A 66,609-nucleotide genomic window follows, 5' to 3' on the forward strand; every position below is an offset into this window, starting at 1 on the left:
ACACACTGAACTCTGTCTGCAAAATAATTGGTGAACCAGGCAAGGCAGTCATCCGAAAAACCGAGGCTACTGAGTTTGCCGATAAGAATATGGTGATTGACAGAGTCGAAAGCCTTGACAAGGTCGATGAAGACGGCTGCACAGTACTGTCTTTTATCGATGGTGGTTATGATATCGTTTAGTACCTTGAGCGTGGCTGAGGTGCACCCGTGACTGGCTCGGAAACCAGATTGCACAGCGGAGAAGGTACGGTGGGATTCGAGATGGTCAGTGACCTGTTTGTTGACTTGGCTTTCGAAGACCTTAGATAGGCAGGGCAGGATGGATATAGGTCTGTAACAGTTTGGGTCCAGGGTGTCTCCCCCTTTGAAGAGGGGGATGACTGCGGCAGCTTTCCAATCCTTGGGGATCTCAGACGATATGAAAGAGAGGTTGAACAGGCTAGTAATAGGGGTTGCGACAATGGCGGAGGATAGTTTCAGAAATAGGGGGTCCAGATTGTCAAGCCCAGCTGATTTGTACGGGTCCAGGTTTTGCAGCTCTTTCAGAACATCTGCTATCTGGATTTGGGTAAAGGAGAACCAGGAGAGGCTTGGGCGAGTAGCTGCTGGGGGGGGCGGAGCTGTTGGCCGAAGTTGGAGTAGCCAGGCGGAAGGCATGGCCAGCCGTTGAGAAATGCTTGTTGAAGTTTTCGATAATCATGGATTTATCGGTGGTGACGGTGTTACCTAGCCTCAGTGCAGTGGGCAGCTGGGAGGAGGTGCTCTTGTTCTCCATGGACTTCACAGTGTCCCACAGAGTGTCCCACAGTGTCCCACAGAGTTGGAGCTACAGGATGCAAATTTCTGCCTGAAGAAGCTGGCCTTAGCTTTCCTGACTGACTGCGTGTATTGGTTCCTGACTTCCCTGAACAGTTGCATATCGCGGGGACTATTCGATGCTATTGCAGTCCGCCACAGGATGTTTTTGTGCTGGTCGAGGGCAGTCAGGTCTGGAGTGAACCAAGGGCTATATCTGTTCTTAGTTCTGCATTTTTTGAACGGAGCATGCTTATCTAAAATGGTGAGGAAGTTACTTTTAAAGAATGACCAGGCATCCTCAACTGACGGGATGAGGTCAATGTCCTTCCAGGATACCCGGGCCAGGTCGATTAGAAAGGCCTGCTCACAGAAGTGTTTTAGGGAGCGTTTGACAGTGATGAGGGGTGGTCGTTTGACTGCGGCTCCGTAGCGGATACAGGCAATGAGGCAGTGATCGCTGAGATCCTGGTTGAAGACAGCGGAGGTGTATTTGGAGGGCCAGTTGGTCAGGATGACCTCTATGAGGGTGCCCTTGTTTATAGATTTAGGGTTGTACCTGGTGGGTTCCTTGATGATTTATGTGAGATTGAGGGCATCTAGCTTAGATTGTAGGACTGCCGGGGTGTTAAGCATATCCCAGTTTAGGTCACCTAACAGAACAAACTCTGAAGCTAGATGGGGGGTGATCAATTCACAAATGGTGTCCAGGGCACAGCTGGGAGCTGAGGGGGGTCGGTAGCAAGCGGCAACAGTGAGAGACTTATTTCTGGAGAGAGTAATTTTCAAAATTAGTAGTTCGAACTGTTTGGGTATGGACCTGGAAAGTATGACATTACTTTGCAGGCTATCTCTGCAGTAGACTGCAACTCCTCCCCCTTTGGCAGTTCTATCTTGACGGAAAATGTTATAGTTGGGTATGGAAATCTCAGAATTTTTGGTGGCCTTCCTGAGCCAGGATTCAGACACGGCAAGGACATCAGGGTTAGCAGAGTGTGCTAAAGCAGTGAGTAAAACAAACTTAGGGAGGAGGCTTCTGATGTTGACATGCATGAAACCAAGGCTTTTCGATCACAGAAGTCAACAAATGAGGGTGCCTGGGGACATGCAGGGCCTGGGTTTACCTCCACATAACCCGCGGAACAGAGGAGGAGTAGAATGAGGGTGCGGCTAAAGGCTATCAAAACTGGTCGCCTAGAGCGTTGGGGACAGAGAATAAAAGGAGCAGATTTCTGGGCATGGTAGAATATATTCAGGGCATAATGCGCAGACAGGGGTATGGTGGGGTGCAGGTACAGCGGAGGTAAGCCCAGGCACTGGGTGATGATGAGAGAGGTTGTATCATTGGACATGCTGGTTGTAATGGCTGAGGTCACCGCATGTGTGGGAGGTGGGACAAAGGAGGTATCAGGGGTATGAAGAGTGGAACTAGGGGCTCCATTGAAAACTAAAACAATGATAACTAACCTGAACAACAGTATACAAGGCATATTGACATTTGAGAGAGACATACAGCAAGGCATACAGTAATCACAGGTGTTGAATTGAGAGAGCTAGCTAAAACAGTTGCTAAAACAGTAGGTGAGACAACAACAGCTAATCAGCTAGCACAACAACAGCAGGTAAAATGGCGTTGACTAGGCAGGGAGGGTCGGATTAACTACACACAGAGCCTGAGTGCGGCTGGGGCCGACAGATAAAACATAAACAAGCAGAATGGAGTACCGTGATTAATGGACAGTCCAGCATGCATCAGCTATGTAGCCAAGTGATCAGTGTCCAGGGGGCAGCGGTGGATGGGGCAGGGAAGCTAGACTGGCGAGTATTATCCAGGTAAAAAAAACTGGCTGGCTGTGCAGAAGGTAAAAGGTAAAAGCCGCTAGCAGTGGCTAACAATGACTAAATACACTTGTAGCTAGTTAGCTTCTGGAGATTCTTGTGTGTTCTAAAAATTAAAAATAATAGCGATTCCGTATCACATTGGGTGAGGCAGGTTACCGGAAGGTATAAACAAATTAAAAATCAAAAAGAGATTGAAAGTAAATATGGGTCCAGTGAGTGGTTGGGACGCGGCGATTCAGACGGTTAGCAGGCTTGTGCTAACAAGCTAACAGTTAGTAGGCCGGGGCTAAACAAGGTAGCAGTTAGCGGACTGGGGCTAAACAAGCTAGCAGTTAGCAGGCCGAATCAGCAAGCAAGGAGATAGCAAGGGCTAGAAAGTTAGCCTTTGGGGGACGTCGCAATGGGGTGAGTCTGTTTATGCCTCTTCATGCGGTGACATCGATAGACCGGTCGTGGGTCCAGATATTGTAGCCCAGGAGTATGCTTCGGTGGTAGCACAGGAGCTCTGGCCGGGCTAGCTTCAAGCTAAGTGGGTGGAAACGCTAGCCAGGAGTAATCATCCGGGGTTGCGGTTAGCTAGTTAGCTAGTTGTGAAGATCCAGCTGAAACTGTTCCGTTTACGGTGGGAATCCGGGGCTAAAAAAAATAATAATAGGTCCGATATGCTCTGGTTAGAGTCGCGTTGTTCCGTAGTGCCGTAGACCGCTGTGCCACTCGGGAGCCAGAAAATAGCTCAACATTTGTTTTTTTCACCCCGCTATCATCCAGAAGGTGAGGTCAGTACAGGTGCATCATCGCCTTCTGGATGATAGCGGGGTGAACAGGCAGTGGCTCGGGTGGTTGTTGTCCTTGATGATCTTTATGGCCTTCCTGTGACATCGGGTGGTGTAGGTGTCCTGGAGGGCAGGTAGTTTGCCCCCGGTGATGCGTTGTGCAGACCTCACTACCCTCTGGAGAGCCTTACGGTTGTGGGCGGAGCAGTTGCCGTACCAGGCAGCCCGACAGAATGCAATCAATTGCACATCTGTAAAAGTTTGTTAGGGTCTTAGGGGCCAAATCATTGATGGAAAATGATCTGGCGAGTTTTTAGGGGAAATTATCTTTTAAATTAAGTCATGTCAATTATTATTTTGCTTTTAATGTCTTTAAAAGTGACTACGATATTCGTTCTTAATTTCAGGACAAGAAGAAGATGGCTGACGTTTTACGCTCCTTGTGTTTTTATGTTCGTTTTTTAATGTTATTTGTAACTTATTTTTTTACTTATTTTGTACATAATTTTGCTGCTACGTCTCTTATGACTGAAAAGCGATTACTCACCACAAACTGGCAGAAGCCTTTTTTTCCTTTAACGAGTCCGACGAGCCCGTCAAATCAAATCAAATGTATTTATATAGCCCTTCGTACATAAGCTGATATCTCAAAGTGCTGTCCAGAAACCCAGCCTAAAACCCCAAACAGCAAGCAATGCAGGTGGCTAAGAAAAACTCCCTAGAAAGGCCAAAACCTAGGAAGAAACCTCTTCTGTCCTCTTCTGGCTGTGCCGGGTGGAGATTATAACAGAACATGGTCAAGATGTTCAAATGTTCATAAATGACTAGCAAATAATAATAATCACAGTAGTTGTCGAGTAGAACGGAAAGGCTCTGGAGCAACGAACCGCCCTTGCTGTCTCTGCCTGGCCGGTTCCCCTCTTCCCACTGGGATTCTCTGCCTCTAACCCTATTACAGGGGCCGAGTCACTGGCTTACTGGGGCTCTCTCATGCCGTCCCTGGAAGGGGTGCGTCACCTGAGTGGGTTGATTCACTGATGTGGTCATCCTGTCTGGGTTGGCGCCCCCCTTGGGTTGTGCCATGGCGGAGATCTTTGTGGGCTATACTCAGCCTTGTCTCAGGATGGTAAGTTGGTGGTTGAAGATATCCCTCTAGTGGTGTGGGGGCTGTGCTTTGGCAAAGTGGGTGGGGTTATATCCTTCCTGTTTGGCCCTGTCTGGGGTGTCCTCGGATGGTGCCACAGTGTCTCCTGACCCCTCCTGTCTCAGCCTCCAGTATTTATGCTGCAGTAGTTAATGTGTCGGGGGGCTAGGGTCAGTTTGTTATATCTGGAGTACCTCTCCTGTCCTATTCGGTGTCCTGTGTGAATCTAAGTGTGCGTTCTCTAATTCTCTCTTTCTCTCTCTCTCTCTCTCTCTCTCGGAGGACCTGAGCCCTAGGACCATGCCCCAGGACTACCTGAAATGATGACTCCTTGCTGTCCCCAGTCCACCTGGCCGTGCTGCTGCTCCAGTTTCAACTGTTCTGCCTTATTATTATTCGACCATACTGGTCATTTATGAACATTTGAACATCTTGGCCATGTTCTGTTATAATCTCCACCCGGCACAGCCAGAAGAGGACTGGCCACCCCACATATGCTCTCTCTAATTCTCTCTTTCTTTCTCTCTCTCGGAGGACCTGAGCCCTAGGACCATGCCCCAGGACTACCTGACATGATGACTCCTTGCTGTCCCCAGTCCATCTGACCGTGCTGCTGCTCCAGTTTCAACTGTTCTGCCTTATTATTATACGACCATGCTGGTCATTTATGAACATTTGAACATCTTGGCCATGTTCTGTTATAATCTCCACCCGGCACAGCCAGAAGAGGACTGGCCACCCCACATAGCCTGGTTCCTCTCTAGGTTTCTTCCTAGGTTTTTGCCTTTCTAGGGAGTTTTTCCTAGCCACCGTGCTTCTACACCTGCATTGCTTGATGTTTGGGGTTTTAGGCTGGGTTTCTGTACAGCACTTTGAGATATCAGCTGATGTACGAAGGGCTATATAAATAAATTTGATTTGATTTGATTTTGGAGAGGTGGATTTTTAAAAGTAGAAGTTCAAATTGTTTGGGTACAGACCTGGATAGTAGGACAGAACTCTGCAGATCTTTGCAGTAGATTGCAACACCGCCCCCTTTGGCAGTTCTATCTTGTCTGAAAATGTTGTAGTTTGGGATGAAAATTTCTGAATTTTTGGTGGTCTTCCTAAGCCAGGATTCAGACACAGCTAGGACATCCGGGTTGGCAGAGTGTGCTAAAGCAGTGAATAAAACAAACTTAGGGAGGAGGCTTCTAATGTTAACATGCATGAAACCAAGGCTATTACGGTTATAGAAGTCATCAAAAGAGAGCGCCTGGGGAATAGGAGTGGAGCTAGGCACTGCAGGGCCTGGATTCACCTCTACATCGCCAGAGGAACAGAGGAGGAGTAGGATAAGGGTACGGCTAAAAGCAATAAGAATTGGTCGTCTAGAACGTCTGGAACAGAGAGTAAAAGGAGGTTTCTGGGGATGATAAAATAGCTTCAAGGTATAATGTACAGACAAAGGTATGGTAGGACGTGAATACAGTGGAGGTAAACCTAGGTATTGAGTAATGATGAGAGAGATATTGTCTCTAGAAACATCATTGAAACCAGGAGATGTCATCGCATGTGTGGGTGGTGGAACTAATAGGTTGGATAAGGTATAGTGAGCAGGACTAGAGGCTCTACAGTGAAATAAGCCAATAAACACTAACCAGAACAGCAATGGACAAGGCATACTGACATGCTTATTCGAGTGATCAAAAGGGTCCAGTGAGTAGTGAGGTTGGTTGGGGTCACGGCGATTCAGACAGCTAGCCGGGCCATCGGTAGCAAGCTAGCATAGGATGGAGGTCTGTTTTTAGCCACCTCGTGTGTTTCCTTCGGTAGGATTAGTGGGGTTCCGTGTGGTAGAGGGGATCAATCCAATTCGCAAAAAAAAAACTATAGATATAGTTATAGAGGCCCAAGAAGAAAAATTAATAATTTAAATTTAAAAAATTGTCCGATAGGTCTATTCAGATAACAGCCGATAAGACAGCTAACAGTACAGTAACATAGATCTACACTTCATATCTAATAGTACAGTAACATAGATCTACACTTCATATCTAATAGTACAGTAACATAGATCTACACTTCATATCTAATATATATAGTACAGTAACATAGATCAACACTTCATATCTAATAGATATAAACAGTAACATAGATCTACACTTCATATCTAATATATATATATATATATATATATATATATATATATATATATATATATATTTACATATACATATACAGGATACGACAAGATGAGGACAAAAGACGTCTGACTGCTACGTTGCACCCTCCACCTCCAATTCGATCCCGCTCCAGAGTACAGACCTCGGTGTAACGCTTATTCCTTCGACGATAAACATGAATCTGACCATCACCCCTGGTGAGACAAAACCGTGACTTGTCAGTGAAGAGCACTTTTTGCCAGTCCTGTCTGGTCCAGCGACAGTGGGTTTGTGCCCATAGGTGGCATTGTTGCGAGTGATGTCTGGTGAGGACCTGTCTTACAACAGGCCTACAAGCCCTCAGTCTCTCTCAACCTATTGCAGACAGTCTGAGCACTGATGGAGGGATTGTGCTTTCCTGGTGTAACTCGGGCAGTTGTTGTTGCCATCCTGTACCTGTCCCGCAGGTGTGATGTTCGGATGTACCGATCCTGTGCAGGTGTTGTTACACGTGTTCTGCCACTGCGAAGACGATCAGCTGTCCGTCCTGTCTCCCTGTAGCGCTGTCTTAGGCGTCTCACAGTATGGACATTGCAATGTATTGCCCTGGCCACATCTGCAGTCCTCATGCCTCCTTGCAGCATGCCTAAGGCACGTTCACGCAGATGAGCAGGTACCCTGGGCATCTTTCTTTTGGTGTTTTTCAGAATCAGTAGAAGGCCTCTTTAGTGTCCTAAGTTTTCATAACTGTGACCTTAATTGCCTCCCATCTGTAAGCTGTTAGTGTCTCAACGACCGTTCCACAGGTGCATGTTCATTAATTGTTTATGGTTCATTGAACAAGCATGGAAAACAGTGTTTAAACCCTTTACAATGAAGATCTGTGAAGTTATTTGGATTTTTACAAATTATCTTTGAAAAACAGGGTCCTGAAAAAGGGACGTTTCTATTTTTGCTGAGTTTATATATATATATATATATATATATATATATATGTATATTTTTCTACTTATCTATTTTTTACTTAACACTTTGTTCTTAACTTAAAGCATTGTTGGTTAAGGGCTTGTAAGTCAGCATTTTACTGTAAGGTTGTTGTTTTCGGGGCATGTGACAAGTACAATTGTATTTAATTTGATTTGAAGACCATCAACCACTAGACTGAAGACTGAAGACCAAAGACACACACTCAAGCCTCAACACCCAGGCCAAACCCCCTCACCCCAGACCAAGCATTGCCACCCAGAACTAGCCCTACCACCCAGAACTAGCCTCACCACCCAGAACTAGCCTCACCACCCAGACCAAGCCTCACCACCCAGACCAAGCCTCACCACCCAGACCAAGCCTCACCACCCAGAACTAGCCTCACCACCCAGACCAAGTCTCACCACCCAGACCTGGCCTCACCACCCAGACCTGGCCACACCACCCAGACCTGGCCTCACCACCCAGACCTATCCTCACCACCCAGACCAAGTCTCACCACCCAGACCAAGCTTCACCACCCAGAACTAGCCTCACCACCCAGACCAAGCCTCACCAACCAGAACTAGCCTCACCACCCAGACCTAGCCTCACCACCCAGACCTGGCCTCACCACCCAGACCTAGCCTCACCACCCAGACCAAGCCTCACCACCCAGACCAAGCATTACCACCCAGACCAAGCCTCACCACCCAGAACTAGCCTCACCACCCAGACAAAGCCTCACCACCCAGACCAAGCATTACCACCCAGACCTGGCCTCACCACCCAGAACTAGCCTCACCACCCAGACCTGGCCTCACCACCCAGACCTGGCCTCACCACCCAGACCTGGCCTCACCACCCAGACCTGGCCTCACCACCCAGACCAAGCATTACCATCCAGACCAAGCCTCACCACCCAGACCAAGCCACCCAGACCTGGCCTCACCACCCAGAACTAGCCTCACCACCCAGACCTGGCCTCACCACCCAGACCTGGCCTCACCACCCAGACCTGGCCTCACCACCCAGACCAAGCATTACCACCCAGACCAAGCCTCACCACCCAGACCAAGCCTCACCACCCAGACCAAGCCTCACCACCCAGACCAAGCATTACCACCCAGAACAAGCCTCACCACCCAGACCAAGCCACAACACCCAGACCAGAGGCCAAGAAGAAAACCAAGATGGCCACCTCCTATGACTTCTCATCCTGGACCAGGAACTGAAGGGGAAGAGACCATTTTCCCTCATTACATCATTGTAATTTATTTAAAAGGAATTTGCAGATGACCAGCAGTATCCTCTTGGACCACCAGTGGCCCCAGACCACTAAGCAAACCAGACATCAACAATGTTTTTTTAAAGAACGGATAGCCAGGGGCTTGCTCCAACATAATTTACAAACTAAGCATTTGTGTTTAGATGACCAGGGATGTTCTCTGTTTAGTTAGTCCTCCAGATCAGAGGTAGTAGGGATGATCAAGGATGTTCTCTGTTTAGTGAGTCCTTCAGATCAGAGGCAGTAGGGATGATCAGGGATGTTCTCTGTTTAGTGAGTCCTCTAGATCAGAGGCAGTAGGGATGACCAGGGATGTTCTCTGTTTAGTGAGTCCTCCAGATCAGAGGCAGTAGGGATGACCAGGGATGTTCTCTGTTTAGTGAGTCCTCCAGATCAGAGGCAGTAGGGATGACCAAGGATGTTCTCTGTTTATTGAGTCCTCCAGATCAGAGGCAGTAGGGATGACCAGGGATGTTCTCTGTTTAGTGAGTCCTCCAGATCAGAGACAGTAGGGATGACCAGGGATGTTCTCTGTTTAGTGAGTCATCCAGATCAGAGGCAGTAGGGATTACCAGGGATGTTCTCTGTTTAGTGAGTCCTCCAGATCAGAGACAGTAGGGATGACCAGGGATGTTCTCTGTTTAGTGAGTCCTCCAGATCAGAGACAGTAGGTATGACCAGGGATGTTCTCTGTTTAGTGAGTCCTCCAGATCAGAGACAGTAGGTATGACCAGGGATGTTCTCTGTTTAGTGAGTCCTCCAGATCAGAGGCAGTAGAGATGACCAGGGGTGTTCTCTGTTTAGTGAGTCCTCCAGAGCAGAGGCAGCAGGGATGACCAGTGATGTTCTCTGTTTAGTGAGTCCTCCAGATCAGAGGCAGTAGGGATGACCAGGGATGTTCTCTGTTTAGTGAGTCCTCCAGATCAGAGGCTGTAGGGATGACCAGGGATGTTCTCTGTTTTGTGAGTGCTCCAGATCAGAGGCAGTAGGGATGACCAGGGATGTTCTCTGTTTAGTGAGTCCTCCAGATCAGAGGCAGTAGGGATGACCAGTGATGTTCTCTGTTTAGTGAGTCCTCCAGATCAGAGGCAGTAGGGATGACCAGTGATGTTCTCTGTTTAGTGAGTCCTCCAGATCAGAGGCAGTAGGGATGACCAGGGATATTCTCTGTTTAGTGAGTCCTCCAGATCAGAGACAGTAGGTATGACCAGGGATGTTCTCTGTTTAGTGAGTCCTCCAGATCAGAGACAGTAGGTATGACCAGGGATGTTCTCTGTTTAGTGAGTCCTCCAGATCAGAGATAGTAGGTATGACCAGGGATGTTCTCTGTTTAGTGAGTCCTCCAGATTAGAGGCTGTAGGGATGACCAGGGATGTTCTCTGTTTAGTGAGTCCTCCAGATCAGAGGCAGTAGGGATGACCAGGGATGTTCTCTGTTTAGTGAGTCCTCCAGATCAGAGACAGTAGGCATGACCAGGGATGTTGTCTTGATAAGTCCTTGAATTGGACCATTTTCTTGTCTAAACATTCAAAATGTAAAATGTAACGACTACTTTTGGGTGTCAGGGAAAATGTCTGGAGTAAAAAGTATATTATTTTCTTTAAGAATGTAGTGAAGTAAAAGTAAAAGTTGTCAAAATGGTGAAGTACACATACCCCCCCAAAAAGTGACTAAAGTTGTACTTTAAAGTATTTCCACTACTGCCTAATGTGACCTCTATGCAGTACAGAAGCTATTAGCTATTACAGTAGCTAACAGCTAGGTGCCTTGTTTGGGATGACGAAGCATGTGAATAATAGACGCTGGTGATGATGTCATCGTGTTGTTGTGAGTCTCTTACTTTGCGATCCTAGTTTACCGCTTATATACAACACCAGTAGTAATCAGATGCTCTAAAATGAACAGCAAAGATAAATCAAACTGATAGGCAATCAATATACCAGTATCTTTGTATGCCTAACAACACCGCTATCGTGACTCGGGCCTGAATTCAATCCGATAGTGGATTTGGACAATGATCCGTTTACAGGTCATTTCCTGTTGTGACGACATATGCAGTGTTTACTGTGAATTTGGTTTCCACAAACATGGGAGCATTGTCTTTCAAAAGTGCATTGAGGACAAAGCGCAATTGAATCCCGGCCTTGGTTTTTTCTGTGATCCAATGATATCCTCAACACACTAATTTACCCAATTTGACTTAAGGTCAGACAATCAAAGACCCATCACAACTTGAATTAATTTCAAAGCCACTCAGAGACCCATCACAATAGTTTCCATTATGCTCCAGCTGCGGCCAGAGAGTGGAGTGTACACTGAAGACCAACGGGGGAGGAGCCGACCTTTACTCTGGAGGTCAACTAAAGAGCAGGTGACATTTGAGTCACACTTGAACTTCCCTGAACCAGTCTGGAACGAGCCTCAATGTCAGGTCTTAGACTGTGTCTCAAACAGCACACTATTTAGTGTGTACAGTTTGACCAAGGCCCATAGAGGTGGCACCCTATCCCCTATTTAGTGGGTACAGTTTGACCAAGGCCCATAGAGGTGGCACCCTATCCCCTATTTAGTGGGTAGAGTTTGACCAAGGCCCATAGAGGTGGCACTCTATCCCCTATTTAGTGGGTAGAGTTTGACCAAGGCCCATAGAGGTGGCACTCTATCCCCTATTTAGTGGGTACAGTTTGACCAAGGCCCATAGAGGTGGCACTCTATCCCCTATTTAGTGGGTACAGTTTGACCAAGGCCCATAGAGGTGGCACTCTATCCCCTATTTAGTGGGTAGAGTTTGACCAAGGCCCATAGAGGTGGCACCCTATCCCCTATTTAGTGGGTACAGTTTGACCAAGGCCCATAGAGGTGGCATCCTGTCCCCTATTTAGTGGGTACAGTTTGACTAAGGCCCATAGAGGTGGCACCCTATCCCCTATTTAGTGGGTACAGTTTGACCAGGGCCCATAGAGGTGGCACTCTATCCCATATTTAGTGGGTACAGTTTGACCAAGGCCCATAGAGGTGGCACCCTATCCCCTATTTAGTGGGTACAGTTTGACCAAGGCCCATAGAGGTGGCACTCTATCCCCTATTTAGTGGGAACAGTTTGACCAAGGCCCATAGAGGTGGCACTCTATCCCCTATTTAGTGGGTACAGTTTGACTAAGGCCCATAGAGGTGGCACCCTATCCCCTATTTAGTGGGTACAGTTTGACCAGGGCCCATAGAGGTGGCACTCTATCCCCTATTTAGTGGGTACAGTTTGACCAAGGCCCATAGAGGTGGCACTCTATCCCCTATTTAGTGGGTACAGTTTGACCAAGGCCCATAGAGGTGGCACCCTATCCCCTATTTAGTGGGTACAGTTTGACAAAGGCCCATAGAGGTGGCACTCTATCCCCTATTTAGTGGGTACAGTTTGACAAAGGCCCATAGAGGTGGCACTCTATCCCCTATTTAGTGGGTACAGTTTGACCAAGGCCCATAGAGGTGGCATCCTGTCCCCTATTTAGTGGGTACAGTTTGACTAAGGCCCATAGAGGTGGCACCCTATCCCCTATTTAGTGGGTACAGTTTGACCAGGGCCCATAGAGGTGGCACTCTATCCCCTATTTAGTGGGTACAGTTTGACCAAGGCCCATAGAGGTGGCACTCTATCCCCTATTTTGTGGGTACAGTTTGACCAAGGCACATAGAGGTGGCATCCTGTCCCCTATTTAGTGGGTACAGTTTGACCAAGGCACATAGAGGTGGCATCCTGTCCCCTATTTAGTGGGTACAGTTTGACCAGGGCCCATAGAGGTGGCACTCTATCCCCTATTTAGTGGGTACAGTTTGACCAAGGCCCATAGAGGTGGCACTCTATCCCCTATTTTGTGGGTACAGTTTGACCAAGGCCCATAGAGGTGGCACCCTATCCCCTATTTAGTGGGTACAGTTTGACCAAGGCACATAGAGGTGGCATCCTGTCCCCTATTTAGTGGGTACAGTTTGACCAAGGCACATAGAGGTGGCATCCTGTCCCCTATTTAGTGGGTACAGTTTGACCAAGGCCCATAGAGGTGACACTCTATCCCCTATTTAGTGGGTACAGTTCGACCAAGGCCCATAGAGGTGGCACTCTATCCCCTAATTAGTGGGTACAGTTTGACCAAGGCCCATAGAGGTGGCACCCTATCCCCTATTTAGTGCATGAAGTCTGACCAAGTGCCATAGAGGTGGTACTCTATCCCCTATTCTTTCTTTGGCCGCCTCTCCTTCCAGTTCTCTGCTGCCAATGACTGGAACGAACTACAAAAATCTCTGAAACTGGAAACACTTATCTCCCTCACTAGCTTTAAGCACCAACTGTCAGAGCAGCTCACAGATTACTGCACCTGTACATAGCCCACCTATAATTTAGCCCAAACAACTACCTCTTTCCCAACTGTATTTAATTTTTATTTATTTATTTATTTTGCTCCTTTGCACCCCATTATTTTTATTTCTACTTTGCACATTCTTCCATTGCAAAACTACCATTCCATTGTTTTACTTGCTATATTGTATTTACTTTGCCACCATGGCCTTTTTTGCCTTTACCTCCCTTCTCACCTCATTTGCTCACATTGTATATAGACTTGTTTATACTGTATTATTGACTGTATGTTTGTTTTACTCCATGTGTAACTCTGTGTCGTTGTATCTGTCGAACTGCTTTGCTTTATCTTGGCCAGGTCGCAGTTGTAAATGAGAACTTGTTCTCAACTTGCCTACCTGGTTAAATAAAGGTAAAATAAAAAAATAAAAATAAATATTTAGTGGGTACAGTTTGACCAAGGCCCATAGAGGTGGCACTCTATCCCCTATTTAGTGGGTACAGTTTGACCAAGGCCCATAGAGGTGACACTCTATCCCCTATTTAGTGGGGACAGTTTGACCAAGGCCCATAGAGGTGACACTCTATCCCCTATTTAGTGGGTACAGTTTGACCAAGGCCCATAGAGGTGGCACCCTATCCCCTATTTAGTGGGAACAGTTTGACCAAGGCCCATAGAGGTGGCACTCTATCCCCTATTTAGTGGGTACAGTTTGACCAAGGCCCATAGAGGTGGCACTCTATCCCCTATTTAGTGGGTACAGTTTGACCAAGGCCCATAGAGGTGGCACTCTATCCCCTATTTAGTGGGTACAGTTTGACCAAGGCCCATAGAGGTGGCATCCTGTCCCCTATTTAGTGGGTACAGTTTGACTAAGGCCCATAGAGGTGGCACCCTATCCCCTATTTAGTGGGTACAGTTTGACCAGGGCCCATAGAGGTGGCACTCTATCCCATATTTAGTGGGTACAGTTTGACCAAGGCCCATAGAGGTGGCACCCTATCCCCTATTTAGTGGGTACAGTTTGACCAAGGCCCATAGAGGTGACACTCTATCCCCTATTTAGTGGGGACAGTTTGACCAAGGCCCATAGAGGTGACACTCTATCCCCTATTTAGTGGGTACAGTTTGACCAAGGCCCATAGAGGTGGCACCCTATCCCCTATTTAGTGGGAACAGTTTGACCAAGGCCCATAGAGGTGGCACTCTATCCCCTATTTAGTGGGTACAGTTTGACCAAGGCCCATAGAGGTGGCACTCTATCCCCTATTTAGTGGGTACAGTTTGACCAAGGCCCATAGAGGTGGCACTCTATCCCCTATTTAGTGGGTACAGTTTGACCAAGGCCCATAGAGGTGGCATCCTGTCCCCTATTTAGTGGGTACAGTTTGACTAAGGCCCATAGAGGTGGCACCCTATCCCCTATTTAGTGGGTACAGTTTGACCAGGGCCCATAGAGGTGGCACTCTATCCCATATTTAGTGGGTACAGTTTGACCAAGGCCCATAGAGGTGGCACCCTATCCCCTATTTAGTGGGTACAGTTTGACCAAGGCCCATAGAGGTGGCACTCTATCCCCTATTTAGTGGGAACAGTTTGACCAAGGCCCATAGAGGTGGCACTCTATCCCCTATTTAGTGGGTACAGTTTGACAAAGGCCCATAGAGGTGGCACTCTATCCCCTATTTAGTGGGTACAGTTTGACCAAGGCCCATAGAGGTGGCATCCTGTCCCCTATTTAGTGGGTACAGTTTGAACAAGGCCCATAGAGGTGGCACTCTATCCCCTATTTAGTGGGTACAGTTTGACTAAGGCCCATAGAGGTGGCACCCTATCCCCTATTTAGTGGGTACAGTTTGACCAGGGCCCATAGAGGTGGCACTCTATCCCCTATTTAGTGGGTACAGTTTGACCAAGGCCCATAGAGGTGGCACTCTATCCCCTATTTAGTGGGTACAGTTTGACCAAGGCCCATAGAGGTGGCACCCTATCCCCTATTTAGTGGGTACAGTTTGACCAAGGCCCATAGAGGTGGCACTCTATCCCCTATTTAGTGGGAACAGTTTGACCAAGGCCCATAGAGGTGGCACTCTATCCCCTATTTAGTGGGTACAGTTTGACAAAGGCCCATAGAGGTGGCACTCTATCCCCTATTTAGTGGGTACAGTTTGACCAAGGCCCATAGAGGTGGCATCCTGTCCCCTATTTAGTGGGTACAGTTTGACTAAGGCCCATAGAGGTGGCACCCTATCCCTATTTAGTGGGTACAGTTTGACCAGGGCCCATAGAGGTGGCACTCTATCCCCTATTTAGTGGGTACAGTTTGACCAAGGCCCATAGAGGTGGCACTCTATCCCCTATTTTGTGGGTACAGTTTGACCAAGGCCCATAGAGGTGGCACCCTATCCCCTATTTAGTGGGTACAGTTTGACCAAGGCACATAGAGGTGGCATCCTGTCCCCTATTTAGTGGGTACAGTTTGACCAAGGCACATAGAGGTGGCATCCTGTCCCCTATTTAGTGGGTACAGTTTGACCAGGGCCCATAGAGGTGGCACTCTATCCCCTATTTAGTGGGTACAGTTTGACCAAGGCCCATAGAGGTGGCACTCTATCCCCTATTTTGTGGGTACAGTTTGACCAAGGCCCATAGAGGTGGCACCCTATCCCCTATTTAGTGGGTACAGTTTGACCAGGGCCCATAGAGGTGGCACTCTATCCCCTATTTAGTGGGTACAGTTTGACCAAGGCCCATAGAGGTGGCACTCTATCCCCTATTTTGTGGGTACAGTTTGACCAAGGCCCATAGAGGTGGCACCCTATCCCCTATTTAGTGGGTACAGTTTGACCAAGGCACATAGAGGTGGCATCCTGTCCCCTATTTAGTGGGTACAGTTTGACCAAGGCCCATAGAGGTGACACTCTATCCCCTATTTAGTGGGTACAGTTCGACCAAGGCCCATAGAGGTGGCACTCTATCCCCTAATTAGTGGGTACAGTTTGACCAAGGCCCATAGAAGTGGCATCCTGTCCCCTATTTAGTGGGTACAGTTTGACCAAGGCCCATAGAGGTGGCACCCTATCCCCTATTTAGTGGGTACAGTTTGACCAAGGCACATAGAGGTGGCATCCTGTCCCCTATTTAGTGGGTACAGTTTGACCAAGGCCCATAGAGGTGGCACCCTATCCCCTATTTAGTGGGTACAGTTTGACCAAGGCCCATAGAGGTGACACTCTATCCCCTATTTAGTGGGTACAGTTTGACCAAGGCCCATAGAGGTGGCACTCTATCCCCTATTTAGTGGGAACAGTTTGACCAAGGCCCATAGAGGTGGCACTCTATCCCCTATTTAGTGGGTACAGTTTGACCAAGGCCCATAGAGGTGGCACTCTATCCCTTATTTAGTGGGTACAGTTTGACCAAGGCCCATAGAGGTGGCACCCTATCCCCTATTTAGTGGGTACAGTTTGACCAAGGCACATAGAGGTGGCATCCTGTCCCCTATTTAGTGGGTACAGTTTGACCAAGGCCCATAGAGGTGGCACCCTATCCCCTATTTAGTGGGTACAGTTTGACCAAGGCCCATAGAGGTGACACTCTATCCCCTATTTAGTGGGTACAGTTTGACCAAGGCCCATAGAGGTGGCACTCTATCCCTTATTTAGTGGGTACAGTTTGACCAAGGCCCATAGAGGTGGCACCCTATCCCCTATTTAGTGGGTACAGTTTGACCAAGGCACATAGAGGTGGCATCCTGTCCCCTATTTAGTGGGTACAGTTTGACCAAGGCCCATAGAGGTGGCACCCTATCCCCTATTTAGTGGGTACAGTTTGACCAAGGCCCATAGAGGTGACACTCTATTCCCTATTTAGTGGGTACAGTTTGACCAAGGCCCATAGAGGTGGCACTCTATCCCATATTTAGTGGGGACAGTTTGACCAAGGCCTATAGAGGTGGGACCCTATCCCCTATTTAGTGGGTACTGTCTGCCCAAGGCCCATAGAGGTGGCACCCTATCCCCTATTTAGTGGGTACAGTTTGACCAAGGCCCATAGAGGTGGCACTCTATCCCCTATTTAGTGGGTACAGTTTGACCAAGGCCCATAGAGGTGGCACCCTATCCCCTATTTAGTGCATGAAGTTTGACCAAGGCCCATAGAGGTGGCACTCTATCCCCTATTTAGTGGGTACAGTTTGACCAAGGCCCATAGACGTGGCACCGTATCCCCTATTTAGTGGGTACAGTTTGACCAAGGCCCATAGAGTTGGCACTCTATCCCCTATTTAGTGGGTACAGTTTGACCAAGGCCCATAGAGGTGGCACTCTATCCCCTATTTAGTGGGTACAGTTTGACCAAGGCCCATAGAGGTGTCACTCTATCCCCTATTTAGTGGGGACAGTTTGACCAAGTCCTATAGAGGTGCTACCCTATCCCCTATTTAGTGGGTACAGTTTGACCAAGGCCCATAGAGGTGGCACCCTATCCCCTATTTTTGTGGGTACAGTTTGACCAAGGCCCATAGAGGTGGCACTCTATCCCCTATTTAGTGCATGAAGTTTGACCAAGTACCATAGAGGTGGCACTCTATCCCCTATTTAGTGGGTACAGTTTGACCAAGGCCCATAGAGGTGGCACCCTATCCCCTATTTAGTGGGTACAGTTTGACCAAGGCCCATAGAGGTGGCACTCTATCCCCTATTTAGTGGGTACAGTTTGACCAAGGCCCATAGAGGTGGCACTCTATCCCCTATTTAGTGGGTAGAGTTTGACCAAGGCCCATAGAGGTGGCACCCTATCCCCTATTTAGTGGGTACAGTTTGACCAAGGCCCATAGAGGTGGCACTCTATCCCCTATTTAGTGGGTACAGTTTTACCAAGGCCCATAGAGGTGGCACCCTATCCCCTATTTAGTGGGTACAGTTTGACCAAGGCCCATAGAGGTGGCACTCTATCCCCTATTTAGTGGGAACAGTTTGACCAAGGCCCATAGAGGTGGCACTCTATCCCCTATTTAGTGGGTACAGTTTGACCAAGGCCCATAGAGGTGGCACCCTATCCCCTATTTAGTGGGTACAGTTTGACCAAGGCACATAGAGGTGGCATCCTGTCCCCTATTTAGTGGGTACAGTTTGACCAAGGCCCATAGAGGTGGCACCCTATCCCCTATTTAGTGGGTACAGTTTGACCAAGGCCCATAGAGGTGACACTCTATCCCCTATTTAGTGGGTACAGTTTGACCAAGGCCCATAGAGGTGGCACTCTATCCCCTATTTAGTGGGGACAGTTTGACCAAGGCCTATAGAGGTGGCACCCTATCCCCTATTTAGTGGGTACAGTTTGCCCAAGGCCCATAGAGGTGGCACCCTATCCCCTATTTAGTGGGTACAGTTTGACCAAGGCCCATAGAGGTGGCACTCTATCCCCTATTTAGTGGGTACAGTTTGACCAAGGCCCATAGAGGTGGCACCCTATCCCCTATTTAGTGCATGAAGTTTGACCAAGGCCCATAGAGGTGGCACTCTATCCCCTATTTAGTGGGTACAGTTTGACCAAGGCCCGTAGACGTGGCACCGTATCCCCTATTTAGTGGGTACAGTTTGACCAAGGCCCATAGAGGTGGCACTCTATCCCCTATTTAGTGGGTACAGTTTGACCAAGGCCCATAGAGGTGGCACTCTATCCCCTATTTAGTGGGTACAGTTTGACCAAGGCCCATAGAGGTGGCACTCTATCCCCTATTTAGTGGGTAGAGTTTGACCAAGGCCCATAGAGGTGGCACCCTATCCCCTATTTAGTGGGTACAGTTTGACCAAGGCCCATAGAGGTGGCACTCTATCCCCTATTTAGTGGGTACAGTTTGACCAAGGCCCATAGAGGTGGCACCCTATCCCCTATTTAGTGGGTACAGTTTGACCAAGGCCCATAGAGGTGGCACTCTATCCCCTATTTAGTGGGAACAGTTTGACCAAGGCCCATAGAGGTGGCACTCTATCCCCTATTTAGTGGGTACAGTTTGACCAAGGCCCATAGAGGTGGCACTCTATCCCCTATTTAGTGGGTACAGTTTGACAAAGGCCCATAGAGGTGGCACTCTATCCCCTATTTAGTGGGTACAGTTTGACCAAGGCCCATAGAGGTGGCATCCTGTCCCCTATTTAGTGGGTACAGTTTGACCAAGGCCCATAGAGGTGGCACCCTATCCCCTATTTAGTGGGTAGAGTTTGACCAAGGCCCATAGAGGTGGCACCCTATCCCCTATTTAGTGGGTACAGTTTGACCAAGGCCCATAGAGGTGGCACTCTATCCCCTATTTAGTGCATGAAGTTTGACCAAGGCCCATAGAGGTGGCACCCTATCCCCTATTTAGTGCATGAAGTTTGACCAAGGCCCATAGAGGTGGCACTCTATCCCCTATTTAGTGGGTACAGTTTGACCAAGGCCCGTAGACGTGGCACCGTATCCCCTATTTAGTGGGTACACTTTGACCAAGGCCCATAGAGGTGGCACTCTATCCCCTATTTAGTGGGTACAGTTTGACCAAGGCCCATAGAGGTGTCACTCTATCCCCTATTTAGTGGGGACAGTTTGACCAAGGCCTATAGAGGTGGCACCCTATCCCCTATTTAGTGGGTACAGTTTGACCAAGGCCCATAGAGGTGGCACCCTATCCCCTATTAAGTGCATGAAGTTTGACCAAGTACCATAGAGGTGGCACTCTATCCCCTATTTAGTGGGTACAGTTTGACCAAGGCCCATAGAGGTGGCACCCTATCCCCTATTTAGTGGGTACAGTTTGACCAAGGCCCATAGAGGTGGCACTCTATCCCCTATTTAGTGGGAACAGTTTGACCAAGGCCCATAGAGGTGGCACTCTATCCCCTATTTAGTGGGTACAGTTTGACCAAGGCCCATAGAGGTGGCACTCTATCCCCTATTTAGTGGGAACAGTTTGACCAAGGCCCATAGAGGTGGCACCCTATCCCCTATTTAGTGGGTACAGTTTGACCAAGGCCCATAGAGGTGGCACTCTATCCCCTATTTAGTGGGTACAGTTTGACCAAGGCCCATAGAGGTGGCATCCTGTCCCCTATTTAGTGGGTACAGTTTGACCAAGGCCCATAGAGGTGGCACTCTATCCCCTATTTAGTGATTACAGTTTGACCAAGGCCCATAGAGGTGGCACCCTATCCCCTATTTAGTGGGTACAGTTTGACCAAGGCCCATAGAGGTGGCACCCTATCCCCTATTTGGTGCATGAAGTTTGACCAAGGCCCATAGAGGTGGCAGGTAGCCTATCGGTATCTGTAAATATCAGAGCTGAAAATATAATCTGTCTCTGCCCTTGAGCAAAGCACTTAACACTAATTGGCTCCGGGCACTACTATGGCTGACCTTGTAAAACAACACAATTCACCACTACTATGGCTGACCCTGTAAAACAACACAATTCACCACTACTATGGCTGACCTTGTAAAACAACACAATTCACCACTACTATGGCTGACCCTGTAAAACAACACAATTCACAACTACTATGGCTGACCCTGTAAAACAACACAATTCACAACTACTATGGCTGACCCTGTAAAACAACAGAATTCACAACTACTATGGCTGACCATGTAAAACAACACAATTCACTACCTTTGATAAGTCTACTCACTATCTATGATGAGTCTACTCACTATCTCTCTGTGATGAGTCTAATCAATAGTATCTATGATGAGTCTAATCACTAGTATCTATTATGAGTCTACTCACTCACTATCTATGAGTCTACTCACTATCTATGATGAGTCTACTCACTACTATGATGTGTCTACTCACTAGTATATATGATGAGCCTACTCACTATCTATGATGAGTCTACTCACTATCTATGATGAGTTTACTCACTATCTATGATGAGTCTACTCACTATCTATGATGAGTCTACTCTAGAATCTATGATGAGTCTATTCACTAGTATCTCTGGTGAGTCTGCCCACTAGAATCTATGGTGAGTCTACTCACTACTATCTATGATTAGTCTACTCACTATCTATAATGAGTCTACTCACTACTATGATGAGTCTACTCACTCCTATGATGAGTCTACTCACTATCTATGATGAGTCTACTCACTATCTATGATGAGTCTACTCAGTATGTGTGATGAGTCTACTCACTAGTATCTATGGTGAGTCTACTCACTATCTATGATGAGTCTACTCTAGAATCTATGATGAGTCTATTCACTAGTATCTATGGTGAGTCTGCACTATGATGAGTCTACTCACTATCTATGATGAGTCTAGTATGTATGATGAGTCTACTCTAGTATCTATTTTTTTTAAACCTTTATTTAACTAGGCAAATCAGTTAAGAACAAATTCTTATTTTCAATGACGGCCTAGGAACAGTGGGTTAAATGCCTGTTCAGGGGCAGAACGACAGATTTGTACCTTGTCAGCTCGGGGGTTTGAACTTGCAACCTTCCGGTTACTAGTCCCACGCTCTAACCACTAGGCTACCCTGCCGCCCCAACTCACTATCTATGATGAGTCTACTCTAGAATCTATGATGAGTCTACTCACTAGTATCTATGATAGGTCTACTCACTACTATTTATGATGAGTCTTTCTAGTCCTTCTAGCATGGACATGTCTTACTGCATCCTTCTAGCATGGACATGTCTTACTGCATCCTTCTAGCATGGACATGTCTTACTGCATCCTTCTAGCATGGACATGTCTTACTGCATCCTTCTAGCATGGACATGTCTTACTGCATCCTTCTAGCATGGACATGTCTTACTGCATCCTTCTAGCATGGACATGTCTTACTGCATCCTTCTAGTATGGACATGTCTTACTGCATCCTTCTAGCATTGAACTTCTGTCTTAGAAAGTCCAGACACACACAAAATAATGAAATGCAAATTAATTACTTAAAAATCATACAATGTGATTTTCTGGATTTTTGTTTTTTTGTCTCTTACAGTTGAAGTGTATCTATGATTTAAAAAATTACAGACCTCTACATGCTTTGTAGGTAGGAAAACCTGCAAAATCGGCAGTGTATCAAATACTTGTTCTCCCCACTGTACATATCCGTCTGTCTGTGACCAAAGGTTTGCTTCCACTCTATACCCTTCTCTACTCTCCCCCTGTACTGCCATCACAAATATAACCTCGGCGTTCAGCCATGCTGCTGGAATGAGGTTGACCTTCTCTATTAACAGCTGCTCTCTCCCTCTCTCACACACACACACAGCCTGACCCTCTCACTCACTCATACACCTCTCACAGACACAGTCGTGCTTCTCTACCCAGGAGTATCAGCCTAACCCGGACCTAACGAGGTAGGACCCCAACACGGCTACAACATGTCGGATAATAGCTCTAAGATTGACACGGACGTGTGGACCCTAACTCGGTTTGTGATGGAGACGGGGCGCCAGGTCAAGGGGTCAACAGGAGAGCTGACCCAGCTGATTAACAGTCTGCTGACATCCATCAAAGCTATCTCCTGCGCCGTGCGTAAGGCCGGACTCGCACACCTGTAAGTAACTACACTGTTTCTCTGACTACAGCACACCTGTAAGTACTACACTGTCTCTCTGCACCTCCACCTGTAAGTACTACACTGTCTCCCTGACTACAGCACACCTGTAAATACTACACTGTCTCTCTGACTACAGCACACCTGTAAGTACTACACTGTCTCTCTGTACCTCCACCTGTAAGTACTACACTCTCTCCCTGACTACAGCACACCTGTAAGTACTACACTGTCTCTCTGACTACAGCACACCTGTAAGTACTACACTGTCTCCCTGACTACAGCACACCTGTAAGTACTACACTGTCTCTCTGTACCTCCACCTGTAAGTACTACACTGTCTCTCTGTACCTCCACCTGTAAGTACTACACTGTCTCTCTGTACCTCCACCTGTAAGTACTACACTCTCTCCCTGACTACAGCACACCTGTAAGTACTACACTGTCTCTCTGACTACAGCACACCTGTAAGTACTACACTGTCTCTCTGACTACAGCACACCTGTAAGTACTACACTGTTTCTCTGACTACAGCACACCTGTAAGTACTACACTGTCTCTCTGACTACAGCAGACCTGTAAGTACTACACTGTCTCTCTGACTACAGCACACCTGTAAGTACTACACTGTCTCTCTGACTACAGCACACCTGTAAGTACTACACTGTCTCCCTGACTACAGCACACCTGTAAGTACTACACTGTTTCTCTGACTACAGCACACCTGTAAGTACTACACTGTCTCTCTGACTACAGCAGACCTGTAAGTACTACACTGTCTCTCTGACTACAGCACACCTGTAAGTACTAGACTGTCTCTCTGCACCTCCACCTGTAAGTACTACACTGTCTCCCTGCACCTCCACCTGTAAGTACTACACTGTCTCTCTGCACCTCCACCTGTAAGTACTACACTGTCTCTCTGCACCTCCACCTGTAAGTACTACACTGTCTCTCTGCACCTCCACCTGTAAGTACTAGACTGTCTCTCTGCACCTCCACCTGTAAGTACTACACTGTCTCTCTGCACCTCCACCTGTAAGTACTACACTGTCTCTCTGCACCTCCACCTGTACCTTTGAAACATAATTCAAAAGTTATTGGAAAGTCCTGATTGAAAGTTATGAACCATTTTCAATTCATTCATGCAACATGGATGGCAGAAGAGATTGAGAGACAGACAGTGTTTGTGATAGAGACAGTATATAGTGTTAATTAAGGACGTTCCCCTCTGCAGTGTGACATGTTTCTACGGTACTCCCCTCTCAGTTGAATCAGAGCAACAGGATGTTAAAGTCAGTTAGCTAACTACTGTTTAAGAGTAACCTACAGGCAGCAGCATGTGAATGAAATGGGTGTGGTGAGTTGAATGCATGGGGACACATGCTTCTGCCATGACCTGTGATATTTAAGGCTGAATGTACTGTATGCTACAGCAGGAGATAGCTGTTCTCTGGGACAGTACAGGATGTTGTATTCAGCAGGAGATAGCTGTTCTCTGGGACAGTGCAGGATGTTGTATTCAGCAGGAGATAGCATTTTTAAAGCCCTTTTTTGCATCAGCCGATGTCACAAAGTGCTATTCAGAAACCCATCCTAAAACCCCAAACAGCAAGCAATGCAGATGTAGAAGCCTGGTGGCTAGGAAAAACTCCCTAGAAAGGCAGGAACTTAGGAAGAAATCTAGAGAGGAACCAGGGGCTGAGGGGTGGCCAGTGCTCTTCTGGCTGTGCCAGGTGGAGATTATAAAAGTACATGGCCAAGATGTTCATAGATGACCAGCAGGGTAAAATAATAATATTCACAGTGGTTGTAGAGGGGGCAACAGGTCAACACCTCATGAGTAAATGTCAGTTGGCTTTTCATAGCTGATCATTCAGAGTTAGAGACAGCAGACGCAGTAGAGAGAGAGTCGAAAACAGCAGGTCTGGGACAGGTAGCACGTCCGGTGAACAGGTCAGGGTTCCATAGCCGTAGGCAAAACAGTTGAAACTGGAGCAGCAGCACGACCAGGTAGACTGGGGACAGCAAGGAGTCATCATGCCAGGTAGTCCTGAGGCATGGTCCTAGGGCTCAGGTCCTCCGAGAGAATAGAGAAAAAAGAGAAAGAGAGAGAGAAAGAGTTAGAGGGAGCATACTTAAATTCACACAGGACACCGGATAGGACAGGAGAAACACTCCAGATATAAAAGACTGACCCCAGCTCCCCGACACAAACTGCTGCAGCATAAATACTGGAGGCTGAGACAGGAGGGGACTGGAGGCACTGTGGCCTCGTCCGATGATACCCACAGGACAGGGCCAACCAGGCAGAATATAACCCCACCCACTTTGCCAAAGCACATCCCCCACACCACTAGAGGGATATCTTCAAACCACCAACTTACTACCCTGAGATAAGGCTGAGTATAGCCCACGAAGATCTCCTCCACAGCAGGAACCCGAGGGAGGCGCCAACCCGGACAGGAAGATCACATCATTGACTCAAACCACTCAAGTGATGTACCCCTCCAAGTTACAGCATGGAAGAGCACCAGTAAGCCCGTGACTCAGCCTCTGTAATAGGGTTAGAGGCAGAGAATCCCGGTGGAGAGAGGGGAACTGGCCAGGCAGAGACAGCAAGGGAGGTTCGTCGCTCCAGAGCCTTTCCGTTCACCTTCACACCCCTGGGCCAGACTACACTCAATCATAGGACCTACTGAAGAGAGTTAGTCTTCAATAAAGACTTAAAGGTTGAGACCGAGTCTGCGTCTCTCACATGGATAGGCAGATCATTCCATAAAAATGTAGCTCTATAGGAGAAAGCCCTAGCTCAAGCTGTTTGCTTTGAAGGTTAGCAGTAAAACCTTTAAATCAGCCCTTGCCTTAACAGGAAGCCAGTGTAGAGAGGCTAGCACTGGAGTAATATGATCACATTTTTTGGTTCAAGTCAAGATTCTAGCAGCCGTGTTTAGAACTTGTTTAGATCTTATTGTTTATTGGGACGTAGAACTAGCATCTCTGTTTTGTTCGAGTTTAAAAGTAACACATGTTTCTTGTGTCTGAAACACAGGCTTCCAGGGAGGGCAATTTTAGGGCTTCACCATGTTTCATTGAAATGTACAGCTGTGTATCATCCGCATAGCAGTGAAAGTTAACATTGTTTCCAAATGACATCACCAAGAGGTAAAATATATAATGAAAACAATAGTGGTCCTAAAACGGAACCTTGAGGAACACCGACATTTAGAGTTGATTTGTCAGAGGACAAACCATCCACAGAGACAAACTGATATCAAAAGCAGCATTAAGGTCTAGGAGCACAATGACAGATGCAGAGCCTCAGTCTGACGCCATTAAAAGGTAATTTACCACCTTCACGACTGCAGTCTCAGTGCTATGATGGGGTCTAAAACCAGTCTGAAGCATTTCGTATACATTGTTTGTCTTCAGGAAGGCAATGAGTTGCTGCGCAACAGCTTTTTCAAGAATGTTTGAGAGGAATTGGAGATTCGATATAGGCCGATTAGTTTTTATATTTTCTCGTCAAGGTTTGGCTTTTTCAAGAGAGGCTTTATTACTGCCACTTTTAGTGAGTTTGGTACACATCCGGTGGATAGAGAGCCGTTTATTATGTTCAACATAGGAGGGCCAAGCACAGGAAGCAGCTCTTTCAGTAGTTTAGTTGGAATAGGGTCCAGTATGCAGCTTGAAGGTTTTGAGGCCATGATTATTTTCATCAATGTGTCAAGAGATATAGTACTAAAACACTTGAGTGTTTCCCTTGATCCTAGGTCCTGGCAGTGTTGTGCAGACTCAGGACAACTGAGCTTTGGAGGAATACGCAGATTTAAAGAGGAGTCCGCAATTTGCTTCCTAATGATCATGATCTTTGTGAAAGCCATCCTCTCTTGGGGAATGCTGTTTTTAGTTAGCTTTGCTACAGCAACAAACATTTATTTTGGATTGTTCTTATTCTCCTCAATTAAGTTGGAAAAATAGAATGATGGAGCAGCAGTAAGGGCTCTTCGATACCTCACGGTACTGTCTTTCCAAGCTAGTAGGAAGACTTCCAGTTTGGTGGAGCAGCAGTGAGGGCTCTTCGATACCTCACGGTACTGTCTTTCCAAGCTAATTGGAAGACTTCCAGTTTGGTGCAGCGCCATTTTCCTTTCCAATTTTCTGGAAGCTTGCTTCAGGGCTTGGGTTTTTCTGTATACCAGAGCTAGTTTTTATGACAAATGTTTTAGGGGTGCATCTGCATCTAGGCTATTACGCAAGGTTACATTTAATTCCTCAGTTAGGTGGTTAACCGGTTTTGGGGTAGGTGGAGGGAGTCTGAAAGGGCATCTAGGAATCTTTGGGTTGTCTGAGAATTTGTATCCGGTGGGTAGGGAGGCGTTCATTATATTCAACATAGGAGGGCCAAGCACAGGAAGCAGCCAGTTAGGTGGTTAACCGATTTTATAGCACCGCTTTTTCCCTGGTTGGGGTCTGAGCAGATTATTTGTTGCGATTGCAAACATAAAAAAAATGGTGGTCCAACAGTCCAGGATTATGAGGAAAAACATTAAGAGCCACAATATTTATTCCACTGGACAAAACTAGGTCTAGACTGTGGCAGTGAGTCGGTCTGGAGACATGTTGGACAAAACTAGATCCACTTTTCCATGTGAATATTAAAGTCACCAAAAATGTTTATATTATCTGCCATGACTACAAGGTTCGATAGGAATTCAGGGAACTCAGTGAGGAATGCTGTATACAGCCCAGGAGACCTGTAAACAGTAGCTGTAACAAGTGTTTGATTAGGCTGCATAGATTTCATGACTAGAAGCTCAAACTGAAAACGCAGCTTCATTAACTAGTACCCTCAAACACCAGTCGCAATATCAACAGTGAAGAGGTGACTCCGGGATGCTGGCCTTCTAGGCAGAGTTCCTCTGTCCAGTGTCTGTGTTCTTTTGCTCATCTTAATCTTTTATTTTTATTGGCCAGTCTGAGATATGGCTTTTTCTTTGCATCTCTGCCTAGAAGGCCAGCATCCCGGAGTCGCCTCTTCACTGTTGACGTTGAGACGGGTGTTTTGCGGGTACTATTTAATGAAGCTGCCAGTTGAGGACTTGTGAGGCATCTGTTCTCAAACTAGACACTCTGATATACTTGTCCTCTTGTTCAGTTGTGCACTCTTTCTATTCTCCCACTCTTTCTATTCTGGTTAGATCCAGTTCACGCAGTTCTGTGAAGGGAGTTGTACACAGCGCTGTACGGGATCTGCAGTTTCTTGGCAATTTCTCGTATGGAATAGCCTTCATTTCTAAGAACATTAATAGACTGACGAGTTTCAAAAGAAAGTCCTTTGTTTCTGTCCATTTTGACCCACAAATGCTGATGCTCCAGATACTCAACTAGTCTAAAGAAGGCCAGTTTTATTACTTCTTTAATCAGGACAACAGTTTTCAGCTGTGCTAACATAATTGCAAAAGGGTTTTCTAATGATCAACTAGCCTTTTAAAATTATCAACTTGGATTAGCTAACACAACGTGCCATTGGAACAAAGCAGCGATGGTTGCTGATAATGGGCCTCTTTACGCCTATGTAGATATTCCATAAAAAATCTGCCGTTTCCAGCTACAATAGTCATTTACAACATTAACAATGTCTACACTGTATTTCTGATCAATTTTCTCTTATTTTAATGGACAAAAAATGCTTTCCGTTCAAAAAAAAGGACATTTCTAAGTGACCCCAAACTTTTGAACAGTAGTTTAGATGTCCTGGTTAGCAGGGAGCCCCATTGATGTACTGGGCCGTACGCACCACCGTCTGGTCAGATGCCAAGCAGTTGCCGTACTAAGAAGTGATGCAGCCAGTCAAGATGCTCTCAATGGTGCAGCTCTAGAACTTTTTGAAGATCTGAGATCAGAAAATGTTTCAGCCTCCTGAGGGAGAAGAGGTGTTGTCGTCACATGTGGTGAATACAACGTGAAATCCGTGTGTGGATATAAATATATATATTAAAATTCCTTAGTGATGGAAGGAGGGAGGGGGAGAGAGAGGGGGAGAGAGAGAGGGGGAGGGAAGAGAGAGAGGGGGAGAGAGAGAGAGAGAGGGGGAGAGAGAGAGATTCAGATTTCGAAAACTTTAATGTCCTCAAAGAGGCAATTCATCTTGCAGCAGTCATAAAACATAAAACATCTAAAAATCTAAAATAAATAGCAAAGGATATTTACAAACAAATAGGCAGGGCAAGTGCAATTAGTCCAACATTTGTTAAGTTGCAGAATTGCATTTGGAATAAAAGAGAACTTGGCACTTTTTTTAACGTTAGGTAGTCTGTACCTGCAACCAGAGGGAAGGAGCTGGATTTCAGGGTGGAGTGGATGGGAAGAGTCAACCTCTATTGTATTTGTCTGGTGAGGACCTGCCTTACAACAGGCCTACAAGCCCTCAGTCCAGCCTCTTTCAACCTATTGCGGACAGTCTGAGCACTGATGGAGGGATTGTGCTTTCCTGGTGTAACTTGGGTAGTTGTTGTTGCCATACTGTACCTGTCCCGCAGGTGTGATGTTCGGATGTACCGATCCTGTGCAGGTGTTGTTACACGTGTTCTGCCACTGCGATGACGATCAGCTGTCTGTCCTGTCTCCCTGTTGCGGTGTCTTAGGCGTCTCACAGTACGGACATTGCGATTTATTGCCCTGGCCACATCTGCAGTCCTCATGCCTCCTTGCAGCATTCCTAAGGCACGTTCACACAGATGAGCAGGGACCCTGGGCATCTTTCTTTTGGTGTTTTTCAGAATCAGTAGAAGGCCTCTTTAGTGTCCTAAGTTTTCATAACTGTGACCTTAATTGCCTCCCATCTGTAAGCTGTTAGTGTCTTAACGACCGTTCCACAGGTGCATGTTCATTAATTGTTTATGTTTCATTGAACAAGCATGGGAAACAGTGTTAAACCCTTTACAATGAAGATCTGTGAAGTTATTTGGATTTTTACAAATTATCTTTGAAAGACAGGGTCCTGAAAAAGGGACTTTTCTTTTTTTGCTGAGTTTATTTAATATTAGATGGGATGACTCACACCAGACAGTATTGGTGAAAGAACACTGCCCTGTGGGGTTCCAACTGAAGCAGTGCCCACCTCAGAGAGTGTGTTGCCAACTCGTACCTTCTGAGACCTATCAGTTAGGAAGTTGGTGATCAATGTGATGAGCATCAAGTCCCAAGTCTCCTCTCAGTCTGTCCGCGAGGAACAACGGATTGATTGTGTTAAATGCCGAGGAGAAATCTGCAAATATGATACGCACATGGGTTTTACTGCCCTCCAAATGATTGATACGCACATGGGTTTTACTGCCCTCCAAATGATTGATACGCACATGGGTTTTACTGCCCTCCAAATGATTGATACGCACATGGGTTTTACTGCCCTCCAAATGATTGATACGCACATGGGTTTTACTGCCCTCCAAATGATTGATACGCACATGGGTTTTACTGCCCTCCAAATGATTGATACGCACATGGGTTTTACTGCCCTCCAAATGATTGATACGCACATGGGTTTTACTGCCCTCCAAATGATTGATACGCACATGGGTTTTACTGCCCTCCAAATGATTGATACGCACATGGGTTTTACTGCCCTCCAAATGATTGATACGCACATGGGTTTTACTGCCCTCCAAATGATTGATACGCACATGGGTTTTACTGCCCTCCAAATGATTGATACGCACATGGGTTTTACTGCCCTCCAAATGATTGATACGCACATGGGTTTTACTGCCCTCCAAATGATTGATACGCACATGGGTTTTACTGCCCTCCAAATGATTGATACGCACATGGGTTTTACTGCCCTCCAAATGATTGATACGCACATGGGTTTTACTGCCCTCCAAATGATTGATACGCACATGGGTTTTACTGCCCTCCAAATGATTGATACGCACATGGGTTTTACTGCCCTCCAAATGATCAAATGATTGATACGCACATGGGTTGTACTGCCCTCCAAATGATTGATACGCACATGGGTTTTACTGCCCTCCAAATGATTGATACGCACATGGGTTGTACTGCCCTCCAAATGATTGATACGCACATGGGTTTTACTGCCCTCCAAATGATTGATACGCACATGGGTTGTACTGCCCTCCAAATGATTGATACGCACATGGGTTTTACTGCCCTCCAAATGATTGATACGCACATGGGTTTTACTGCCCTCCAAATGATTGATACGCACATGGGTTGTACTGCCCTCCAAATGATTGATACGCACATGGGTTTTACTGCCCTCCAAATGATTGATACGCACATGGGTTTTACTGCCCTCCAAATGATTGATACGCACATGGGTTTTACTGCCCTCCAAATGATTGATACGCACATGGGTTTTACTGCCCTCCAAATGATTGATACGCACATGGGTTTTACTGCCCTCCAAATGATTGATACGCACATGGGTTTTACTGCCCTCCAAATGATTGATACGCACATGGGTTTTACTGCCCTCCAAATGATTGATACGCACATGGGTTGTACTGCCCTCCAAATGATTGATACGCACATGGGTTTTACTGCCCTCCAAATGATTGATACGCACATGGGTTTTACTGCCCTCCAAATGATTGATACCCACATGGGTTTTACTGCCCTCCAAATGATTGATACCCACATGGGTTTTACTGCCCTCAAAATGATTGATACCCACATGGGTTTTACTGCCCTCAAAATGATTGGTACCCACATGGGTTTTACTGCCCTCAAACTGATTGATACGCACATGGTTTTTGGTGGTGTTGATGATATATGCAGATTGGAGGGGGTCAACAAGGTGACTGGTAGTGTTGAGGATGTATGCAGATTGGAGGGGGTCAACAAGGTGACTGGAAGTGTTGAGGATGTATGCAGATTGGAGGGGGTCAACAAGGTGACTGGAAGTGTTGAGGATGTATGCAGATTGGATGGGGGTCAACAAGGTGACTGGTAGTGTTGAGGATGTATGCAGATTGGAGGGGGTCAACAAGGTGACTGGTATTGATGATGTATGCAGATTGGAGGGGGTCAACAAGGTGACTGGTATTGATGATGTATGCAGATTGGAGGGGGTCAACAAGGTGACTGGTAGTGTTGAGGATGTATGCAGATTGGAGGGGGTCAACAAGGTGACTGGTGTTGATGATATATGCAGATTGGAGGGGGTCAACAAGGTGACTGGTGGTGTTGATGATGTATGCAGAGTGGAGGGGGTCAACAAGGTGACTGGTAGTGTTGATGATGTATGCAGATTGGAGGGGGTCAACAAGGTGACTGGTATTGATGATGTATGCAGATTGGAGGGGGTCAACAAGGTGACTGGTATTGATGATGTATGCAGATTGGAGGGGGTCAACAAGGTGACTGGTAGTGTTGAGGATGTATGCAGAATGGAGGGGGTCAACAAGATGACTGGTGTTGATGATATATGCAGATTGGAGGGGGTCAACAAGGTGACTGGTGGTGTTGATGATGTATGCAGATTGGAGGGGGTCAACAAGGTGACTGGTGTTGATGATGTATGCAGATTGGAGGGGGTCAACAAGGTGACTGGTGGTGTTGATGATGTATGCAGATTGGAGGGGGTCAACAAGGTGACTGGTATTGATGATGTATGCAGATTGGAGGGGGTCAACAAGGTGACTGGTAGTGTTGAGGATGTATGCAGATTGGAGGGGGTCAACAAGGTGACTGGTGTTGATGATATATGCAGATTGGAGGGGGTCAACAAGGTGACTGGTGGTGTTGATGATGTATGCAGAGTGGAGGGGGTCAACAAGGTGACTGGTAGTGTTGATGATGTATGCAGATTGGAGGGGTCAACAAGGTGACTGGTATTGATGATGTATGCAGATTGGAGGGGGTCAACAAGGTGACTGGTATTGATGATGTATGCAGATTGGAGGGGGTCAACAAGGTGACTGGTAGTGTTGAGGATGTATGCAGAATGGAGGGGGTCAACAAGATGACTGGTGTTGATGATATATGCAGATTGGAGGGGGTCAACAAGGTGACTGGTGGTGTTGATGATGTATGCAGATTGGAGGGGGTCAACAAGGTGACTGGTGTTGATGATGTATGCAGATTGGAGGGGGTCAACAAGGTGACTGGTGGTGTTGATGATGTATGCAGATTGGAGGGGGTCAACAAGGTGACTGGTAGTGTTGATGATGTATGCAGGTTGGAGGGGGTCAACAAGGTGACTGGTGTTGATGATGTATGCAGAGTGGAGGGGGTCAACAAGGTGACTGGTGGTGTTGATGATATATGCAGATTGGAGGGGGTCAACAAGGTGACTGGTGGTGTTGATGATGCATGCAGGTTGGAGGGGGTCAACAAGGTGACTGGTGGTGTTGAGGATGTATGCAGATTGGAGGGGGTCAACAAGGTGACTGGTGTTGATGATATATGCAGATTGGAGGGGGTTAGAGCGTTGGACTAGTAACCGGAAGGTTGCAAGTTCAAACCCCCGAGCTGACAAGGTACAAATCTGTCATTCTGCCCCTGAACAGGCAGTGAACCCACTGTTCCTAGGCCATCATTGAAAATAAGAATTTGTTCCTAACTGACTTACCTAGTTAAATAAAGGTAAAATAAAAATACAAATAAAATAAAAGATGGATGAGAGGTTTTTGGGAGAGGTACAACAATAGATTGTTTGAAATGTATCCAGGGACCACTGAAAGAGGGAGCAGAAGACACCTCTCAGCTGGACAGTGTTTCAAGACACGACCACTGATGTTATCAGGCCCCGGGCTCTTTCGTGCTCCAGCGCTTTTGAACACTCGTTGTACGACTTCCTCATTGATGATAAGCACGCTCTTGGTTGCCATGACATCCTCCTCAAGACAGGCCAGGGGAGCGGGGTTGACCCCTGTTTCATCGCGGGTGAAGAACTTGTTTAGTTAATTGGCTGTAGAGGGGCACACCCTCTTTTCCAGGCAGGGATCGATACGTTGCCTCCCTTTGAAGGGGGGCGTTTGCCATATTCTTCATTCCCAACCAGGCAGACAGTCTCCCTGTAACATTATCTGTTACACCTTATCCTGTACTGTAGAGTCTCCCTGTAACATTGTCTGTTACACCTTATCCTGTACTGGAGTCTCCCTGTAACATTGTCTGTTACACCTTATCCTGTACTGGAGAGTCTGTCTGTAACATCTGTTACACCTTATCCTAGTACTGGAGAGTCTCCCTGTAACATTGTCTGTTACACCTTATCCTGTACTGGAGAGTCTGTCTGTAACATTATCTGTTACACCTTATCCTAGTACTGGAGAGTCTGTCTGTAACATTATCTGTTACACCTTATCCTGTACTGGAGAGTCTCCCTGTAACATTGTCTGTTACACCTTATCCTAGTACTGGAGAGTCTGTCTGTAACATTGTCTGTTACACCTTATCCTAGTACTGGAGAGTCTGTCTGTAACATTGTCTGTTACACCTTATCCTGTACTGGAGAGTCTGTCTGTAACATTGTCTGTTACACCTTATCCTATACTGGAGAGTCTCCCTGTAACATTATCTGTTACACCTTATCCTGTACTGGAGAGTCTCCCTGTAACATTATCTGTTACACCTTATCCTGTACTGGAGAGTCTCCCTGTAACATTATCTGTTACACCTTATCCTATACTGGAGAGTCTCCCTGTAACATTATCTGTTACACCTTATCCTATACTGGAGAGTCTCCCTGTAACATTATCTGTTACACCTTATCCTGTACTGGAGAGTCTCCCTGTAACATTATCTGTTACACCTTATCCTGTACTGGAGAGTCTCCCTGTAACATTGTTTATAACAAATCCTTCATGGATTTAAACCACAGCATCTTTGACTGACTGACAGCTAATGTTGCATGTCGCTCCGCACGGACACCCACAGACACACAAGGCATCTGCTCCAGCAGGTAGACTTCTCACAGTACAGTGAAGGTGGCAGGAGACGTGGTAACAAGGGTGTGTGTGTGTGTGTGTGTGTTCCAGCCAGGGCATTGCAGGGACAGTGAACACGACAGGTGATGACCAGAAGAAGCTGGACATCCTCTCTAATGACCTGGTCATTAATATGCTGAGGTCTTCATACGGAACCTGCTGCATGGTGTCAGAGGAGAACGAACATGCCATCATCACACCCAAGGAAAAGAGGGTCTCTCTTCATCTTCTCTCTAATTGTTTAGATAAAAGTTTGGAAGACTTTTCTCTTTCTCAGTTAATCTTTCATCGATTCCTCACATTCACTCTCCTTGCCTCTTCCAAAGGCCATTGAGGTTCCTTGGACCTTCTTCTCCAATACGGGTGACGAGGAGGCAAAAAGATGGGATTTGAGGAGTCGCAGAAAGACAAATTGAGAAAGAGACATAAAAATGTGCTAGAAGCCTACAGTACAGTCCCTAACAGCCTTCGAACACGCATTTAATGACCCTGGTGGGAAGTCATGTAATTTAATGACCCTGGTGGGAAGTCATGTCATTTAATGACGTGGTGTGTTTTGACTCCCCTCATCTCTCCTCCAGGGTAAATACGTGGTGTGTTTTGACTCCTCTGGTCTCTCCTCCAGGGTAAATACGTGGTGTGTTTTGACGCCCCTGGTCTCTCCTCCAGGGTAAATACGTGGTGTGTTTTGACTCCCCTGGTCTCTCCTCCAGGGTAAATACGTGGTGTGTTTTGACTCCCCTGGTCTCTCCTCCAGGGTAAATACATGGTCTGTTTTGACTCCCCTGGTCTCTCCTCCAGGGTAAATACGTGGTGTGTTTTGACTCCTTTGTCTCTCCTCCAGGGTAAATACGTGATGTGTTTTGACTCCCCTTGTCTCTCCTCCAGGGTAAATACGTGGTGTGTTTTGACTCCCCTGGTTTCTCCTCCAGGGTAAATACGTAATGTGTTTTGACCCTCTGTTCTCTCCTCCAGGGTAAATACGTGGTGTGTTTTGACTCCCCTTGTCTCTCCTCCAGGGTAAATACGTGGTGTGTTTTGACTCCCCTTGTCTCTCCTCCAGGGTAAATACGTGGTGTGTTTTGACTCCCCTGGTCTCTTCTCCAGGGTAAATACGTGGTGTGTTTTGACTCCCCTGGTCTCTCCTCCAGGGTAAATACGTGGTGTGTTTTGACTCCCCTTGTCTCTCCTCCAGGGTCAATACGTGGTGTGTTTTGACTCCCCTTGTCTCTCCTCCAGGGTAAATACGTGGAGTGTTTTGACTCCCCTGGTCTCTCCTCCAGGGTAAATACATGGTGTGTTTTGACTCCTCTGTTCTCTCCTCCAGGGTAAATACGTGGTGTGTTTTGACTCCCCTGGTCTCTCCTCCAGGGTAAATACGTGGTGTGTTTTGACTCCTCTCGTCTCTCCTCCAGGGTAAATATGTGTTGTGTTTTGACTCCCCTGGTCTCTCCTCCAGGTTAAATACGTGGTGAGTTTTGACTCCCCTGGTCTCTCCTCCAGGGTAAATACATGGTCTGTTTTGACTCCCTTGTCTCTCCTCCAGGGTAAATACGTGGTGTGTTTTGACTCCCCTTGTCTCTCCTCCAGGGTAAATACGTGGTGTGTTTTGACTCCCCTGGTTTCTCCTCCAGGGTAAATACGTAATGTGTTTTGACCCTCTGTTCTCTCCTCCAGGGTAAATACGTGGTGTGTTTTGACTCCCTTGTCTCTCCTCCAGGGTAAATACGTGGTGTGTTTTGACTCCCCTTGTCTCTCCTCCAGGGTAAATACGTGGTGTGTTTTGACTCCCCTTGTCTCTCCTCCAGGGTCAATACGTGGTGTGTTTTGACTCCCCTGGTTTCTCCTCCAGGGTAAATACGTAATGTGTTTTGACCCTCTGTTCTCTCCTCCAGGGTAAATACGTGGTGTGTTTTGATCCTCTGGATGGCTCCTCTAACATCGACTGCTTGGCTTCCATCGGCACCATCTTCGCAATCTACAAAAGGGTGAGTATGTATGTAGTACAGTACACAGCATGTCAACACATGAAATCGTTTTTAGACATTTGTGTGTTCAACTATACAGTATGGAAATACTTTTTAAGAAACAGATATACCTGACAGAAGTGTAGAAACAGATCAAATCAAATCAAATGTTAAAGGTCACATACACATGGTTAGCAGATGTTATTGCAAGTGTAGCGAAATGTTTGTGCTTCTAGTTCCGACAGTGCAGCAATATCTAATAAGTCATCTAACAATTCCGCAACAACTACCCAATACGCTTCTGTCAGGTATATCTGTTTCTACACTTCTGTTAGGTACAGTGCCTTGCGAAAGTATTCGGCCACCTTGAACTTTGCGACCTTTTGCCACATTTCAGGCTTCAAACATAAAGACATAAAACTGTATTTTTTTGTGAAGAATCAACAACAAGTGGGACACAATCATGAAGTGGAACGACATTTATTGGATATTTCAAACTTTTTTAACAAATCAAAAACTGAAAAATTGGCATGCAAAATTATTCAGCCCCTTTACTTTCAGTGCAGCAAACTCTCTCCAGAAGTTCAGTGAGGATCTCTGAATGATCCAATGTTGACCTAAATGACTAATGATGATAAATACAATCCACCTGTGTGTAATCAAGTCTCCGTATAAATGCACCTGCACTGTGATAGTCTCAGAGGTCCGTTAAAAGCGCAGAGAGCATCATGAAGAACAAGGAACACACCAGGCAGGTCCGAGATACTGTTGTGAAGAAGTTTAAAGCCGGATTTGGATACAAAAAGATTTCCCAAGCTTTAAACATCCCAAGGAGCACTGTGCAAGTGATAATATTGAAATGGAAGGAGTATCAGACCACTGCAAATCTACCGAGACCTGGCCGTCCCTCTAAACTTTCAGCTCATACAAGGAGAAGACTGATCAGAGATGCAGCCAAGAGGCCCATGATCACTCTGGATGAACTGCAGAGATCTACAGCTGAGGTGGGAGACTCTGTCCATAGGACAACAATCAGTCGTATATTGCACAAATCTGGCCTTTATGGAAGAGTGGCAAGAAGAAAGCCTTTTCTTAAAGATATCCATAAAAAGTGTCGTTTAAAGTTTGCCACAAGCCATCTGGGAGACACACCAAACATGTGGAAGAAGGTGCTCTGGTCAGATGAAACCAAAATTGAACTTTTTGGCAACAATGCAAAACGTTATATTTGGCGTAAAAGCAACACAGCTCATCACCCTGAACACACCATCCCCACTGTCAAACATGGTGGTGGCAGCATCATGGTTTGGGCCTGCTTTTCTTCAGCAGGGACAGGGAAGATGGTTAAAATTGATGGGAAGATGGATGGAGCCAAATACAGGACCATTCTGGAAGAAAACCTGATGGAGTCTGCAAAAGACCTGAGACTGGGACGGAGATTTGTCTTCCAACAAGACAATGATCCAAAACATAAAGGAAAATCTACAATGGAATGGTTCAAAAATAAACATATCCAGGTGTTAGAATGGCCAAGTCAAAGTCCAGACCTGAATCCAATCGAGAATCTGTGGAAAGAACTGAAAACTGCTGTTCACAAATGCTCTCCATCCAACCTCACTGAGCTCAAGCTGTTTTGCAAGGAGGAATGGGAACAAATTTCAGTCTCTCGATGTGCAAAACTGATAGAGACATACCCCAAGCGACTTACAGCTGTAATCGCAGCAAAAGGTGGTGCTACAAAGTATTAACTTAAGGGGGCTGAATAATTTTGCACGCCCAATTTTTCAGTTTTCGATTTGTTAAAAAAGTTTGAAATATCCAATAAATGTCATTCCACTTCATGTTTGTGTCCCACGTGTTGTTGATTCTTCACAAAAAAATACAGTTTTATATCTTTATGTTTGAAGCCTGAAATGTGGCAAAAGGTCGCAAAGTTCAAGGGGGCCGAATACTTTCGCAAGGCACTGTATATCTGTTTCTACACTTCTGTTAGGTATATCTGTTTCTACACTTCTGTTAGGTATAAGTGTATTTTTTTGTTATCTGTGATTGTTTTGTTTGTCTTGTTTCGTTTTTGAATCATTGTACCTAAACGGTATGTGTAAACATGTATACGCAGGGCCCAGCTGTAAAAGAGACCTTGGTCTCGGTCTGTGTTCCTTGTTGAAATAAAGGTATAATAAAACACAAAATCTAAAGAGATGGAATACGAATATGTACATATAAATATTTGGATGGGCCCTGACCTAGCAGCATAGACAATAGATGGTATAAAATACTGTATATACATCTGGGATGAGTAGTGAAAGATATGTAAACATCATTATTAAAGTGGCATTAAAAAAGTGACTAGTGATCCATTTATTAAAGTCGCCAATGATTTCAAGTCTGTATGTAGGCAGCAGCTTCTCTGTGCTAGTGATGGCTGTTTAACAGTCTGATGGCCTTGAGATAGAAGCTACTTTTCAGTCTCTCAGTCCCTGCTTTGATGCACCTGTACTGACCTCGCCTTCTGAATGGTAGTGAGGTGAACAGGCAGCGGCTCGGGTGGTTGATGTCCTTGATGATCTTTTTGGCCTTCCTGTGACATCGGGTGCTGTATGTGTCCTGGAGGGCAGGTAGTTTTCCTCCAATGATGCGTTGTGCAGACCACACCACCCTCTGGAGAGCCTTGTGGTTGTGGGCGGTGCAGTTGCCATACCAGGCGGTGATACAGCCCAACAGGATGCTCTCAATTGTGCATCTATAGACGTTTGTGAGGGTTTTAGGTGACAAGCCAAATATTTTCAGCCTCCTGGCGCTGTTGCGCCTTCTTCACCACACAGTCTGTGTGGGTGGACCATTTCAGTTTGTCCGTGATGTGTACGCCGAGTAGCAGAAGTGTAGAAACAGATATGCCTCACAGAAGTGTAGTGTATTTGTGACATTCAATACATGCTGAGTGGCAATTTAGTATGGGTAAATCTGTTGTTCATATGCACTCTGTCTGTGTCTGTTCTCTGACGTGTGTCTCCTTGTGTCTCTCCAGATTGACGAGGTAACTGCCCCACTGATCGCCAGCCTGATCAAATACACCAGCTAAACTATGGAATTATTTTATGGAACTGTTAAAGCTAGGATTGACACATTCCTTAGACATTAGTCACTAGCATGGGCACATTCTTTAGACATTAGTCGTTAGGATTGGCACATTCTTTAGACATTAGACACTAGCATGGACACATTCTTTAGACATTAGTCATTAGGATTGACACATTCTTTATACATTAGTCATTAGGTTTGACACATTCTTTAGACATTAGTCGTTAGGATTGACACATTCTTTAGACATTAGTCGTTAGGATTGACACATTCTTTAGACATTAGTCATTAGGGTTGACACATTCTTTAGACATTTGTTGTTAGCATTGACACATTCTTTAGACATCAGTAATTAGGATTGACACATTCTTTAGACATTAGTCGTTAGGATTGACACATTCTTTAGACATTAGTCATTAGGGTTGACACATTCTTTAGACATTTGTTGTTAGCATTGACACATTCTTTAGACATCAGTAATTAGGATTGACACATTCTTTAGACATTAGTCGTTAGGATTGACACATTCCTTAGACATTAGACACTAGCATGGACACATTCTTTAGACATTAGTCGTTAGGATTGACACATTCTTTAGACATTAGTCATTAGGGTTGACAGATTCTTTAGACATTAGTCATTAGGTTTGACACATTAGTCGTTAGGATTGACACATTCTTTAGACATTTGTTGTTAGCATTGACACATTCTTTAGACATTAGTAATTAGGATTGACACATTCTTTAGACATTAGTCGTTAGGATTGACACATTCCTTAGACATTAGACACTAGCATGGACACATTCTTTAGACATTAGTCATTAGGATTGACACATTCTTTAGACATTAGTCGTTAGGATTGACACATTCTTTAGACATTAGACACATTCTTTAGACATTAGTCATTAGGATTGACACATTCTTTAGAAGTATCAGGACTCTTAGCATGTTAGCATGTTATATCCAGTGTGTATAGCTCTATTAGGGGGAATATCCAGCTGGCCCATGTTAGCATGTTATATCCAGTGTGTATAGCTCTATTAGGGGGAATATCCAGCTGGCCCATGTTAGGATGTTAGCATGTTATATCCAGTGTGTATAGCTCTATTAGGGGAATATCCAGCTGGCCCATGTTAGGATGTTAGCATGTTATATCCAGTGTGTATAGCTCTATTAGGGGAATATCCAGCTGGCCCATGTTAGCATGTTATATCCAGTGTGTATAGCTCTATTAGGGGAATATCCAGCTGGCCCATGTTAGCATGTTATATCCAGTGTGTATAGCTCTATTAGGGGGAATATCCAGCTGGCCCATGTTAGCATGTTAGCATGTTATATCCAGTGTGTATAGCTCTATTAGGGGGAATATCCAGCTGGCCCATGTTAGCATATTAGCATGTTCTATCCAGTGTGTATAGGTCTGTTAGGGAGGAATATCCAGCTGACCCATGTTATATCCAGTGTGTATAGGTCTAGCCAATATAGGTCTAGCCAGTGGACACAGTCAGTGTGTAGTTTATGTTCTAATTCATGTCTACTTGGCAGAATCACAATCATGAAAATTTAGACTGTTCTCAGGGCAGGTCTGATTGTAGCTAGATATCTTCGAGTTGTGTCGGGAACAATTTTAGCGAACCCTAACTGTTTTCCTACCTAATTCTCCTAACCGTAACCTAATTATCCTAACGTACCACGTAAAATTCTCCTAACCTTAACCTAATTCTCCTAACCTGCCACGTTAATTCTCCTAACCTTAACCTAATTATCTTAACCCGGCATGTTAATTCTCCTAACCTTAACCTAATTCCCTAAATTTAACCTAATTCTCCTAATCTGACATGTAAATTCTCGTAACTTCTTAAGGATCAGACCCTTTTTTCAATGACATACCCCAAATCTAACTGCCCTGAGGCAGGGATATGCATATTCTTGGTACCATTTGAAAGGAAACTCTTTGAAGTTTGTGGAAATGTAGGAGAATATAACACATTAGATCTGGTAAAAGACAATACAAAGAAAAAAACAACAGTTTTTTGTATTATTTTTGTACCATCATCTTTGAAATGCAAGAGAAAGGCCATAATGTATTATTCCAGCCCAGGTGCAATTTAGGTTTTGGCCACAAGATGGCAGCAGTGCATGTGCAAAGTTTTAGACTGATCCAATGAACCATTGCATTTATGTTCAAAATGTTGTATCAAGACTGCCCAAATGTGCCTAATTTGTTTATTAATAAAGTAAATAAATAAATAAATTTTCAAAGTTCAAAACTGTGCACTCTCCTCAAACAATAGCATTAGGTATTCTAACAACAATAGGTATTCTTCCACTGTAATAGCTACTGGAAATTGGACAGTGCAGTTAGATTAACAAGAATGTAAGCTTTCTGCCAATATCAGATATGTCTATGTCCTGGGAAATGTTCTTGTTACTTACAACCTCATGCTAATTGCATTAGCCTACGTTAGCTTAACCGTCCCACAGGGGACCCACCAATCCTGAAGAAGTTTCTCCTAACCTTAACCTAATTCTCCTAACCTGACACGTTCATTCTCCTAAAATTAACCTAATTCTCCCAACCTGCTACTAAAAGTCAGTGATCGTCAAAACCGGCAGACTTGCCCTGAGAGTAGTGTGAATATCCACTAATATGATACAATGTCTATTTTTGTCAGACATCAACTAAAGACGCCACAGAGAAGGATGCGCTGCAGCCTGGCAGCAAGATTGTTGCCGCGGGATACGCACTCTATGGTAGTGCCACCTTGGTTGCCCTCTCCACCGGACAGGGCCTCAACTTCTTTATGCTGGACCCTGTGAGTTTGTGGAAGTAATAGCCCCATATTCAAAGTTAATTCACAGGAGTTTCCTTAGCGCAGGCTAATCCACCACCCACACTGAGCAACAGTGTTTACTCAGACTCGAGGACAGATATAGAGGACAGAGAACAGAGACTGAGGCAGGGGACAAGGACAAAGACAGAGGTCAGAGACAGAAGAAAGAGGACAGAGACAGAGGTCAGAGACAGAAGAAAGAGTACAGAGACAGAGGACAGAGACAGAAGAAAGAGTACAGAGACAGAGGACAGAGACAGAAGAGAAACAATGTAAAAATACATACAGAGGACAGGGACAGAGACCAGAGGGCAGAGGCCAGAGGACAGTGGACAGAGGCCAGTGGACAGAGGCCAGTGGACAGAGGCCAGTGGACAGAGGCCAGTGGACAGAGGACAGTGGACAGAGGACAGTGGACAGAGGAGAGGCCAGTGGACAGAGGACAGTGGACAGAGGCCAGTGGACAGTGGACAGAGGACAGTGGATAGGGACAGTGGACAGAGACAGAGGCCAGTGGACAGAGGGCAGTGGACAGTGGACAGGGACAGTGGACAGAGACAGAGGCCAGTGGACAGAGGCCAGTGGACAGAGGCCAGTGGACAGTGGACAGTGGACAGAGGACAGAGGACAGTGGACAGTGGACAGTGGACAGGGACAGTGGACAGAGGACAGAGACAGAGGCCAGTGGACAGTGGACAGTGGACAGAGGCCAGTGGACAGAGGCCAGAGGACAGAGACAGAGACCGGTGTCGGTAAAATAACAAGTGAATGTTCTTAACTGTGTTGTTTGGTTTCCAGGCGATTGGAGAGTTTATCCTGACAGAGAAAAATGTGAAGATCAAGCCCAAAGGAAAGATCTACAGTCTGAACGAGGGATACGCCAAATACATGCACCCATCCATCAACGCGTACCTGAAGCACAAGAAATACCCAGAGGTACACACACACACATACACACACACACGCAAACATGATCATCACCTGACACCTTGAGCTTTGGAACCACAAATAACTTTTAGCGATCTTCCATTTCCCCATTAAACACACTAGCCTTATGGAACCCATTACACACACTAGCCTTATGGAACCCATTAAACACACTAGCCTTATGGAATCCATTACACACACTAGCCTTATGGAACCCATTAAACACACTAGCCTTATGGAACCCATTACAAACACTAGCCTTATGGAACCCATTAAACACACTAGCCTTATGGAACCCATTAAACACACTAGCCTTATGGAACCCATTAAACACACTAGCCTTATGGAACCCATTAAACACACTAGCCTTATGGAACCCATTAAACACACTAGCCTTATGGAACCCATTACACACACTAGCCTTATGGAACCCATTAAACACACTAGCCTTATGGAACCCATTAAACACACTAGCCTTATGGAACCCATTACACACACTAGCCTTATGGAACCCATTACACACACTAGCCTTATGGAACCCATTAAACACACTAGCCTTATGGAACCCATTAAACACACTAGCCTTATGGAACCCATTACACACACTAGCCTTATGGAACCCATTAAACACACTAGCCTTATGGAACCCATTAAACACACTAGCCTTATGGAACCCATTACACACACTAGCCTTATGGAACCCATTAAACACACTAGCCTTATGGAATCCATTACACACACTAGCCTTATGGAACCCATTAAACACACTAGCCTTATGGAACCCATTACAAACACTAGCCTTATGGAACCCATTAAACACACTAGCCTTATGGAACCCATTAAACACACTAGCCTTATGGAACCCATTAAACACACTAGCCTTATGGAACCCATTAAACACACTAGCCTTATGGAACCCATTAAACACACTAGCCTTATGGAACCCATTACACACACTAGCCTTATGGAACCCATTAAACACACTAGCCTTATGGAACCCATTAAACACTAGCCTTATGGAACCCATTACACACACTAGCCTTATGGAACCCATTACACACACTAGCCTTATGGAACCCATTAAACACACTAGCCTTATGGAACCCATTAAACACACTAGCCTTATGGAACCCATTACACACACTAGCCTTATGGAACCCATTAAACACACTAGCCTTATGGAACCCATTAAACACACTAGCCTTATGGAACCCATTACACACACTAGCCTTATGGAACCCATTAAACACACTAGCCTTATGGAACCCATTAAACACACTAGCCTTATGGAACCCATTACACACACTAGCCTTATGGAACCCATTAAACACACTAGCCTTATGGAACCCATTAAACACACTAGCCTTATGGAACCCATTACACACACTAGCCTTATGGAACCCATTACACACACTAGCCTTATGGAACCCATTACACACACTAGCCTTATGGAACCCATTAAACACACTAGCCTTATGGAACCCATTAAACACACTAGCCTTATGTATTCTTGCTTACAGTGATTCCAGTAGTCAGTTACTCTCACCTCACGGTACCACTCACTCGCTCATACTACAGGTAAAGGGGGGTCAAACACAACCCCATTCACATCGAGGAGGCTGTAGTGGAGTGGGTCGAGAGTTCCTTTGTGTCCACATCACCAATAAACTATCATGTTCAAAAACTCACCAAGAAAGTCGTGAAGAGGGCACCACAACACCTTTTCCCCCTCAGGAGACGGAAAAGATTTGGCATGGGTCCCCAGATCCTCAAAAATGTCTACAGCTGCACCATCGAGAGCACACTGACCAGTTGTATGGTAACTGCTCGGCAGCCGACCATACGGCGCTACAGAGGGTAGTGCGTATGGCCCAGGATATTCACTGGGGCCAAGCTTCCTGCCATCCCGTACCTATATACCAGGCGGTGTCAGAGAAAGGCCCAAAAGATTGTCACCCAATACTCTAGTCGCCTAAGTCATAGACTGTTCTTTGAGCTACTGCACGGCAAGCGGTACCAGAGCGCCAAGTCCAGGTCCAAAAGGCTCCTTACCAGCTTCTACCCCCAAGCCATAAGACTGCTGAACAACTAATCAAATGGCCACCTGGACTATTTACATTGACCCCCACCATTTGTTTTGTATACTGCTGCTACACGCTGTTTATTATCATCAAATCAAATGTATTTATAAAGCCCTTCTTACATCAGCTGATATCTCAAAGTGCTGTACAGAAACCCAGCCTAAAACCCCAAACCGCAAGCAACGCTGTTTGGCACCTCGGGAGTAAATGTCAGTTGGCTTTTCATAGCCGATCCTTCAGAGTATCTCTACCGCTCCTGCTGTCTCTAGAGAGTTGAAAACAGCAGGTCTGGGACAGGTAGCATGTCCGGTACTATGCATACTATCTATGCATAGTCACTTTACCCCTACCTACATGTACAAATGACCTTGTTTTACTAACCTGTACTCATGCACAATGACTCGGCACCAGTACCCCCTGTATATAACCTTATTTATATAGCCTCATTATTGTTATTTTATTGTGTTACTTTTAATTGATTTTTTTACGGTGTTTTATTTTGTAAATCTTTACTTAACTCTATTTTCCTAAAACTGCATTGTTGGTTAAGGGTTTGTAAGTAAGAATTTCACGATAAGGTCTACTACACCTGTTGTATTCGGCTCATGTGACAAATAACATTTTATTTGATTTGATTATATTTTATTTGATCTGTGTGAGGATGCATCAATCAAATGTATTTTTAAAGCCCTTTTTACATCAGCCGATGTCACAAAGTGCTGTACAGAAACCCAGCCTAAAACCCCAAACAATGCAGGTGTAGAAGCATGGTGGCTAGGAAAAACTCCCAAGAAAGGCAGGAACCTAGGAAGAAACCTAGAGAGGAACCAGGCTCTGAGGGGTAGCCAGTCATCTTCTGGCTGTGCCGGGTGGAGATTATAACAGTACAGGGCCAAGATTTTCAAACGTTCAAAGATGACCTGCAGGGTCAAATAATATTAATAATCACAGTGGTTGTAGAGGGTGCAACAGGTCAGCACCTCATGAGTAAATGTCAGCTGGCTTTTCATAGCCGAGCATTTAGAGTTAAAGACAGCAGGTGCGGAAGAGACAGAGAGTTGAAAACAGCAGGTCTGGGACAGGTAGCACGTCCGATGAACAGGTCAGGGTTCCATAGCCGCAGGCAAAACAGTTGAAACTGGAGCAGCAGCACAGCCGGGTGGACTGGGGACAGCAAGGAGCCATCATGCCAGGTAGTCCTGAGGCTTGGTCATAGGGCTCAGGTCCTCCGGGAGGGAGAAGGAGAGAGAATTAGAGATAGTATCCTTAAATTCACACAGGACACCGGATAAGACAGGAGAAGTACTCCAGATATAACGAACTGACCCTAGCCCCCCGACACATAAACTACTGCAGCATAAATACTGGAGGCTGAGACAGGAGGGGTCAGGAGGCACTGTGGCCCCGTCCGATGATACCCCCAGACAGGGCCAACCAGGCAGAATATAACCCCACCCACTTTGCCAAAGCACAGTCCCCACACCACTACAAGGATATCTTCAACCACCAACATACTACCCTGAGACAAGACTGAGTATTGATCACAAAGATCTCCCCCACGGCACAACCCAAGGGGGGGCGCCAACCCGGACAGGAAGATCACATCAGTGACTCAACCCATTCAAGTGACGCACCCCTCCTAGGAATGGCATGGAAGAGCACCAGTAAGCCAGTGACTTAGCACCCGTAATAGGGTTAGAGGCAGAGCATCCCAGTGGAGAGAGGGGAACCGGCCAGGCAGAGACAGCAAGGGCTGTTCGTTGCTCCAGTGCCTTTCCGTTCACCTTCATACCCCTGGTCCAGACTACACTCAATCATAGAACCTACTGAAGAGATGAGAATTCAATGACGACTTACAGGTCGAGACCGAGTCTGTGTCTCTCACTTGGATAGGCAGACCATTCTGTAAAAATTGAGCTCCATAGGAGAAAGTCCTGCCCCCAGCTGATTGCTTAGACATTCTAGGGACAATAAGGAGGCCTGTGTTTTGTGATCGTAGCGTACGTGTAGGTATGTACGGCAGGACCAAATCGGAGAGATAGGTAGGAGCAAGCCCATGTAATGCTTTGTAGGTTAGCAGTAACCTACTTAAAATCATACCTAGCCTTAACAGGAAGCCAGTGTAGAGAGGCTAGCACTGGAGTAATATGATCACATCTTTTGGTTCTTGTCAAGATTCTAGCAGCTGTGTTTAGCACGAACTGAAGTTTTTTTAGTGCTTTATCCGGGTAGCAGATCATAGCAGTAGTCTAATCTAGAAGTGACAAAAGCATGGATTCATTTTTCTGCATCATTCTTGGACAGAAAGTTTCAGATTTTTGCAATGTTATGAAGATGGAATAAAGCTGTCCTTAAAACAGCCTTGAAATGTTCGTCAAAAGAGAGATCAGGGTCCAGACTAACGCCAAGGTCCTTCACAGTTTTATTTGAGATGACTGTACAACCATCAAGATTACTTATCAGATCCAACAGAAGATCTCTTTGGGACCTAGAACAAGCATCTCTGTTTTGTCAGAGTTTAAAAGTAGAACATTGGCCGCCATCCACTTCCTTATGTCTGAAACACAGGCTTCTAGCGAGGGCAATTTTGGGGCTCCACCATGTTTCATTGAAATGTACAGCTGTGTGTCATCTGCATAGCAGTGAAAGTTAACATTGTGTTTCCAAATGACATCACCAAGAAATAAAATATATAGTGAAAATCATAGTGGTCCTAAAACGGAACCTTGAGGAACACCGAAACTTACAGTTGATTTGTCAGAGGACAAACCATCCACAGAGACAACCTGATATCTTTCCGAGAGATAAGATCTAAACCAGGCCAGAACTTGTCCTTATAGACCAATTTGGGTTTCCAATCTCTCCAAAAGAATGTGGTGATCGATGGTATCAAAAGCAGCACTAAGGTCTAAGAGCACGAGGACAGATGCAGAGCCTCGGTCTGATGCCATTAAAAGGTAATTTACCAACTTCACGAGTGCAGTCTCAGTGCTATGATGGGGTCTAAAACCAGACTGAAGCGTTTCGTATACATTGTTTGTTTTCAGGAAGTCAATGAGTTGCTGTACAACAGTTTTTTCTAAACATTATGAGGGGAATGGGAGATTCGATATAGGCCGATTATGTTTCATATTTTCTGGGTCAAGGTTTGGCTTTTTCAAGATTGGCTTTATTACTACCACTTTTAGTGCATTTGGTACACATCCGGTGGATAGAGAGGCATTCGTTATGTTCAACATAGGAGGGCCAAGCACAGGAAGCAGCTCAGATAGGTGGTTAACCAAGTTTATAGCACCGCTTTTTCCCTGGTTGGGGTCTGAGCAGATTATTTGTTGCGATTGCAAACTTGATAAAATGGGGGTCCGATAGTCCAGGATTATGAGGAAAAACATTAAGATCCACAATATTTATTTCACGGGACAAAACTAGGTCCAGAGTATGACTGTGGCAGTGAGTAGGTCCGGAGACATGTTGGACAAAACCCAGACATGTTGGATGATGACTCCGAAAGCCTTTTGGAGTGGGTCTGTGGACCTTTCCACGTGAATATTAAAATCACCATGCCATGACTACAAGGTCTGACAGGATTTCAGGGAACTCAGTGAAGAATGCTGTATACAGCCCAGGAGGCCTGTAAACAGTACCTATAAAAAGCTTTTGAGTTGCCTGCATAGATTTCATGACTAGAAGCTCAAAAGATGAAAACGCAGTAATTTTTGTTTGTTGTAAATTGAAATGTGCTATCGTAAATGTTAGCAACACCTCCGTCGTTAAGGGTTGTGTGAGGGATATGGTCACTTATGTAAGCAGGAGGAGAGGCCTCATTTAACAGTTAATAGACTTAAGCCATGTTTCAGTCAGGCCAATCACATCAAGATTATGATCAGGGATTTGTTCATTCAATATAACTGCCTTGGAAGTGAGGGATCTAACATTAAGTAGCCCTATTTTGAGATGTGAGATATCACAATCTCTTTCAATAATGACAGGAATGAAGGAGGTCTTTATTCCAGTGAGATTGCTAAGGAGAACACTGCCATGTTTAGTTTTGCCCAACCTAGATTGAGGCACAGACACGGTCTCAATGGGGATAGCTGAGCTGACTACACTGACTGTGCTAGTGGCAGACTCCACTAAGCTGGCAGGCTGGCTAACAGCCTGCTGCCTGGCCTGCACCCTATCTGCTGCTTGGCCCCAGCCTCAAACTCAGGTCATGTGCGTACCTAACTGACCCTCTCTGCCCATTCATCACCATTTACCCGTTGCTGTCTTAGCTCTCCTGATCAACACCTGTGATTGCTTTATGCCTCTCTCTAATGTCAATATGCCTTGTCTACTGCTGTCTCAGTTAGTACTTATTGTATCTCTGGAGGCACCAGTTAAGCTAGGTGAGGTCTCCGCATGTGTGGGGGGTGAGACAAAAGAGCTATCTAAGGCATGTTGAGCAGTCGAATAAAACAATCTCTTTCATTGTCACTCAACATCTAGGTTTACCTCCACTATACTCACATCCTACCATACCCTTGTCAGTACATTATGCCCTGAATCTATTCTACCACGCCCAGAAGTCTGCTCCTTTAATTATCTGTTCCCAGTGCACTAGACGACCAGTTCTTTTAGCCTTTAGACGTACCCTTATCCTATTCCCCCTCTGTTCCTCTGGTGATGTAGAGGTTAACCCTGTAGCCCCCAGTACCACAGGCCCTGTAGCCCCAGTACCACACCTATTCCCCAGGCACTCTCATTTGTTGACTTCTGTAACCTTAAAAGCCTTGGTTTCATGCATGTTAATTAACATCAGAAGCCTCCTCCCTAAGTTTGTTTTATTCACTGCTTTAGCACACTCCGCCAACCCTGATGTCCTTGCCGTGTATGAATCCTGGCTTAGGAAGGCCACCAGAAATTTAGAAATGTCCATCCCTAACTACAACCTATTCCGTCAAGATAGAACTGCCAAAGGCTGTGGAGTTACAATCCACTGCAGAGAGAGCCTGCAGAGTTCTGTCTTACTATCCAGGTCTGTACCCAAACAATTCGAGCTTCTACTTTTAAAAATCCACCTTTCCAGAAACAAGTCTCTCACCGTTGCCGCTTGTTATTGACCCCCTTCAGCTCACAGCTGTTCCCTGGACACCGTGAATTGATTATCCCCCATCTATCTTCAGAACTCGTGCTGCTAGGTGACCTAAACTGGGACATGCTTAACACAATCTCACACAAATTATCAAGGAACCTACCAGTTACAACCCTAAATCTGTAACCATGGGCACCCTCTTAGATATCATCCTGACCAACTTGCCCTCTAAATACACCTCTGCTGTCTTCAACCAGGATCTCAGCGTCACTGCCTCATTGCCTGCATCCGTAATGGATCCGCGGTCAAACGACCACCCCTCATCACTGTCAAACGCTCCCTAAAACACTTCTGCAAGCAGGCCTTTCTAACCAACCTGGCCTGGGTATCCTGGAAGGATATTGACCTCATCCCGTCAGCAGAGGATGCTCTTCTAAAGTGCTTTCCTCTCCATCTTAAATAAGCCCCATTCAATAAATGTAGAATTAAGATCCCATATAGCCCTTGGTTCACTCCAGACCTGTCTGCCCTTGACCAGCACAAAAACATCCTGTGGCGTTCTGCATTAGCATCGAATAGCCCCCATGATATGCAACTTTTCAGGGAAGTTAGGAACCAATATACACCGTCAGTTAGGAAAGCAAAGGCTATCTTTTTCAAACAGAAATTTGCATCCAGTTGCACAAATTCCAAAAACAATTTTTTTTGGGACAGTGTAAAGTCCATGGAGAATAAGAGCACCTCCTCCCAGCTGCCCACTGCACTGAGGCTAGGAAACACTGTCACCACCGATAAACACCTCGCGACACAACGCCTCTCCCGTATTTGACCTAGATAGTTTGTATGTATGTATTGATATGTAGAGCACGTGTGCATTTTAAAAATGTATATAGTTCTTTCCTTGAGCTGTTCTTGTCTAATGATGTTCTGTATTATGTAATTCTGTATTGTTTAATGTTTTGTGTGGACCCCAGGAAGAGTAGCTGCTGCTTTTGCAACAGCTAATGGGGATCTTAATAAAATACCAAATACCAAAATTGCATATTTCCCAGCATGCTTTTGAAGTGAATGTGAGAGATGTCCACCTATGTGATGTTTGTTAGTGACAGAGACATAGTTGTTACACTAATACATTTGCAGCACTGGATCCTTCACCAAGTGATTTCCTAAGTGAATGTATTTGAATTTAAATTGAACTCTTTGTGCATTATACACGTCAGAAGGCCTTTAGTTATGTACTAGTTATCCTGAAAATCGTGTTCTGAAAATCCTGGCTCATGGGCCACATTAGACCTGCAAGTCACAATATGCTGGTGTGTGAAGTGATTAGTTATTCCTATCGGAATCCAGCCAGAGGGAGGATGTCCAACAATTGGAATATTTTATCCCCCGCCACCTGCATTCAGCCTGACTGCTATTGTGAAGGACTTGACAACCAATAGTACCTAAACCATGTAAACTGGAGTATCTCAGTAACAGGTGTAATAAGTCCAACCCCTTACAGATTGGATTAGTTTAGAAACATTTCAGTTATTTATCGTTGTATAGTATAAGATTAATGAATCAATGTGCATGCAGAAACATAGATATTAAAACAAGAAATTCTAAAAATCAACCTGCAACAAAGCATCCTGGGAAATGTGATAGAGGCCCTTCAACATGTTCTTTCACTCCGAGAGTTAACGGAAATGAACTCAACACAGTCAATTAACCAACACCACGCAGTGTTGATACCACTGTAATTCAAATAACACTTTATTTATTCACCGCAGGTGGTATCAATTTTAATCCCACTGGTGTTAACACCACTAGAATCAACACTCAGATATAACACTGGTGTTAACCCCATTAGAATCAACACTCAGATATACCACTGGTGTTAACCCCATTAGAATCAACACTCAGATATAACACTGGTGTTAACCCCATTAGAATCAACACTCAGATATAACACTGGTGTTAACCCCATTAGAATCAACACTCAGATATAACACTGGTGTTAACCCCATTAGAATCAACACTAAAATATAACACTGGTGTTAAACCCATTAGAATCAACACTCAGATATAACACTGGTGTTAACCCCATTAGAATCAACACTAAAATATAACACTGGTGTTAAACCCATTAGAATCAACACTCAGATATAACACTCACAACACTTTTTACCTTAACACTGAGATTTTAACACGTGCAAATGTGCTGTGTAGCTGTGCATAGCCTCCTGTTGCTTGCTACTGTAGCTTCATCTATGGCTCTGGCAAATGAATATGGTTGTGATGGTATCAATCAAAACTGTACATCAATCAATCAAAGTTGTTTTGATAACAGTGTATGGTGATGAGTGAGTTCAGTGTCTTGTTGTCTCTGCCCATATAGGACGGGAGCGCCCCCTATGGAGCAAGGTATGTGGGCTCTATGGTGGCAGACGTCCATCGCACCATCGCATATGGAGGAATCTTCATGTACCCTGCCAATGAAAAGAGCCCTAAGGGAAAGGTAGGTTTAGCCTTAACCATTGACCTCTAACCCCTAACCTTTAGCCCTAACCCTATCAACAAGAAGAGCCCCAAGGGCTAGGTAGGCAGGCCCTGACACTAAAAGTATCCCTTGACCTCTAATCCCTGACCTCTAACCTCTAACCATGCCATTGAAAAGATTAATTGAATTATAGACTCTCTAGATTTAACTCATCCACAGACCACAGAAAACAGGTTAAGTGGTTATTTTTGTATTATTATTATTTATCTTTTGGGTGGGGGGGGGTCAAAGTGAGGAGGGGGATTATTTAAGATAATGTTTGAAGAGGTAGGGTTTCAGATGTTTTCAGGAGATGAGCAGGGACTCTGATGTCCTAGATTCAGGGGGAAGCTGGTTCCACCACTGGGGTGCCAGAACAGAGGAGGAGCATGGACTGGGCTGAGACAGGAGCTGCCCTCCCGTGGGGGTTGGAGGGCCAAGGGACCTGAGGTGACAGAACAGAGGAGGAGCATAGACTGGGCTGAGACAGGAGCTGCCCTCCCGTGGGGGTTGGAGGGCCAAGGGACCTGAGGTGACAGAACAGAGGAGGAGCATAGACTGGGCTGAGACAGGAGCTGCCCTCCCGTGGGGGTTGGAGGGCCAAGGGACCTGAGGTGACAGAACAGAGGAGGAGCATAGACTGGGCTGAGACAGGAGCTGCCCTCCCGTGGGGGTTGGAGGGCCAAGGGACCTGAGGTGACAGAACAGAGGAGGAGCATAGACTGGGCTGAGACAGGAGCTGCCCTCCCGTGGGGGTTGGAGGGCCAAGGGACCTGAGGTGATAGAACAGAGGAGGAGCATAGACTGGGCTGAGACAGGAGCTGCCCTCCCGTGGGGGTTGGAGGGCCAAGGGACCTGAGGTGATAGAACAGAGGAGGAGCATAGACTGGGCTGAGACAGGAGCTGCCCTACAGTGGGGGTTGGAGGGCCAAGGGACCTGAGGTGACAGAACAGAGTGCTCGGGTTGGGGTGTAGGGTTTGAGCCTGAAGGTAGGAAGGGGCAGTTGCCCTTGCAGTTCCGTAGGTAAGCATCATGGTCTGGTAGTGGAGCTTCAACTGGAGGCCAGTGGAGAGTGAGGAGGAGCGGCGTGACATCAGAGACCTTGGGTTGAAAACCAGGCGGCCTGCTGCAATCTCAATAGGTTGCTGGGGTTTGACGGTACAAGTAGGGAGCCCAGCCAACAGAGAGTTGCAGATGTCCAGACGGGAGATGACAAGTCCCTGGATTAGGACCTGCGCCACTTCCTGTGTGAGGGGGGGGGGTCATACTCTACGGATGTTGTAGAGCATGATCCTGCAGGAGTCACTGCTTTGATGTTTGCAGAGAACAACAGGGTGTCGTCCAGGGTCACGCCAAGGTTCTTTGTACTCTGGGAGGGGGACACTGTGGAGTCAACTGTGATGTAGAGGTCTTTAATTGAGCGGGGAGGCCTTCCCTGGGAGGAAGAGCAGCTCCGTCTTGTTAAGGTGGTGGGACGACATCCAAGCTGAGATATCTGCCAGGCACGCAGAGATGCGTTTCACCACCTGGGTGTCAGAAGGGGGGAAGAAGAAAAGTAGTTGAGTGTCATTCGCATAGCAATGACAGGAGAGACCATGTGAGGATATAGCTGTGGTAATACCATTGCAGCTGTAGTAATACCATTACAGCTGTATTAATACCATTGCAGCTGTGGTAATACCATTACAGCTGTGGTAATACCATTACAGCTGTGGTAATACCATTGCAGCTGTAGTAATACCATTACAGCTGTATTAATACCATTGCAGCTGTGGTAATACCATTACAGCTGTGGTAATACCATTACAGCTGTGGTAATACCATTGCAGCTGTAGTAATACCATTACAGCTGTAGTAATACCATTACAGCTGTAGTAATACCATTACAGCTGTAGTAATACCATTACAGCTGTGGTAATACCATTACAGCTGTAGTAATACCATTGCAGCTGTAGTAATACCATTGCAGCTGTGGTAATACCATTACAGCTGTGGTAATACCATTACAGCTGTAGTAATACCATTACAGCTGTGGTAATACCATTACAGCTGTGGTAATACCATTACAGCTGTGGATATACCATTACAGCTGTAATAATACCATTACACCTGTAGTAATACCATTACACCTGTAGTAATACCATTACAGCTGTGGTAATACCATTACAGCTGTGGTAATACCATTACAGCTGTGGTAATACCATTACAGCTGTGGTAATACCATTACACCTGTAGTAATACCATTACACCTGTAGTAATACCATTACAGCTGTAATAATACCATTACACCTGTAGTAATACCATTACACCTGTAGTAATACCATTACAGCTGTAATAATACCATTACACCTGTAGTAATACCATTACAGCTGTAATAATACCATTACACCTGTAGTAATACCATTACACCTGTAGTAATACCATTACAGCTGTGGTAATACCATTACAGCTGTGGTAATACCATTACAGCTGTGGTAATACCATTACAGCTGTAATAATACCATTACACCTGTAGTAATACCATTACACCTGTAGTAATACCATTACAGCTGTGGTAATACCATTACAGCTGTGGTAATACCATTACAGCTGTGGTAATACCATTACAGCTGTGGTATTACCATTACAGCTGTAGTAATACCATTGCAGCTGTAGTAATACCATTACAGCTGTAGTAATACCATTACAGCTATAGTAATACCATTACAGTTGTAGTAGAGTCTGTCTATGGGGAAACAGGGCCCAGAGCACTCTGGCTATGGGGAAACAGGGCCCAGGTCTCTCTGGCTATGGGGAAACAGGGCCCAGAGCTCTCTGGATGTGGGGAAACAGGGCCCAGGTCTCTCTGGATGTGGGAAAACGGGCCCAGGTCTCTCTGGCTGTGGGGAAACAGGGCCCAGGGCTCTCTGGCTATGGGAAAACAGGGCCCAGGGCTCTCTGGCTATGGGAAAACAGGGCCCAGGCCTCTCTGGCTATGGGAAAACAGGGCCCAGGCCTCTCTGGCTATGGGGAAACAGGGCCCAGGCCTCTCTGGCTATGGGGAAACAGGGCCCAGGGCTCTCTGGCTATGGGGAAACAGGGCCCAGGGCTCTCTGGCTATGGGGAAACAGGGCCCAGGGCTCTCTGGCTATGGGGAAACAGGGCCCAGGGCTCTCTGGCTATGGGGAAACAGGGCCCAGGTCTCTCTGGATGTGGGGAAACAGGGCCCAGATCTCTCTGGCTAAGAGAAGGAAAGTTAAGAAAGGTATAAACAATAGCTAATCCAGTTAAATAGGTTGAAGCTGTGTATCACTCCTTCACATTCCCTCCTCTAATCTTGTTGTGTGTATTCCTTTCCCTTCCCTAGCTGCGTTTGCTGTACGAGTGCAACCCCATTGCCTTCCTGATCGAGCAGTGTGGAGGCGTGGCGACTACAGGAGAAGGGCGTGTCCTAGACGTGGTTCCAACCAACATCCACCAGAGAGTTCCGTTTATTGTGGGTTCACCTGATGACGTCAACGAGTACCTCGACTTTGTCAAGAAGCACAAGTAGAACGACAACAAAACTTGAATAAAAGTTAAATACCAACAAAAAAACATGAGTAACTACATGTCTGTCCATCAGCAAGAAGAGCAAATGGCACCCTCTTCCTTATATACTGCACTGCTTTTGACCAGGGCCCATATTTCAGGATTCAGATATTCCACTCTTCCTGTTCATGTAACCATATCCTCATCTCTACTAGAACCAGAACTCTGACAGCTGTTTGTCTCATCCAACTAGGAACTACACAATAACACTGATCTAGGTCTGATGAACAACAATCTCCTCTCCTATCCAACTAGGAACTACACAATAACACTGATCTAGGTCTGATGAACAACAAGCTCCTCTCCTATCCAACTAGGAACTACACAATAACACTGATCTAGGTCTGATGAACAACAAGCTCCTCTCCTATCCAACTAGGAACTACACAATAACACTGATCTGGGTCTGATGAACAACAAGCTCCTCTCCTATCCAACTAGGAACTACACAATAACACTGATCTAGGTCTGATGAACAACAAGCTCCTCTCCTATCCAACTAGGAACTACACAATAACACTGATCTAGGTCTGATGAACAACAAGCTCATCTATCCAACTAGGAACTACACAATAACACTGATCTAGGTCTGATAAACATGATGAAAGGTAACCTTTCAGAGTGTGCCATGACTTCTGACCTCTACCATAACAGACATTCTGCTGGCTCGGAGCTCAGTGTTAAGGGAAAGACAAACACATCATATGACCACAACAGGGTCACGAAGGCACGAGGGCATGCCAAAGATATCCCAATTACATCTTCAACACTCCACAGTGTTAGGGGGTCTGGACAAGGAAAACCACTGCTTGAATAAATACTGTATACATACAGATACACAATATACACACCCAGTTCTGTTGTTATAAACCACACCCAGTTCTGTTGTTATAAACCACACCCAGTTCTGTTGTTATAAACCACACCCAGTTCTGTTGTTATAAACCACACCCAGTTCTGTTGTTATAAACCACACCCAGTTCTGTTGTTATAAACCACACCCAGTTCTGTTGTTATAAACCACACCCAGTTCTGTTGTTATAAACCACACCCAGTTCTGTTGTTATAAAACACACCCAGTTCTGTGGTGCGGGAGATGCGGGAATTGACTGTGGAGTTTTATTAAAAATACTGGGGAATAATTGGATTGGACTTTTGCGTGTTGCGTGAGTGCGTTGGGGTAGGAGAGTTGACTCTCCTGCCCAAGAAAGGGGACTTGTGTTTACTTAAGAACTGGAGGCCTGTGGCATTACTCTGCTGCGGACTACAGGATATTTGCCAAGGTCCTTGTTAACTGACTGAAGTCCTATCTGGACTCTATAGTACACAACGACCCGGCATATTGTGTACCGGTACTCTCAATCACGGACAACTTGTCCTTAATCAGGGACATGTTGGACTTGTCGAGAGTTTCTAATGTGAACTTTGGACTGGTCTCTTTAGACCAAGAGAAGGCTTTTGATAGAGTGGACTATGAGAATCTGTTTATTGTGATGTCTGGGTTTGGGTTTGGGGTAAGGCTTGTGGCCTGTGTGAAGATGTTGTAAGCTGGGGTGTCATGTATGGTCAAGGTGGGAGAGGGGCTCAGTAGGCCAGTCTGGATGAGACAGGGCATTAGACAAGGATGCCCTCTATAAGGGCAGTTATATACACTAGCCATTGAACCTTTTTTGGGCCTGCTACGCAGGAGACTGCAGGGAGTGTGCAGACAGGTATGGGGTGTGTTGACAGGCATAGCAGTGTCGGCGTATGCAGATGACATTTCTATGATGGTCAGGGATGGGCAGGATATGCAGGCACTAGAGATTAGTCTGAAGGTGTATGAGGGAGCTTTGTCAGCTAAGGTGAAGTGGGGCAAGAGCAAAACTCTGTTATGTGGGGCATGGAGAGTTATGGAAGAAGAGGGGGGGCCCTGAGGTTTGCAGTGCGGTTGTGAAGGGCTTAACATTTTGGAGGTGTACCTGGGCTCGAAGAGGTGAGTCAGGAAGAACTGGGAGGGGCTTTCACAGGCAGTGGTGTCAAGACTGGCCAGGTGGAGGTGGCTCCTGTCCCAAAGCACTCACAAACTTCTACAGATGCACAATCGAGAGCATCCTGGCGGGCTGTATCACCGCCTGGTATGGCAACTGCACCGCCCTCAACCGTAAGGCTCTCCAGAGGGTAGTGAGGTCTGCACAACGCATCACCGGGGGCAAACTACCTGCCCTCCAGGACACCTACACCACCCGATGCTACAGGAAGGCCATAAAGATCATCAAGGACATCAACCACCCGAGCCACTGCCTGTTCACCCCGCTGCCATCCAGAAGGCGAGGTCAGTACAGGTGCATCAAAGCTGGGACCGAGAGACTGAAAAACAGCTTCTATCTCAAGGCCATCAGACTGTTAAACAGCCACCACTAACATTGAGTGGCTACTGCCAACACACTGTCAATGACACTGACTCTACTCCAGCCACTTTAAATCATGGGAATCGATGGGAAATGATGTAAATATATCACTAGCCACTTTAAACAATGCTACCTTATATAATGTTACTTACCCTACATTGTTCATCTCATATGCATACGTTGATACTGTACTCTATATCATCGACTGCATCCTTATGCAATACATGTATCACTAGCCACTTTAACTATGCCACTTGGTTTACATACTTATCTCATATGTATATACTGTACTCGATATCATCTACTGTATCTTGCCTATGCTGCTCTGTACCATCACTCATTCATATATCCTTATGTACATATTCTTTATCCCCTTACACTGTGTATAAGACAGTAGTTTTTTTGGAATTGTTAGTTAGATTACTTGCTCGTTATTACTGCATTGTCGGAACTAGAAGCACAAGCATTTCGCTACACTCGCATTAACATCTGCTAACCATGTGTATGTGACAAATAAAATTTGATTTGATTTGATTTGAAGTGTCATAATCAACAAACTAGTGGCATCCTCACTGGCAGTCCTCAACCCCCCTGCGGGTCTGCTCACAGACCTGCAACTCAAGCTGGTGGATTTTTTCTGGTGGGGACATCACTGGCTGAGGCCGGCAGTGTTGTATATGTCTGTCCACTAGGAAGGACAGGGCCTGGTGGAACTGGAGAGCAGGGTGGCTGCATGACTAATGGCGGCAGAAAGACTGCTGTGCCATACTGATGTCGGCAGGAAGGGGCCCAGCAGGAGGGAGCCAGCAGGAGGGAGCCAGCAGGAGGGAGCCAGCAGGAGGGAGCCAGCAGGAGGGTACCAGCAGGAGGGAGCCAGCAGGAAGGGGCCCAGCAGGAAGGGGCCCAGCAGGAGGGAGCCAGCAGGAGGGAACCAGCAGGAGGGAGCCAGCAGGAAGGGGCCCAGCAGGAAGGGGCCCAGCAGGAGGGAACCAGCAGGAGGGGCCCAGCAGGAGGGAACCAGCAGGAGGGAGCCAGCAGGAGGGAGCCAGCAGGAGGGACCCAGCAGGAGGGAGCCAGCAGGAGGGAACCAGCAGGAGGGAACCAGCAGGAGGGAGCCAGCAGGAGGGAGCCAGCAGGAGGGAGCCAGCAGGAGGGAGCCAGCAGGAGGGGCCCAGCAGGAGGGAGCCAGCAGGAGGGACCCAGCAGGAGGGAACCAGCAGGAGGGGCCCAGCAGGAGGGGGCCCAGCAGGAGGGAGCCAGCAGGAGGGGGCCCAGCAGGAGGGAGCCAGCAGGAGGGACCCAGCAGGAGGGGCCCAGCAGGAGGGGCCCAGCAGGAGGGAACCAGCAGGAAGGGGCCCAGCAGGAGGGACCCAGCATGAGGGGCCCAGCAGGAGGGAACCAGCATGCGCGCTGCTGAGGAGAGCTGGTGGACTAGGGTTGGACTGGTGGCTGTTCCTCATAACTCTGGAGAAGCTGAATACAGCAGGTCTCTCAGATTTTGACTCTGTGGTGCTGAGGGCCTGGCAGCTGCTAAGACCCACACGAGAAGGAGGTGTGGGAGCAGCCTATCTTCCACAACTCAGCCATCCTTTTGAGATCGGTTCAGTCTGCCACCCTGCAAGGGAGACTGATGACACTGGGTTTACTAAGGCTGGGTGACCTGCGGCTGGGGAGGAGGGGTGGAAAACCCTGGAAGTCCTAGCACAACAAACAGGACTAGATAGATTTCTGGGGAAGGTCCAGGAGGCACTGTCTGAGCCGGTAAGGGGGTGTTTGAGCGGCCAAAGAGGGATGGGGCACCAATATTTCCGCCACTGCAGGTGATGGCAGACACTAGGGACTGGCAAGGGGGTCTGGAGGAATTATATATTTTGTTTGTTTATCCGTTATTTTACCAGGTAAGTTGACTGAGAACACGTTCTCATTTATAGCAACGACCTGGGGAATAGTTACAGGGGAGAGGAGGGGGATGAATGAGCCAATTGTAAACTGGGGATTATTAGGTGACCGAGATGGTTTGAGGGCAGATTGGGAATTTAGCCAGGACACCGGGGTTAACACCAGTTAGATTTTAACAATCCGAGCCTGGGGAAGTTTAAGGTGGTGGAAGGTAAAGCCCTCTACCACCTCTGCATTAAGGTGCGGAACATTAGGAGCCTAACAGGAGTGGAGGCAGGGGGTATGTGGGGCGGAGAGACCTCCAGTGGAAGGCTCTTCATGGAGTCCTGGCCACTAACAGCGGTAACGGTGTGGCTGCAATACGGTCAGCGTAACAACCCTAGGTGTGACTGGATTATCTGGCGTGACTGGGTTATCTGGCGTGACTGGATTGTCTGGCGTGACTGGGTTGTCTGGCGTGACTGGGTTGTCTGGCGTGACTGGGTTGTCTGGCGTGACTGGGTTGTCTGGCGTGACTGGGTTGTCTGGCGTGACTGGGTTGTCTGGTGTGTGCGCATGCATGTGTATGTTTGTTTGTTCATGTGAGTACCTACCTGCCTGCATTCATATGTGTGTTTGTGTGTGTGACAGATGTCTGCTGACAATCAGAGACTCTGGCGGATCCAGACCGGAGGGAGACTCTGGCGGATCCAGACCGGAGGGAGACTCTGGCGGATCCAGACCGGAGGGAGACTCTGGCGGATCCAGACCGGAGGGAGACTCTGGCGGATCCAGACCGGAGGGAGACTCTGGCGGATCCAGACCGGAGGGAGACTCTGGCGGATCCAGACCGGAGGGAGACTCTGGCGGATCCAGACCGGAGGGAGACTCTGGCGGATCCAGACCGGAGGGAGACTCTGGCGGATCCAGACCGGAGGGAGACTCTGGCGGATCCAGACCGGAGGGAGACTCTGGCGGATCCAGACCGGAGGGAGACTCTGGCGGATCCAGACCGGAGGGAGACTCTGGCGGATCCAGACCGGAGGGAGACTCTGGCGGATCCAGACCGGAGGGAGACTCTGGCGGATCCAGACCGGAGGGAGACTCTGGCGGATCCAGACCGGAGGGAGACTCTGGCGGATCCAGACCGGAGGGAGACTCTGGCGGATCCCAGACCGGGACCGGAGGGAGACTCTGGCGGATCCAGACCGGAGGGAGACTCTGGCGGATCCAGACCGGAGGGAGACTCTGGCGGATCCAGACCGGAGGGAGACTCTGGCGGATCCAGACCGGGGAGACTCTGGCGGATCCAGACCGGAGGGGAGACTCTGGCGGATCCAGACCGGAGGGAGACTCTGGCGGATCCAGACCGGAGGGAGACTCTGGCGGATCCAGACCGGAGGGAGACTCTGGCGGATCCAGACCGGAGGGGAGACTCTGGCGGATCCAGACCGGAGGGAGACTCTGGCGGATCCAGACCGGAGGGGAGACTCTGGCGGATCCAGACCGGAGGGAGACTCTGGCGGATCCAGACCGGAGGGAGACTCTGGCGGATCCAGACCGGAGGGAGACTCTGGCGGATCCAGACCGGAGGGAGACTCTGGCGGATCCAGACCGGAGGGAGACTCTGGCGGATCCAGACCGGAGGGAGACTCTGGCGGATCCAGACCGGAGGGAGACTCTGGCGGATCCAGACCGGAGGGAGACTCTGGCGGATCCAGACCGGAGGGAGACTCTGGCGGATCCAGACCGGAGGGAGACTCCAGGCGGATCCAGACCGGAGGGAGACTCTGGCGGATCCAGACCGGAGGGAGACTCTGGCGGATCCAGACCGGAGGGAGACTCTGGCGGATCCAGACCGGAGGGAGACTCTGGCGGATCCAGACCGGAGGGAGACTCTGGCGGATCCAGACCGGAGGGAGACTCTGGCGGATCCAGACCGGAGGAGACTCTGGCGGATCCAGACCGGAGGGAGACTCTGGCGGATCCAGACCGGAGGGAGACTCTGGCGGATCCAGACCGGAGGGAGACTCTGGCGGATCCAGACCGGAGGGAGACTCTGGCGGATCCAGACCGGAGGGAGACTCTGGCGGATCCAGACCGGAGGGAGACTCTGGCGGATCCAGACCGGAGGGAGACTCTGGCGGATCCAGACCGGAGGGAGACTCTGGCGGATCCAGACCGGAGGGAGACTCTGGCGGATCCAGACTGCGACCCTTCGTAGGAGGTTCCGGTCTGTAGACTATCGCCGGACGCTCTGGACTGGGTACTGTTGCCGGACACTCTGGACTGGGTACTGCCGCTGGACACTCTGGACTGGCGAGGTGCACTGTAGGCCTGGTGCGTAGTGCCGGCACTGGTGGTACCGGGCTGGGGACATGCACCTCATGGCGAGTGCGGGGAGGAGGAACAGGGCGTACTGGACTGCCGAGGCGCACTATAGGCATGGTGCATGGTGCTGGCACTGGTGGTGCATGGTGCTGGCACTGGTGGTACCGGGCTGGAGACACGCACCTCAGGGCGAGTGCGGGGAGGAGGCACCGGACATACTGGGCTGTGGAGGCGTACTGGAGGTCTGGAGTGTAGAGCTGACCCAACCCATCCTGGCTGGATGGTTATACTTGTCCTGCAAATGCAGGGTGCTGGCACAGGACGCACAGGGCTGTGCAGACTCACAGTACGCAGAGCCGGCGCAGGATATCCTGGTCCATGGAGATATACTGGAGACCAGGAGCACTGAGCCGGCACCCTCCTTCCTGGCTGGATGCTCATTCTAGCCCGGCCAATGCGAGGAGCTGGAATATAGCGCACCGGGCTAGAAATGCACACTGGAGACACCGTGCGCATCTCTGCATAACACGGTGCCTGAGCAGTTACACGCTCCCCACGGTAAGCACGAGGAGTTGGCTCAGGTCTCCTACCTGACTTAGCCAATCTCCTTGTGTGCCCCCCCCAAAAATCATTGGAGCTGTCTCTCGGGCTTCCATGCTAGCCGTGTACCCTTATATCGTCGCCGTTCCTCCATTCTCCTGTATCCCTCCTCACACTGTTCCATCGAATCCCAGGCGGGCACTGGCACTCTCTCTGGATCGATTGACCACCTCTCTATCTCCTCCCAGGTTGTTACCCACTCATCCTTCTCCCGGGTCCATTCTTCCCCAAAGCGCTGTTCCTCCTTATCACGCTGCTTGGTCCTTTTACGGTGGGTTATTCTGTCACGTTCGTTGAATGGAGGAGACCAAGGCGCAGCGTGATATGAATACATGTTACTTTAATGACGACGCAGAAACACATAAACAAACTACAAAACGAACGTGAAGCTAAATACAGTGCTGACACAGGCAACTAACACAGACAATAACCCACGAAATACCCAACGAAGATGGCTGCCTAAATATGGTTCCCAATCAGAGACAACGATAAACAGCTGCCTCTAATTGAGAACCAATCTAGGCAACCATAGACATACATAAACACCTAGATGGTAAACAACCCCATAAACATACAAAACCCCTAGAAAGTACAAAAACACATACATCACCCATGTCACACCCTGACCTAACCAAAATAATAAAGAAAACAAAGAATACTAAGTTCAGGGCATGACAATTGGAGCTTTAGAGAAACAGTCAGTAATATACTGGAGCTGTAGAGAAACAGCCAGTAATGTACTGGAGCTGTAGAGAAACAGCCAGTAATGTACTGGAGCTGTAGAGAAACAGCCAGTAATGTACTGGAGCTGTAGAGAAACAGCCAGTAATGTACTGGAGCTGTAGAGAAACAGCCAGTAATGTACTGGAGCTGTAGAGAAACAGTCAGTAATGTACTGGAGTTGTTGAGAAACAGTCAGTAATGTACTGGAGCTGTAGAGAAACAATCAGTAATGTACTGGAGCTGTAGAGAAACAGTCATGTCACACCCTGATCTGTTTCACCTGTCTTTGTGATTGTCTCCACCCACCTCCAGGTGTCCACCATCTTCCCCATTATCCCCTGGGTATGTATACCTGTGTTCTCTGTTTGTCTGTTACCAGTTTGTCTTCTTTGTTCAAGTTAACAAACATTTTGTGTCTCAGCTCCTGCTTTTTCCAGTCTCTCTTTTCTCCCCCTCCTGGTTTTGACCCTTGCCTGTCCTGTCTCTGAGCCTGCCTGCCTGACCCCTCTGCCTTACCCTGACCCTGCCTGCTGTCCAGTACCGTTGCCCCACCTCTTGTTTATTGACCTCTGCCTGACTTCTCTTTTGCCTGCCCCTGTTGGATTATAAAACCATTGTTTATTCGACATTGTTTGCATTTGGGTCTTACCTTCATAGCTGATAAGTAATTTGAACATCTTGAAGAACAATCTGACCTTAATGGCCATGTACTCTTATAATCTCCACCCGGCACAGCCAGAAGAGGACTGGCCACCTCTCAGAGCCTGGTTCCTCTTTAGGTTTCTTCCTAGGGAGTTTTTTCTAGCCACCAGGCTTCTACATCTGCATTGCTTGATGTTTTGGGTTTTAGGCTGGGTTTCTGTATAGCACATTGTAACACCTGTGGATCTAAAAAGGGCTCAAAAAATACATTTGATTGATTGCTTGATTGAGTAATATAGTGGAGCTACTCTACTGTAGATAAACAGTAACATACTTTCTGGAGAAGATGGAGCCGACAGACATGGCAGCTCTGCTTTTAGCGCCTAACCAACTTAGCAGTATTTTTTTTGTTTTTGTGTTATTTCTTAAATTATTAGCCCAAAACATTTTTAGGTGTTATTACATAAACACAGAAGTTTTGGCTATCAGAGCAGCGGTAACTCACCAGCATTCTGACCAGAAATATTAACTTTCCCAAATTGGATCCTTTGTTGGTACCCCCCAAGGCAATTTAACTTATCCCAGAGTCTGCTCCAAGATCCCGCAGCTGGAGAAGAGGTATTCGGAGTGGACTTCTAGTCTGCCTCAGGAGGCGTTCACACCATCCACCACTTCCGAGTATATTACTCGCTAATGTTCAGTCGCTTTATAATAAAGTAGTCAAGCTCAGGGCGAGGATCTCCTTCCAGATAGACGTCAGGGACTGTAACATACTCTCTTTCATGGAATCATGGCTCTCTTCGGATATACTGTCCCTGTCCAAACAGCCAGCTGGGTTCTCAGTACATCACACAGACAGGAATAAAGAACTCTCCGGTAAGAAGAAAGGGGGTGGTGTATGTTTTATGATTAACTACTCATGGTGTGATTGTAATAACGTACAGGAACTCAAGTCTTTTTGTTCACCCGAGCTAGAACATCTCACAATCAAAGGCCGACCGTATTACCTCTATTTCCTACACTAGACTTTCTGCAAACCACATATCCTGAGGCCGCTTTTAAAAAATAAAAATTGTATATATATATATATATATATATATATATATATATATATATATATCTATGTCTATATATATATATATATATATATATATATATATATGTTACCTTTATTTA

The 66,609-nt window shown here is 46.7% G+C and overlaps 2 protein-coding genes across 2 annotated transcripts; both read left to right on the forward strand.

Annotated features, from left to right (window-relative positions):
- Nucleotides 1-22,561: 22,561 nt before the first annotated feature.
- LOC112249407 (fructose-1,6-bisphosphatase isozyme 2-like) lies at nt 22,562-56,875 on the forward strand. Its single transcript, XM_042320205.1, has 8 exons — nt 22,562-22,853; nt 34,865-35,027; nt 36,709-36,801; nt 39,809-39,817; nt 42,537-42,677; nt 43,494-43,631; nt 53,158-53,277; nt 56,646-56,875. The coding sequence occupies exons 1-8, from the start codon at nt 22,678-22,680 to the stop codon at nt 56,829-56,831; spliced, it is 1,026 nt and encodes a 341-aa protein (XP_042176139.1). The 5' UTR covers nt 22,562-22,677; the 3' UTR covers nt 56,832-56,875.
- Nucleotides 56,876-59,999: 3,124 nt separating this feature from the next.
- On the forward strand, nt 60,000-60,638 carry LOC121846397 (proline-rich protein HaeIII subfamily 1-like). The gene has a single exon (XM_042321238.1). It carries the CDS (start codon nt 60,000-60,002, stop codon nt 60,636-60,638), a length of 639 nt encoding a protein of 212 aa, XP_042177172.1.
- The last annotated feature ends 5,971 nt before the right edge of the window (nt 60,639-66,609 follow it).

The sequence above is a fragment of the Oncorhynchus tshawytscha genome, linkage group LG04 (genome assembly GCF_018296145.1).
Source record: "Oncorhynchus tshawytscha isolate Ot180627B linkage group LG04, Otsh_v2.0, whole genome shotgun sequence".
Classification (NCBI taxonomy): domain Eukaryota; kingdom Metazoa; phylum Chordata; class Actinopteri; order Salmoniformes; family Salmonidae; genus Oncorhynchus; species Oncorhynchus tshawytscha.

Coding starts and splice junctions, on each gene's coding strand:
- LOC112249407 (XM_042320205.1), top strand. CDS start 22,678: ATGTCGGATAATAGCTCTAAGATTGACACGGACGTGTGGACCCTAACT. Junction 22,854..34,864: donor AAGGCCGGACTCGCACACCT/GTAAGTAACTAC, acceptor TGTGTGTTCCAG/CCAGGGCATTGCAGGGACAG. Junction 53,278..56,645: donor AAAAGAGCCCTAAGGGAAAG/GTAGGTTTAGCC, acceptor TCCCTTCCCTAG/CTGCGTTTGCTGTACGAGTG.
- LOC121846397 (XM_042321238.1), top strand. CDS start 60,000: ATGGCGGCAGAAAGACTGCTGTGCCATACTGATGTCGGCAGGAAGGGG.